The sequence below is a fragment of the Carassius carassius genome, chromosome 44 (assembly GCF_963082965.1).
Source record: "Carassius carassius chromosome 44, fCarCar2.1, whole genome shotgun sequence".
Classification (NCBI taxonomy): domain Eukaryota; kingdom Metazoa; phylum Chordata; class Actinopteri; order Cypriniformes; family Cyprinidae; genus Carassius; species Carassius carassius.
Window position 1 is genome coordinate 9,138,727 of NC_081798.1, and position 61,067 is coordinate 9,199,793.

Genomic DNA, 61,067 nt, shown 5'->3' on the forward strand with positions numbered 1-61,067 from the left:
GTGACAACTGGTGGTTGATGGGTGGAATGGTCCTGACTGGAGTGCCCTCTACTGAAGCTCATGGGCACTCCATCTAATGATCGTGACACTTTCAATCTCATAATTAATACTAAGTATCTCATAATTGAATCTTTTTATGTCATAATTATAACTGTCAGTTTATTTATTTATTATTATTATTGTATTTTTATTTCAAAATTTTATCTCCCAATTATGATTTAGTATTCCATAATTTAAACCTTTATTTACATTTATTCATTTAGCTGACGCTTTTATCCAAAGTGAATTACAATTGCTATATATGTCAAAGGTCACATGCCTCTGGAGCGACTAGGGGTTAAGTGTCTTGCTCAGGGACACATTGGTGTCTCACAGTGGATTCGAACCCAGGTCTCTCACACCAAAGGCATGTGTCTTATCCACTGCGCCAACACTTTAAAATTAAGATGTACCAAAGCAGGACATTTTTTTGTTATATGGCAGAAATAGGCTTCCATAGGTTCATGATCTCATAATATTTGATACATTACAAATTTTCTTCCCATACAAAAAAAGTGAATGGTCAAGTTGATCGAGTTTTTCAGTCTGTTTAACTGTCCTGTTTTTCAGTCCTTTTTGCATTTTGATGGCTCCTGGCCCATGCCCCTATTCACTTGTATTCACTCTATGGACAAAAAACAAATTGGACATTCTGAAAAAAAAATTCTTCTGTATTCTACAAAAGTTAAATGATGACAAAATGATGAGAGAATGTTCATTTTTTGTACATTTTGTGTGAAATCCATTAGATTCATTTGCTTGAACTACATTAATGAAGCATCTTAGAATCTTGAGAAGGTGACACATGCATTGCCCTCCTTCAGAATTTGCACCTTATTAGCATCCCAACTGTTCTGACACCCTAACATGGGCAAAGATATAAATTTAGTTTTGGAAAGGAAGACAGTGCAGTCTAAATTATAATAAAGCGAAGAGGAAAAATACTGTATGAACATGGATTATATTTCTACTTTTATTTCTAATCAGCTTCTACACCGTCTCTATTTCTCTCAAGCTACTGAGTGAAGATATAGGCCCACATTATAGGTTTGCAGAGTTTGCAGATTTTGCCAGTACCATTGTAGTAAAATTTAAAATGCTGTGAAATTATCTTCAATAAGACAGCAGAAACCGCTGAAAAATTAAAACACAGCCAGTCTACTACATTACTGACCTAACCTGCCATGTTCATGTACTGTAACTCCCACAGGTGTTTCAACAATCTGGATGTACTGTGTGGGAAAATACAGATTACTTCCTGTTGAATGAAAACTCATGCATAATGATTCCGTGCATCAGGATGGATACTATATATATATATATATATGTGTGTGTGTGTGTATATATATATATATATATATATATATATATATATATATATATATATATATATATATATATATATATATATATATATATATATATAATGATTCCTGGACTTCATTGCGACATATCTGGTCCCTGGGTTTTAACTGTAAATTCCCCTACAGTTAATGGTGGAGGATGCGCAGGCAATCGTTCTTTGGTGACATCCCTGATCAATCATCAAACCAAGGTAGGAAAGATTTTATATTTAATATTATTGGTTAGGGACTGTCTGTAAGTGGAGGGGGTCGAGAGAAGGAGGAACGATAGACTCTCTCAGACGTGAGGGGGTACACGCCAGCTCCGGGGTGGAGTAGGTAAATTGGTGTCACGGTACATGAAATGAAGTAACCTTGTGAGTAAAAGGGGTACAAGTGCACATCGGTAGGTCTTAGGATAAAATATATTTAAAGATGTGTACAGTTACAGGGGGTACAAGTGCACACCTATGGGGAGAGACACGTAAATTTTTTCTAGGTGTGCACAGTCCAGAGAGGGACAAAAACTCATTCTTAACAGGCATGTGAACCCGTAAAGGGCAGTGCTGGGTCAAGCACCGAGGGACAAGGGACACGTAGGGCCGTAAATAGGCAGTGCTGGGTCAAGCACAGAGAGCCGAAAAGCACGAGAGGCCGTAAAGGGCAGTGCATTTACGGCCGGGTAAGCCAAAAAAAGGGGTATGGGAAATCCCGAGAAGAAGTAAGACGCTAGACGGGGGTTCTAGTCGTAACTCGCTCTTCCAACTCTCGATCACCCACCATTACAGACAGGGGCGCCCCGAGTTTAGGAATAGACCAGGTCAGTGGTTAGGGAACAGAGTATCCAAAATTAGTGTTTAAAAATAAATAAATAGTGATAATTCATATGTGCACCTATAAAAATATAGGGATATATGCAAAGGGAAAGTATTGATTGATCTGGGATGCATCAGGAACAACCCCGAAAGAGCTAAAATTTTGTTTTCATGACCCTGATTGGATTGGACCAGTATATGGAAATTCTGGAATATACTTTGCAGTTTCATCACGCAAAAGTCAAGTGCTGTTCGAAGATCGCCACCTCAAGTGATATGATAGAAATATGACTGACAAATTAGGTAACTTGCTCAGCCCTGATAGAAATAATGAAACAGAAGAGAGCAAATGCTGTAAACAGTTTGGCTCTGAAGCTCTGTCTTTTTAAAAATATTCTCTGAATTCATTGAAAGAATAGTCAGTCTGAGGTTTGATTCTGATTGTAATGTTAAGACAAAAACTTGATTGGCTTTAAACTTAGAAAGAACCAGAGAGATAAAAAATTTTTTTTTAAATATGTTTGCTGATTTGTTAAAAATTATCCCAGAAGTTATTGAGTGATGATTTAATCTGATTCTTTGTGCATAGGTTTAAATGACAAAGAATGATACCATAAGATCTGTTCTAGTTCCATAATTGTTGAAAGAAAACTGTATAGGCACACAAATTGGCAGTAGCATTTTGGAAAAACTTAGAAGCTTATGTTTTGCTTTAAAAGATAAGATTGCTTTGACTGCAATGAAGCAGTTGTTTTTATCTCATGCTGGCCCCCACCATGACTCTGGCTTAAGCAGTAAAAATACCAGAGACATGTTCTGAGTGGAAAATTTGTAATTCCTATATTTACTAATGTTTGGCCAAAAGAGTAATTTTATTGTTGGATTGCAAAATTGTAGCCACGCAGCATCATAAAAAAAAAAGAAGAGAAAAGAAAATTATTGTTTGCTTACGAGATGATAAAGTTGTAAACAAGTAACATAAACGGGGGTTTCAAAGTAACTTTGAAGACAGCATGCTAGCAAGACCCGAAGTAATATACCTGGGTCAGATAACCTTTGACAAATTTAAAACCAATTTTGAAATTCCGAAGCCATGGCCAGAATTAAGTGAATGAATACAGTAAATACAAGGTGATGTAAAAGTAATGACAATGACTGCAAAGAACTTTGAGAAACATTTGAGTTGCGAAAATAAAGTAAAAATACACATATAAAGATGTTTATTTTTAAAATGCATATAATTTCTGACAAGTTTTAAACTGGGCTAGAGTAAAATGATAGTACGATGAAATTATGTTAAAAATGTATGAAAATGCATTGTTACGAGTCTTGAATCCCTCAGAGTTTTCTCTCTCATTCAAAGTAAGCTAAAATGCCGTTATCTGAGCCTGTGTTTAAGTGATAAGCTATTTATAGTACAGCACAGTGTTTCAGTCAAATCATAGGCACTGAGATGCTAAAGGACATGATAAAAAGAGTTCAGATTTAATGCATTAAGAGGGCAATTCGTAGTTAAATGTTCAACTGCCCAATGCATGTAAGAAATAAGAGATTATAAAAATAATGAATAACAATTTAGGAGCAATTGTTGAACAGACATGAGGTCTTTAAAATCATAATACAGACCCTGAGCTATAGATGTAATAATTTTGAATAGTTAAACAGTTTTATTGCTATTTGTTCTATGACCAGTAACTTATCTGTCTTATTTTTAGTCTCCACCATCATACAGGGCCTGATGGCTGCAGCTACAGAAGCAACAGAAAATTACAATGAATGGACGGGTGTGAAAAAATAAATTCACTGAGTAATCTCAGCATGATAGTTTGGAGGTATCCAATTGATTTTAGGAATTAAATATTAGTTTGATTAACCTTTTTCAATGTTTTAACACTAGTAGGTGCTGTCAATGGCTCTCATCGTTCTTGAGTGCACCTTTCCTAAGCTGTAGGAAATGCTGGATTCTGGAAGAAGACTGTCAAGGATGTTGCAATGGGAAAGAGTGGTTACCAGTGTGCATGAGGATATTTCTCAATGACGGGTAAGATCCTCTTCTGGCCAATAGGGGACAACCTAAGGCAGGGGGTCACCACCACTGGGCATCTGCCCAGAAGGGAGGTGTTATATGTGAGATGGTAGTGGAGTTGAGCGGATGCTTGATAGGCCTAGAGCATCATTAAGAGGGGAACTGTAGAATGTACAGCAATCTTCCTCAAAAATGTGAGTTCCTCCAGACCTGATCACCAGCAACCGCATTCCTTGATTGCTTGGTGTGACAAGCGTCCACAATTTGATGCAACTATGCCAGGGGATCAGACCCTGAGGAAAAGAGGCTCATTTTTAAAGAGTTAATGGCAATGGGCTGTCAAGAGTCATCTGAGACCATGTGATGACAGCCATTATTTTGAGACAAAATTTCTTATGTGGCTAAAATGATATTGAACTAATATGTCTATATCATAGTCTTTACTCATGCAGGTCTTTAGGCATGGCATAAGATGATTACAAGATATGGTGGTGGCTAAAAATGAGGACTGCTTTTGCTGAATCAAGAGATGGTATAGATAACAAAGGTTAAGGGAATTAAGCATGTAAGGTAAAAATAATTTTAAAGAAATATTCTTAGCATTATGTATTTTAAACAGTCTAAACTGAGATTTGAGATATAGAAACTTTGACATTTTTAACCTATTTGAATGATTAAGGGTTATATGTTAACCCTGCTAAGTAAGAGTAACCAAAACAGAGCAATGATTTTAAGACCAAAACAACCCAGCTGATTTTTCTCAAAATAAAAAGCATTAATGAACAGGCAAACTTTGTTACTAGATAAGAGACTAGGAACAAACTAGGTAAAACGTACAGAATTTTTTTTTTTTTTAAAGTTTAAATCCTTCCGATTTAACACCAAAAGCAAACCTTGAATATGAGATATTAAATATTTATGTTAAGTATGTGCACGCATGAGGATGACTACTGTACAGTATATTTTGGAGGACAATTCTGTTTCTGCTTTGTTTATATTGAGTCACTAACCTCTGGAATGAGTGTTTTATCATTACAGATGTGTTAAGTGAAATTACTTTACAGAAGTCGATAATTCTGAGTGAAACTAATGAAAAGACAATGCCGAACATGGGACGAGCTTTAAGTGGATTGGTTATCCAGCTCTGTCTGCTACTGGTAATAATGACTTGTTTTGTATTTTATAATGCTGATTTAAATCACTCTCTGGATTAATATGTTTAAGAGTGTTTATATGATTGGATTTGTGAAATTTAAGATTGCCGTCCAAAATGGGTTTAAAATCCATGCCTAAATTTAAATGAGGGTCTAAATTTTAACAAGTTAACACTTTGTTGTTTGAATGGTAAAGGTAAATATTTTAGACTTGACGGCAGAAAAACTGTGAGAGATTGGCTAAGTCACTAACCAAATTATCCAGAGAATAACCTCACATAAAGAAGCCTGGTGGGAAAACAAAGGAGTGAATCCTGTTTATGTAATATAGTGCAAAAGCAAAAGCAGCCGTAAGGCTTTGTGCGTCCTCAAGGTCTGAATGACGCAATAGTTTGGATTATGTAGAACAGAGATAAGTTGAACAAAAACGTGTGGATCTTCTGGGATAGCCCCTTAATGGAGGAATACCATAACAAGAGGTTTGAATTAATTGAAATAGCACAGCAAAAAAATTATGTTTAAACAACACAATTGTAATAGGCTCTATGGAGCTGCTTATGAACACCTGTCAAGTCAAATCAAATTAATATTGTGAACACTGACAGGGCTTTTTGATAATGTACTGTTTCAATACAGATTTACAGAAACTGAAAATGTCTCTTTAATAAATATTTGGCCGTTTAGAATTAAGTAATAGTATTGTTCATTTAGTAATAGTATTGGGCAATCTGTCTGCTCTTTTTCAGTTTATAATAATTTTGAGTAAATAAATATCACTGCCAAATGACAAACATGAACGAAGGGTTTTTAAGACATTGATCAGGTAGCTGACCTGTAAGCATTTCTCACTGACAAAACAGTGAGAACTAAATTGACTTTATACGAGGTATTGAGGATTTGCTTCTGAATGTGTCGTTAATATAGTCTGAGTACAGTAATATGGTATGATAATTGACAAGATTTGCATAAAAAAATAAAATAAAATAAGTAATAATAATAATAAGGCAATGAGTATGATTAACAGTAATGTCATGGTATAAAAATATATGCATGACAATAAGTGGACAGGTTAGTTGTATTTTTGAAGTTAGACACTTCGATACTTAAAATGTAATTTTGACCAAATGTTGTTAACAATGACAAGTTTAGGTTTATGGTTCATGTATGTTTAAACAGCATGTGAACTATGATGACTGCAAATGGATTCGTGGTGAAAGTAAAACTTAATAAAAGGGCTATTAAGTAATAAACTAGGAACTGCTCTAGGTTTTCGAGGAAATAATGATTATGATTATTTGTATTTTTAAAGATGGCTCAATATTGATCTTACTTATTTTTGGTTTGTTTATTTTTGTGTTTTTAACACCAAGTTTGGTGTGAAAGGGTATAATGGATATTCAATCCCTCTAATTGCACCATTGATTGGGAAAATGATAGATTTTCATAAAATAAGGATATCTTTACTGGGATTTAGGTTATAAGCAATGTCTGTATTTGGTATCTGAGGTGACTGAGGGTCTGACATATGTCAGGAATGCAATAACAGTGGTTATTCATTTAGCCCGGCTTCCAGAGAATAATATATATACGTTTATTGTAATGAGTTTATTTTACGATATGACCAAATTAACTAAAATTCATCATAGTTGTATAAGACATGTTAAAAGAATGGCAAATATCCTTCTAAAGGGTCAAATAAATGAATTGGTTATTGTGTATGTGGTTTTATTTAATGATTTGTTAAATCTGGTTAATGAATATGCAAATTTAGTCTTAAGGCTGTTGGACAAATGTTTTGTTTTAGAGGGTAAGAGTGAAGTAGCTGTAGTAGGAAGAGAGGTATTTACAAAGGTATGTTGATGAAAGTATATATGGATGGAGGACACTTTTCCAGGTAGAGGAACACACAGAATGATTCACTGGAAAAGACATTACATTTTATGTGAAGAAAGACTAGTGCAAGTGCAGATATTGTGGGATTAAGTAAGTAGATGAATGTATATGGGAAGTAAGAATGTAAATGGGAAGTATTTTGTACAAAATAATGTGTTTATTACTAGAAATGTCAGACAGTACCAGAGATGTTAAGTATATGCACCTGCTTAAGTTGACCAACAGCCTGCATTATTAGCATGCATCACAACTACACCTGACCTCATTTATTAGACCAGAAGTGGGGTATTGGACCCCACATTGATCTAAAACGGGGGACTGAAGGAGTGGATGCCGAGTTGCCATATCCTTCATACTGATATTAATTATATTATTACATGATTTCTTGTTTGACTATTAATCAAGTTATGGCAAGAGTGAAATGTGTAACCTTATGTGCGCTTATGAGATATTAAAGAATCCTGTTCTACCCTGTATTTCTTTGCCTCAAGATTGATTCAATGTTTTTTAAATTAATTTATTTATTTTATAGGCCTATTTATTTGACCTTTATTAAGTGCTGCACTCAATTATTATTAATATTATTATTAATATCAACAGGCCTACTTATAATTTTTCACTCACTTTTGCCAGTGTCAATCACCTCAAGGAGATGTTTCTTACCTTGACAGCTTTGATGTTATTTTTATTAGAAAATAAATAAATGGAATATCTGTGGTATTTCAAATGTAAACACAGTGTGAAGACTTGATTACTACTTTTGCAAACCTCTAGTAAAGATAAACAAATATGTGCCAGGAATCAAGTGTTGATATGGACGTGTAGATATAGTAGTGGGGCTGGCTGCGCCAGGCTAGTTATCTCTACTACACAATGAGGCCTGCTGGTGGTCACTTTGGTCTGGGTCATACAATTCTATGTTATATAGCTGGCCCGGCCTGGCCCCCCATCACAGTCAGGAACGATAATGTGGCCCCCAGAGAAAAAAGTTTGGTGACCCCTGAATGCATCCTTGTTGAATAAAAGTATTAATTTATATTATTTAATGGTAGTGAAAATATTCCAAATCAGCATATTAGAATGAATTCTGAGGGATCATGTGACACTGAAGACTGCATAATCATCACAATAAATAAACGACACTTATTAACATAACATAGACAAATTATAAATAATTTATATATTGACTTTTGTCAGAGAAATACATAATGACAGTTTTATGCAATATTTGAATTCCTTAGTGAAAGAATCATTATAAATACTTATAATTTAATGGATTGACTGAAAAAAAGTGTTGTGGCTCCAGCTGTGCTTTTCAAAGATGATTTTCACCTCTCAAAATAATCATCAGAGCAAGTTTCAGAGCATCTCCGGCAGAACGGAATAGCTGAAATGAGTTCTCCAGAGAATGGCTATTTTTCTCCATCTCAGGTCTCTGTGTGTCTCTAGGTGCTCCTGGTAGAGACAGTCACAGGTTGCAGCTGTGGCCCCACACTGTTTGCATATGAAATATTCATCTGTGTTCTAGGTCTCCACGGAAGGAGCCGATAAGCCTGTTCCAAGCAGATGCTCCCTATTAAGGAATATGAGCTGGAACAAGCATTCTGTTTAGTTTTTTTTCTTCAAAGTTTTCACACTGTGATTGATCAACTATGTTATTGCTTAGTGGCTTTTCCTCATTTCTGTAGACATGTTTAATTTGGTTAAGTTTGGAGGAAGAAAGAAGCAAATAAGATAATTGTGATGCCATGAATCACATCACACCCCAGAAATACATTTTCTTCAGTAGTTCTTTGCAAATAGCTCTAACCCTATTAAAACATTTTGGATGCATGTTGATTTAAAGCAACACCAAATAAATGGTTCTCTAAGTAAATGTTAAAGGAGATAAAATAAAATAAAATATAAGAAGGTGAAGTGTCACTTTATTAGGTTGTGTATCTTCCAGATAATTTTTAACACATATAGTTTTATGTGTCACAGCATAAATAGGTCTTTATATATGAAAGATATAGCTGTCTTTATGGGGTCCTCACAAGAAGATCTGTATCGGGGTTTAATACCAGCATAATAAATTATTGAAAATGCTACATGCTATTGTATATGAAAGCTTTATTTTTAAAAGTGCAGAACAAGCAAGGTCAGTTATGACAAACTTTCCCACTTTCAAGGAATTCGATCCACAATCAAGAATTTTTTTCTCCCATTTGCCATTTGTCTTTATTATAAAGAATCAAACTTGGATAGTTCCAAATGTAATGATAAAATATATATATCAATTATGAATTTGTACCTCTCTACGGTTAGCTATATAAGGTAAACATTAGACCTCACTTTTTTGCTTGCACAGGAAGTTTGTGACTTCAGGTCACCTTACATGGAACCACAATATGGTTCAGTTTTTATTGTCCCATGAACAGTACTCATCCTTGGTGAAAACCTTCAGAGGTTTTCAACTGAATGCAGTGACTTTGAATGAGAGAAGCAAACCCTCTTTAATGTGTTCTCAATTCAGCGCTCTCTTAGTAACACAAACGCTTCAAGTTCTCTATGCGCAAAGAAAAGCTTTGTAGATGGAAACATAAAAGTTTTAGGCAGAGTGGCAGTGAGGCCATGTCCTTGCTACACTCTCCCTTCTACTTTCTTGGTAAATTTTTAATAAAGATTTGTACTACACATCTTGTCTTCCTTAGAAACTGAGACTGTTTTGAAGTGCAGTTCTCCTAACATTCACAAAATCTGTGACCCTTGACCACAAAACCAGTCAGATACAGTAGATAGATTTTAAGTTGTTTTAAGATTTTAAAGTTGTCTTAATGAAGTTCTTAGCAATGCATATTACTAATCAAAATCAAATTAATCAAATTAAAAACAAAACAAAATCAAATTAAGTTTTGATATATTTAAGGTAGGAAATGTACAAAAAATATGGCCCATATAATGAATATTGTTGACTATTGCTACAAATATACTCGTGATATTTATGACTGGTTTTGTGGTCCACGGTCACCTTAAAATTTACTTGTCACTGTAAACTATGCATTAGACAATTATTACAAAATTCAAGCATCAGTTGTCAGAAAATCAGCTTCTAATGTCTTGCATAACCATTGGAGGTCATATATAATAGCATATAAATACACATTACTCTTCAAAAGATTGGAGTCAAATTGTGCTTTGAAAAACTGATGCTTCATATGTATGTGTGTGTGTGTGTGTGTGTGTGTGTGTGTGTGTGTGTGTGTGTGTGTGTGTGTGTGTGTGAATCAGTGCTCTTAGTATTAAGTTACCTTAAATGATAATAAATGCATTGAATATGAGTCAGCTGAAACAGAAATGTACTACTAACCTTGATGGAATATTTTATTAATAGAGTAAAAAATTTTGTGATACTGATGTTGGAGTGCATGGGCCCAAGAAATGAGATCCATCTAAAGGATCTCGCTCACCATTATTCAACCAAAAATGCATAATCAGGCGATCAATAGCTACTAAAAAACATTAATATCCCACAACTTGGCTGTAGTATCAAAGAAACCCTTCAGAGGAACATGAGAAGAGAACGCAAGTACTCCAATAAACTAAATAATGGAAACTGTCTATAACAAAAAGCCTCTAGCAAATTCAGGGTCAAGAAAGGGAGAGGAGCAGGAGGAGGAGCTCTCCTTTTCCCTATCCGATGAGAGAATAACTGGAGAAGGCAGGAACAAGGGGAGGGGAGTGGACAAAAACTGGCTTGGGGACAAAAATCTCCAAGACCTGTGTTTGAACAGTAGCTGAGAGGAAGATCTAGGCATAATGTGACGCAGCACTTTGGCTCCCAGAGCGCCTGGGGGTTCTATTCCTTCATGAAGCCCCCTTCCCACACAATCACACGCCCACATGCGAATATCAAGAGTTATAGAAAGGGACCTAGAAGTAGCTGCATCTATTTTTGATTTTCTACGACCACCGTTTGTTTACTCCTTCTATTCCTAGATGATAAAGGTGCAGAACTCTTGGGATTTGGGCTCACAGAATGAGCGCCGTCACCACCGAGGACCAGGACATGTTCTGTGAGAAGGCAGTGGCCCTCATCGTTGACCTCTGCCTGGATGACAACTCTCTCATGAACCCGGAAACCTGTCAAGATTTCCTTGTGCTTCTGACCAATGAAAATCCCATCATCTCCAGCTCAGGTAAGTTTCCTGCGGTGTTTGATGGGAATTTTGTTTGTTGGGGGTTAAGTGGGTGGAGAACATGCTTATGTTTATATGCAAAAGTGAGTCAGGACTTCAAAGGATGGTGACCTTTCTGCGATTAAAACCAAGCTAACAGACTTCTTTGTAAGTTATGTATAAATAATGAATTGCCATTAGTTTCCTGTCACTTTTTTATTTGCCTAATGAGTCTGCTTGTGTTTGATGTTGTTCTCATCTAATGCTAGTCTGTGGCGATTTAGATCATTTGTAACCGTGACACCTCCTTTTCCCCCCTGTCTAATGACAAGTGCGCAATTAAGCTTCGGTTGGAGAAATTTCATTGATGTGATCCATAGAAAGATGGATGTGAGTGTCTTACAACGCACTGCTCCACACTGCAGGTTCACGGCAGTCACGCAAGGTAAAATTGACATGAAATTGAATTCTGGACACAAGATCGAAGCCACTGTGATATCTCTGAGTTGGCAGGTTATAGGAATGTCTAAAGCAATACAAATTATAATGAATTCCCGATCTGGCGAATGCCATGGAGGAAGACGCAGAATGTAATTGTCACTCTGAGTTTCTGTCACGGGAGAAATCAAATAAACCGCTGCAGGCCCTAACCTGCATCATGTCCCCGACCACTGGGATAGTGAATGCCACTGTGTGTTATCCACAAATAAACATGAATCACTGATGCCACAGAAAAGCACTAATGCCGGCACTTTAATAATGCTCAACTGCTTATGAAGTCAATTTTAAATTGACATATATTGGGGGGAAGCATAATAAATAATCCACAATCTCTAACCTGTAATCAGGGGCGCCGGACTGGGGGTAAAACCAGTACTGATTACCAGGGCCCCAAAGGAAGAGAGGGCCCTTGAAAAGTCTGGAATATATATTTTCAAGGGGGGGGGGGGGGGGGGGGGGGGGGCATTAGGCAAATCTGCCTATATTTGACATGTATCATTGCTACTTTAGGTGCAGCTACATCAACACATAATACAATCACTATAGTACTATAGTGCTATATACTATAGTTCTCAACTGGTGTCTCACATTTCTTAGTAAAAAAAAAAAAAGCTAAATGAAAGTAATAAAATGGCACAAAAAATGCATATTTATATAAATGTATAATAATAATAAAATATAAAATGTCATTTAGATTTAAATAAAATTTAATAAAAATATATTAAATCAGTTTAATCATTAATCTTCTATTTCCTAAGTAGATGTTTGGTCATTTGTATTTAGTTTTAGTTTTATATATATATTATATAAATATAAATTCTAAGTCACATAATTGCAAAATAAGTAGCCTTAAATAAGAGAAAATGCTTTCCATATTATTTGTTGCTGATGTCAAAACAAGGTATCCAATCAAATCATATTTTGACACTAAAAAGCTAGCAAAATTAGTCAGGTTGAACATAGACATGCTGGAAAATCACGACCAACCATAAAAAATAAACTACACAAGAAAAGAGAAAATAACCTCCAATGAATACGCATTAGACTTCGTACTGCTTTGGATTTCCACTTGATGTCCAATTTAAAAATCGCAAAACCAATTCTCTGTATTACTTTTTCCATGATTTATGCTACAGCTAAAGAAAAAAGCTTATAATGTCATAAAGTCATAATGATTGAGCTCTAATTAGGACGGAAGCGCTGAATGTGTGAAGGGGAGATGCCTGCTGACTTTACTAGTGGTAGAGGGAGGCTCTGGAAACTGCAGTCCACAGTAATACTAGATGAATGAGGGACTGCTGCTGGCCTCCGCAACCCCATGATGAGAGCTGCACCCAGCCTGCCAAAAAGCAAAGGTCATGCATCAGGAGAGCCAGGTGGTGCAGCACTCGTGCAATGCCAAAACCCAACACGATAGAGCAGCACTGAGAACGTAACAGAGGAGGGCACTGATCAGCACATTGCAGTTTGTTGCTAATTGTCTGAAGCAATTGTCCAACATCCCTCTTGAAAAGATGTCAAGTGGAAAGCATGTGTTACTGCAGCTGCACTGTAGTAAAGTGTGTCACTTTTCATTAGGAATTCATGGAATGCTTGTGTTGAAGTCATGCCTTGGTTTTCTCATGAATGAATATTTCAAAGATGTCAGATCTAAACGTAACAAAAAAGCAGTTTGTTTAATAATTTAGTTTCGCCTCTAACACTTCGAAGATCTTTCTATATTTCACTTTGTTTCAAATATTGTGTACACGGGCCTGGATGCTTTCAAGCCTGCATGACATGATATGCTCTTATAAAAACACTTTATGCCAACTTTGTAATGGAGCTACAAAGCCATGTCTTACCTGTATCTATAGGCTTCGTGCATTTTTGCCATGTCCCCACCACTTCAGAAAATACAGCACAGCATATATATTTATCTAATATAGGATGCATTTCTGGGTGTTTTCATTCAGTTTCTTTGTGTTATGTGGCAATGAAGCAAATAAATGTGTTGTTTTTATTGTTTTGCGTAGTTGTTATAACAATACTATAGTACACAAAAAGAATAAGCAAAACAGACATTGAATGAATCTAACATAGCCAAGTAGTGCGCTCCCCGATTCATATGCAGCTCAAATGAGTCGATTCTTTTTAGTGAATCAAACACAGACAGCTAACATATCGTAAGAAGAAAAGTATTAATTTGTTTATAATACATTTACATCTGTTAATTTAGTATTATTAATGTAAACAACGTAATTCTATGCTCTGAGGTTCAAACATAACTTTGCAGTTATCTGTGAAGATCATGCTTAATATTTCCAGCTATTCAATGCATTTATCCACTGACCTAGAAAATCCAGGACAAATTTGTTTACATTTCAGTTATGACTTGTATGTTAAAAAAAAAAAAAGAAGATCTTAATAGTGTTTTAATACTTGTTCCAATGCCAGGTCAGAACCAAAGCTATAAGTGTAAACATTCATTCCATTATTCATTCACAAGAATTACAATTTTATTGACCACCTTGTATAGAAGGATTGTATAAAAGGTGCAGAGGAAGGAGAATTTAAGACATTCAAAGTCAATATAATGCCACTCAAGCACATTATGATGGCATTTGTTAGGTTTGACCATCTTTCTCACCCCATTTCTATTGTACAGAAACCCTCAAGGTTAAATCAATTACATTTCCTTTCAAACATGATGAGAGGGATATGACTGAGTATAATGGTTACACAGTAGAGGGCATGTGGACTGGGGACCTCATTTCTTTCCACTAGTGTTGAAAAAGAAGAAGAGAAGCCATGCAGAATGCTGGTCGCATTACAAAGTGGTACCTCTCCTCCTGTTTCTAGCACAATGAGCAGAACTTTACTATTCGTCACTAAAGAGTAGTTTAGCACACTAGGCTCCACTGCAGTAAACCAGCTGCTCCATTCTAGAACTACTACTGCAACTACCGCATTATGTGGCCATAAATAAATAAAACAGTGAGTAGACATCAGACCAGCAGGTAAAATAACATACACACTCTGTCTATATGTTCTCCTCCCCGCTGAAGAAGGAACAAGATAGATGGAGAGTTTTGTGTGGCTGTGTGTGAGTGTAAAATATCTTCCAGGGGAGTTAATTCTCAGTAACCCAGTGGGGAATTCCTGTGTGCCGGTGAGGTCTGATTAAATAATTTAGCATACCCCAGTGCTGTGTGCCAAACTAATTTGTGACCATACCTTTATAGACTTTGTTAATTACTGAACAGGTGTAGAGCAGGCACAGCCAAAATAACATCCTTTGTCATTTTTCTTTATAGGCCTTAAGCTTTCTCACTTGCACTAAGCTTATTCTTATAATAGCAAAATATGCTGGGAGTTTGGCAGTGCTGTCAACTTAAGTATAAATAATGTGAATTTATGCAATTTAGCATTTCAACCTCATCTCTTAATTTGAAAAATTCACACTGGCATCAGAACTAAAAACAAAACAAAAAACCACATAAATGCTCCTTTAATTACAGAGCTCTTCCAGAAATAAAATGTAAAGAATCATAAAAATAAAATGATATTAAAAGTATTCTACTATACATGACACTTGTGCTATGTTATAAAACAGCTTGTGAAAAAATATGAAATTTAAGTCATTTTTCACTGATAATCTTCTACTCCAAGTTGCGATAAAATCAACGAGTAACAAATCATTTTAGAAGTGTGTATCCCAAAAGCATTATAAGCCAAATATGGTTGCAAGTACAACTGTTACCAACATTGTTTCCTGATTTAGTGTTTTCTAAATCCACTGAACAAATGCATATAGCATCGCAAACTTGTGTTGTTAACCTGTAGTGCAATCTATGTCTGTCATTCCATATATATACAAATTGTATCTTATGTCTTCTAGTTTAAGAGAATTAAAGTGTCAATTTTAAAGAGAAGACCTGCAAAGTGAAAAAAGAAGAAGAAGAAGAAAAAAAAGCGAAGGAGTCCTCAGAATCCTTGTTCATTATTATATACAGCAACAATGTGACATTAATTTGATTTTAAACTGATAAACTGCATCTTCTTTGTTTACTGAAAGATAAGCTAAGATATCTTCACACAATCACAGTTTGTTAAATGATTTTGGAGCGACATGTTAATAGATGATGTAAAGTAGATGACAGAATTTACGTTTTTGGCTTAACCATCCCTACAAATACTACATTACTCAAACCCACCCTTGGTTTCTTTCATACACTGCATAAACCTCTAGTTGAGGCCATTAAGAATAAAATACTTGAGTGTTTAGACAATGCAAAGGACATTGATCTCTGATGTCCATCCCCATGTGCATCACTTCTAGGAATCGAAACCTTTAAGCCGTAACCATCTCAAAAGATGAGAGTGGGCAAATAAAGAAAGCCACTGAAAATGAGCCTGACTATAACAAAAGGAAAATTTAATCACAGGCCGCCCTGTAGCAGCACATGGAGGGGATTCAGGGGGTTTAGGCAGAGAGCAACATCCAAATGGACTCAATTCTAAAATCTAATTTCCAGGGTCTGCCTGTTATGGGTGACTGTGACATTTCATCCTTGATTGTGTTAAATTTGTTCTCTGTTCAGTAGCATGGGCCGAGGTTAACAAGCCCTGCGAATAGAAGTGGATTCTGACAGTTCTATTGCCTCTCAGGGGCAAGCCTCTAAACAAAAAGAAATTCAACAGCATTTTCAATATTTAGTGCAGCGTTCAGCTTGCACAACTGCTGGGTATTGTACGATGTTTGTGCTATGTGTAAATATTTTCATGATATTCCTCATGTTCTGGAGAATCTGGTCGCACGGCAGAATGTGTGCACACAAGGTGCATTCATGATTAAAATGTTACGCAAATGTTTTTGCAAGAACAAAATATACAGTCCTAACAGTAAAAATACACATGGGTTTGGTACTATAAGCATGATGCTGTAATAGATTCTTCAAAATGAATAAATGTAATGCAGCATTTAACTGGTCAATGAGCTATACAGTTCAACTTAGAATAGAGTGAAAATAAATAAAGTACAAATAAATAAAGTTAAATGTAGAAACAGCCAGAAGCTAGGGTTTTTTATTATTATATATTCTTGGCAAAAGAGAGGAGTAAACTGTTTTCACCACCTGGGAATATAACATACAATTTTTCAGCTCATAAAGCTGATTACTCAGCGGCAAATACAAAGTGCCATTGAGACCGATATTCATGAGAGGTCAGAGGTACAATCAATCTTGCAATGGTTCCAAGGCAAGCTGATAGGTTCATAAACTCATCCGCTGCCATACATTTATAATAATTCATTAGGCTCTTTACACTTTCTTTCTAAAGAAGCATCAGTGTACTCTTAGCTAAATACTCAGACTTCAAACTCTTACTAGCATATAACATGTAACACAATAGGTTCGATTTGGTCATACAATGTAGTATAAAAATCGAATAATTATATTTTCATGAGATATGGCTTACTGTACCATTTGCACTGGTTTTGGATTCCCATTAGGCCCTGCTGTTAAATGTGAATGATGCACTTTTTGAATACTGCAATACTGTATTTCTACATTGACAGACATACACAAAATTAAATTAACTTTTTTTTACTCACAAATATTAACATTTTACTTTCTGTTTACTTTGATGTCACACCTCACGATAGTTGCTGCTAAAGATGCTAAATAAAAATGTTTATCTTTGCAAAGAATGCAAAGATAAATATTATAGTGAAATGACTAAGTGAGCTTTCATCTTGGAAATACAAATGGTTATTTTGCATTTTTAATCTAATTTTAGAATTGGACCCTGGTAACGGAGTACCATGAGTGCATTGCATTGTGTGATACACTGACTCAGTCATTATGCTCCAGTTTTAAAGCAGATTGTTGACTTCCTATTTCATACATACAGCAAATATACAACCTGGGGTTGTGAAGTTAATTGTTCTTACACTTAGTAATTAGTCTGTAACACAGCCTAACCATAAAATATACTTCGTATGAATCTAAAAGCGAGTTTGTGACTCTGTATTGCAAAACAGGACAAAAGGCAAATTCATCATGCCTGGCAGAATCATTATCCAAAGCTTGTGAATATTGATTTCAAACATGGTTGAGTTATCAGTACTGAACAAAGGTACAGAGATACTTGAGGTACAAAGCAATAATACAGCTTTATACATCATTAGTATAATTAATGACCCATACACAAGAATGATCAAGAATTGTTCCCTCTCTCCACCTTTATTAATGTTTAAGTGATTTCGAGATTTGCCCACCCATCAATACACTTTGAATCCTTTAGTTTACATGCAGTATTGATGATTTGCATGAGTATTGTTAATTTAATACGATATATGATGTTGAATAATTGAATCAATTCATCTGTATGTCTTTATTTCTTCTGCTGAACATAACATAAGATATGATTTGAATGTTTTGTCCATATAGTAAGTTAACTGGATCCAAAACAACGACAAAAAAAAATAAAAAAAACATGGATGGAATCCTGTCTCCAGCACGGAAGAAAAAAGGTAACTATGACATTTTATCTTACAATTACATAGGAAAGATGGTACATACATGATTATATTGAGTGAACTGTCCCTTTAATTTTTTGTTATCCCTGCACATTACCAATCTAGCTCAATAACTGATAGCTGCCTTACGGTACATCCTCATGTCCAGAGAATAAATTACCAATTAAACCCACATGCTCCATTCTGTTAGTTTGTAAAATCAGTCTGCACAGCGAAAACCCTAGCCCTTGTGATTGAGAGCACACATAATTACCACATGATTTACATTAGAATAAGCCTTGTTGTATAGTATCTCATTGTAGGCAGGAGATGGAAATTAAAACAGACCTCCGCTTTTGACCGAACCCTCCAGAGGCTCCTCATTCAAACCTCAGCCTTCTCTCTGCCATCATTAGCATCCCTTTCTAAAAGCCCATATGCTGAAATCTAAAATCCTGATACGTTTTTTGATACAAAACATAACAAAGCCACAATTACCACTAAGCAAATTATGAGTTTAATGAAAGATGTGCTGTATCATGATTAAAATAAATTGAAATATGCATGCTGGAAGTGGAAAATAGCACTGCACCATTGGAAGACTATAGTGGAAATATCTGTGGGCCACTCAAAAATGTCTACATCAGATTATCTCTTGAAGTTCTTATGAGTGGTTTCGGTATGTTTTAGTAAAGTGTGCACATGTAGCTTTACTGCATTTGAGAAAAGCAGAGATGAAAGTTCAGGGCTCTGCTCACCCACCCTTCCATCAATGAGCACATCCCCCTCCCAATGCAGCTACAAGATCACTGATGTTAATCTGTCTAGAAGTCGGCTAGGGGGAACCGTGACATCGCAGCTGGAGAAGTAAGCAAACCACATAAATGTAAGAACAAGACACATAGGGTTTGTAAGATGGAAGAGCTTATTAATGCAGCCATGCATGCATCACTGAGCATACCACACAGTTAGACCTGGATCCTGCATGGATCCATATTTAAAATTAAAGGAAAATTTCACCCAAAATGAACATTCTGTCATCATTTACTCACCCTCACTCTGTTTAAAACCTGTAGGACTGACTTTTTTCTATGGAACACAAAACATTATTTTTTTAAAAGAATATTTTGCCAGCTATTTTCAGTATAATGAAAGTGAATTGGGACTGGGGTTGGCAAGCTCTGAAATGACATGAAAGTTTTACATCCATACAAGTTCATGGTCTTCACGCAAAACTGCTGTATGACTTGATAAAGTGCATAGTTGTTTGATATGTTATTTTTTTTTTTTTGACATTTTGGAGCTTGACAATACCTTTTAGGTCTTTTATAATTACCCTTCCTGCATTTTTATCATTTTAATCGAAAATAACAATTACTGACTTTCTTGCCAATATTTTTTGAAATTCATGAGGCTTTTAATTAACATGCATACTTTTTTCGTCACCCGTTTTTCATTATAAATGAAACATTATAGAGCTTTCCATGCAACAAAACAGCACCACTGCACAGAAGACTCCACCTCCTCCCGGCGACCAGGTGATGACGCTGACCCCAGACAGCGTGAGGAGATCCTTCAGCAGCATCAATGCACGCAAAGCTCCGGGTCCTGACAACATCCCTGGGCGTGTACTGAGAGACTGTGCAGCAGAACTCACTGATGTCTTCACAGACATTTTCAACATCTCACTGAGTCAGGCTGTTGTTCCCACATGTTTTAAAACTACCACCATCATTCCAGTCCCGAAGAAGCCATCTCCATCCTGCTTCAATGACTACCGTCCTGTTGCACTTACCCCCATCCTCATGAAGTGCTTTGAACGGCTAGTCATGCACCACATCAAGTCTGCCCTCCCCCCTCCCTGGACCCCTTCCAGTTTGCATATCGGTCCAACCGCTCGACCGATGATGCCATCTCCACTACCCTCCATTCAGCACTCACACATCTGGACAAAAAGGACTCATATGTCAGAATGCTGTTCATTGACTTCAGTTCAGCATTCAACACAATCATCCCTCAACAGCTCATTTACAAACTGATCCAACTGGGGCTCAACACTTCGCTGTGCAACTGGCTGTTGGACTTTCTGACTGGAAGACCTCAGGCAGTACGGGTCGGCAGCAACACATCCAGCACCATCACACTGAACACTGGGGCCCCCCAAGGATGTGTGCTGAGCCCCCTCCTCTTCACTCTGCTGACCCGTGACTGCACACCTTCACACAACTCCAACCTTTTTATTAAGTTTGCAGATGACACGACTGTGGTGGGTCTCATTAGCAACAAAGATGAGACAAACTACAGGAGCGAGGTGAGCCGCCTGTCCGGGTGGTGCAGTGACAACAATCCCTCTCTGAACGTGGAGAAGATGAAGGAGATTGTTGTAGACTTCAGGAGAGCACACACTCAGCACGTTCCTCTGACCATCAATGGTGCGACTGTGGAGAGAGTGAGCAGCACCAAGTTCCTGGGTGTGCACATCACAGAGGACCTCTCCTGGACTGAAAACACAGCAGCACTGGCCAAGAAATCAAATCAGCGTCTCTACTTCCTCCGCAAACTGAGGAGAGCCAGAGCCCCGCCCCCCACCATGTACACCTTCTACAGAAGCACCATCGAGAGCATCCTCTCGAGCTGCATCACTGTGTGGTATGACCCCTGCAACGCGTCCTGCCGAAAGACTCTGCAACGCATAGTGAGAGCAGCTGAGAAGATCATTGGTGTCTCTCTCCCCTCCCTCCAGGACATTTATGGAACCCGTCTCACCTCTCATTCCACTACCTCATCAGTCAGTTAAATAAAATAACTGCTCTTGAGCCCTTTGCCACTTTAATCAGACCTTACTAAGCTTTTGTTTTTGCACTAAATAATCTTTTATCTGCACTGTTGTTCACTTCATTGATTTGTACTCTATCTGCCTTTTGCCTTGCGCTGCTTTATTTCACTTTATTTTTAATTTTATTATATGTCTTTTTTAACATTCCCTTATTGTATAGTTGTATCTACATTTTATATTTTGATCTAGATTTTTAGGCTTTAATGTTAATGTTATCTGTGTGCACCGGGGGTCTGAGAGTAACGCAATTTCGATTCTCTGTATGTATGTACTGTACATGTGGAAGAATTGACAATAAAGCAGACTTGAACTTGAACATATAATGATATCAGCTATTAGTACAAAAAAACTATATATATATATATATATATATATATATATATATACAACCCGAATTCCGGAAAAGTTGGGACGTTTTTTACATTTTAATAAAATGAAAACTAAAAGACTTTTTAAATCACATGAGCCAATATTTTATTCACAATAGAACATAGATAACATAGCAAATGTTTAAACTGAGAAAGCTTACAATTTTATGCACAAAATGAGCTCATTTCAATTTTGATTTCTGCTACAGGTCTCAAAATAGTTGGGACGGGGCATGTTTACCATGGTGTAGCATCTCCTTTTCTTTTCAAAACAGTTTGAAGACGTCTGGGCATTGAGGCTATGAGTTGCTGGAGTTTTGCTGTTGGAATTTGGTCCCATTCTTGCCTTATATAGATTTCCAGCTGCTGAAGAGTTCGTGGTCGTCTTTGACGTATTTTCCGTTTAATGATGCGCCAAATGTTCTCTATAGGTGAAAGATCTGGACTGCAGGCAGGCCAGGTTAGCACCCGGACTCTTCTACGACGAAGCCATGCTGTTGTTATAGCTGCAGTATGTGGTTTTGCATTGTCCTGCTGAAATAAACAAGGCCTTCCCTGAAATAGACTTTGTTTGGAGGGAAGCATATGTTGCTCTAAAACCTTTATATACCTTTCAGCATTCACAGAGCCTTCCAAAACATGCAAGCTGCCCATACCGTATGCACTTATGCACCCCCATACCATCAGAGATGCTGGCTTTTGAACTGAACGCTGATAACATGCTGGAAGGTCTCCCTCCTCTTTAGCCCGGAGGACACGGCGTCCGTGATTTCCAACAAGAATGTCAAATTTGGACTCGTCTGACCATAAAACACTATTCCACTTTGAAATAGTCCATTTTAAATGAGCCTTGGCCCACAGGACACGACGGCGCTTCTGGACCATGTTCACATATGGCTTCCTTTTTGCATGATAGAGCTTTAGTTGGCATCTGCTGATGGCACGGCGGATTGTGTTTACCGACAGTGGTTTCTGAAAGTATTCCTGGGCCCATTTAGTAATGTCATTGACACAATCATGCCGATGAGTGATGCAGTGTCGTCTGAGAGCCCGAAGACCACGGGCATCCAATAAAAGTCTCCGGCCTTGTCCCTTACGCACAGAGATTTCTCCAGTTTCTCTGAATCTTTTGATGATGTTATGCACTGTAGATGATGAGATTTGCAAAGCCATTGCAATTTGACGTTGAGGAACATTGTTTTTAAAGTTTTCCACAATTTTTTTACGCAGTCTTTCACAGATTGGAGAGCCTCTGCCCATCTTTACTTCTGAGAGACTCTGCTTCTCTAAGACAAAGCTTTTATAGCTAATCATGTTACAGACCTGATATCAATTAACTTAATTAATCACTAGATGTTCTCCCAGCTGAATCTTTTCAAAACTGCTTGCTTTTTTAGCCATTTGTTGCCCCCGTGCCAACTTTTTTGAGACCTGTAGCAGGCATTAAATTTTAAATGAGCTAATTAAGTGGATAAAAGTGAAAAAAAAAATTCTCAGTTTAAACATTTGCTACGTTATCTATGTTCTATTGTGAATAAAATATTGGCTCATGTGATTTGAAATTCCTTTAGTTTTCATTTTATTAAAATTTAAAAAACGTCCCAACTTTTCCGGAATTCGGGTTGTATATATATATATATATATATATATATATATATAAACTATATATATAATTCTTTGACAGCATTGCAAGTATTATTGTGTATTTTCTATCATTAATTGATAAGATCATATAACTAATCTGCTTTAATAATAGGTCCAATAATAATAAAACATTAATAGAAGAACATACTGTAAAATGTGCTGTAATGTGCATTACTGAAATAAGAAGAAAATTAAGATGTATTTTAAAAAAAATCTCTACTAGCCTATATTTTATTGTTAATGTAGGTAAATATAAAAAAGGTCAATATGTTTTGTTGCATATAATATGTGATCCTGGACCCCAAGACTAGTCATAAGGGAAATTTATGTATATTATGCATAAATGAGCTTTTTATTGATGTGTGGATTGTTAGGATAGGACAATATTTGGCCGAAATACAACTATTTGAAAATCTGCAATCTGAGGGTGCAAAACAAAATCACAATATTGAGAAAATCTCCTTTAAAGTTGTCCAAGTTAAGTTATTAGCAATGCATATAATGAATAAAAAAATTAGGTTTTGGCATAAAAGAAAAATCATTTTGACCCATACAATGTATTTTTGGCTATTGCTACAAATATACCTGTGCTACTTATGACTGGTTTTGTGGTCCAGGGTCACAAATAGATTTTCACCATCAATTAGATGGTGATGCATTTTATATTTAAAAAAAGTTATTGTAGCTTACAGTAGCCTAATTGTAATAAAATTATAACATACATATATAAGGTAACATGTTAACGTTTTATTTATTTATATTTATTTTTACTTTAAACGAATAAATAAATTATTTTTGTTGCCTAAGCTGCGGGATAATGTTTTTCAAGCAATTGTGACCGTTCTCTGGCTGAGTGATAGCGTGTGTGTGCGCGTGTGTCGCCCCTTGACAATTACAATACAGCATCTCTCTCGCGCTGAGCAATGGCTGGCTTCCTCGCGGTGCCATAGAAACGCGGTCCCGTGCGCGCTGCTGTGGAGACTAGTAGGAGCTCATTCTGAGGCGAGCTCGCGGATAGACAAGAGCTGTTTTGAGGCAGGGGGTCTCAAAAAACTGCAGGAAAGCGAGTTTAAGTGGGAATACAAGAAGTGAGAGACAAGGAAAAACGCTTAGCGGTAAGAATTACTATATATAATTGTGTTATCAATAAAGTTGGGAAGGCAATTTTTTTGTAGGCTATCAGTGCTTTACGTGTTTTGACAGAACCGCATTACCTATAAAGACACATTTATTTATTTATTTATTTTTGAAATACATTTGTGTGCTTAAATGCCATATTTTAACATATATTATAATTTTGTTCCTTGTATCTGTTGTTTAATTTAAGAGTCGAAAGTTCCTGCAACACTGATAGGATTTTCATGCAGGTGTTCATCTAATTAGCGTTAAAACCTCTTGAAGCTCCCTTGAGTACGGAGGGATCATACCCTGCCCTGTTTCATAATAGACTAATTAAGAAATAAATTTGCATAAAACAGAACTTTGGGAGGGGGTGGAAGACTTTTATGTCGTTTTCTTCTAATCAAGTTTTTAGTACCTCTTAATAGGCACCATCTGTGTCTGTTTCGTCCCAGGGAAAGCCTTTATGACACTAGTACAAAGGTTGATGTCTTTTATACAGTGTTGCATTGATTACAAAATAGCGTCTCTGTGCTTTAGCTTTGAGCATATTTAACATATGGCAGTGAAAAGAAGGTGTTGGTAGTGCCCTGGGGCTGCTTTGGGCAGCAGCTATCATTTTATACTAGTTGTATATTGATTCAAGCACAGAGCATGTATGCGGATCCAGTGAATGGAGTGCTGAAAGAGGGAAGGCGGAATATACAGTAAACACAGCACATAAATTATCATCCACAAAGCATGCTTTTGTTCTGTGTGTGAATGTGAGTAAAAGAGGGTGAAGCAAGTGCAGTGACCTGCTTCCTGGTGCAGTGGCAGTTTGATCCATCACGGTTCCTCTCAGCAGGTCATCCAGAGCCTCTTCCTGCACTGGCAGTTGATCACACTGGAGATGATATTGTTAAAGCATTGTTGTCAACTGCATCTCCCAAAGCTGCAATGTAGGCAAATGAAAGATCTGGCTACAACAGCCTGTGGTGCATTGCTTATCATCCTTTAGTATTACACTGACTCACTGTCCCAACCTTTAGGTGATAATGACGATGCTGCATGTGCACAAATACAATTGGCAATGGGGAAAAAATCGCCAAAATGTGTGTTAGGGGCAGAACGTCTTAGAGAGAAAGATGCAACTCAGCAGCAGTTGCGTTCAATACTCTAGGGAGAGATACAGGGGCTACAGTGATTGCTTAATGAAACTGTTAGTAATGATATTAATGTTTTATTTGTTGTGACCTGCGTGAGACATCTTTTGATGTTAGCGCTAGAAAACGTGTCGAAAAGCACATTTAACCACTTGAATTATAAGGCAGCTGTATTTCTGTTGTCAAACTATGTAGCAGGGTTTTTTATTTATCAGATTTACTGATAATGGATGCATAATATTGCATGACTTTTTGCTGACAGGGTTGTATTTTTATAGTCATAGCGCTGTGTCATCAGTACAGCACTAATGATTTGGTCGAACTATATGGCCAACCTCAATATGCTTTGTTAAAACCTGTGTGAGGTTTTATTGAAAGCTGCTAGCATCTTATGTTCATTTCTCTTTCTCTTGCACAAAGTACACTGTGTTTGATTGAAACACTTAGAGACAGTTTTTACCTTTAGGCATAAAGCTGTAGCCAACTGAAGCTATATGGCTATACTGTGTAACCCCACATTGTCATTTTCAAATGCTTATCGTAAATGCAGTTCACCTTTCATGGGACCCTTGTTGTTGCCCTTCAGAATTGGCTGACAGAAAGATTAAGGGGTATTTGTGTCGCCAAATACAGGCATTGGCCACTCACTTCAGTCTATTCTGTGAATGACTGGCCATGTCCATCAAGACCAGTAAGCTAGCTGTTCTCTCGCCTTATCACTGGCTCACACTCCCCTTCGCCTGCACAACAAATGCTAATCTAGCCCAGTTTCAACCTAAAGGAAGGGGATGGTACTTCCTATGTGGCACATGATGTGATTTCTTTTGCTTGTCTGGAAAAGACACCATCCTGAACTGTGTCCGATGCTCGTGGCCTTTGGGGTGAAAACAATGCTTTTGAGTTTTGCATGTAATGAGCTGTATTTATAAATGTTCTCAGTTCTCGCACTTCCTTCTTCTCTCTTCTGTGGGGTGCAATGAAGGCGAGGAACATGCTAATAACTTGTTAAAGCTGCAGTGAGATTTTCCTTCTTCGCCTAATTACTAGGAGTATTTTTTAAATCCAGCACTGCTTATGACTTTGCTAAATGGTTATATTTAAAGTTTAACTGAGCTGAAGTTCAATAGCTCTCTTAAAAGTTTTCCACACAAATTGTTCCTCTGGTTGCATTCAGATTTGTCATTTTTATTTTAGGACTTCAAAAAACTATGAAAAATAAATTACACACATTATATCTACAACCCTCCCCTCATCTTGTTAAAGTCAGCATGAGAGAGATTCACCTAATGTATTTTCTAAATGCATGTTACAGATCTTATTGTGATTGTGATTGTGATCAATTAATCTGTGCATATTGATTTATTTATTTATTTAATAAAAAATATTCTTGACTTTTCAAATTAGTCAAAATATCATAACTCAGTCTTAAAAAATAACACACTTCTCTCTAATGGCATATGCCAATCTTCTTCTATCATTTAGTTTCTTATAGTCAGCTGCAAGCTTGCATTCAGATCTGTCTCCATCCAATCAAAAAATTAAAATAAAAAAATTGATAGAACCAAGCTCCGTCTTAAGTTTTATTTTACCTTTGATAGTCTGTTTCACTCAAATGTTCATTACAATACAGAAGAAAAGATCTGGATCATTTTGCGATACCCTTACCCTCTATGAAAGCTAAATAGTTACCTTCTATTTTGCATTATTTTTATCATTATTATTAATGAAAGTCTTTTATCTCTATCAACGAAAATAGTTAACAATCTCCTGCCTGTATGGAAAAGAGTATGTGAATGGAGCATCAGCAGCTGTCCCAGCAATCACTCCGCTCTGGGAGAAACCCTGCTTAAAGCAATCTTGGAGCAAGAGGAACCCTGCTTTGAGCGATCCTGCAGCAAAAGAAAAAACACGCGTCGACTTTCAAAAAACCCGCTCCTCGCTTCAGGCAAAATCACACAACTCTTCCCGCTGTTCACTTAGTCTGGTCTGGAATACAGAAAACGGTCCTGCTGAATAGTAAAACATCCCATTGCTGTTATTCTAAACGTAAAAAAGTTAGCAGTCTTTAAAGGGGTCATATGATGCGATTTCATGTTTTCCTTTCTCTTTGGAGTGTTTCAAGCTGATTGTGCATAGATAAGATCCCTGAAGTTGCAAAGACTAAAGTCTCTAAACCAAAGAGATATTCTTTATCAAAGTTAAGACTCTGCCACGCCACCCTAAAACATCTCATTCAAACACCCCACATGTCTACATCACTATGTGGAAATATTTGTGTAATGCCACCCAAATGTTCACGCAAAGAAGGCGTGGTTTTAGTAACCGCAGTTAGTGTTGAAGCAGCCATGTCAGGGAGATGCTGTGTGTTTCTAGGCGAAAGCAAAAGCACCTTATTTGGACTTTCAAAAGTAGGTGCATTTAGGAATCTTTAAGATTACTTACAATAGAACAGCAACACATTTTATGGACGACTGCATGTACTGCACATACGAGCTTCATCACTGTATCTGTCGGGCCACTTTTTTCCCATTTCGGACTTGAACTGATGGTAAAACTAATGACATTATTAACTGTCTTTATATTTATTTTGAAAGATAAGGCTTGCGATTATGGAAAGGGGTATTACATTTCTGACGATTGCTTGCGGTGTTCGGCCAATCACAATGCACTGGGTCAGTTGGCCAGTCAGAGCAGTGTGTTTTTTGAACATTAAAGCATGTCAACATATTTAGTTACACCAAATACACAAAATAATGATCTTTAAAAAAGCATCATATGACCCTTTTAATCAACTGAAACTTTCAAATAAATAATACAAAAGAATGAAGTCTTAGATTTAGCAATCTTACATCCAAATAAAGAGTATGTGGTTATGATCATAATTTTTACTTATAGAGTAATTTCAATTAATGGAAAAGTATAGCTTTTTTGTCTCTATAACATAATCAGTGATTGCATGAATTGGACTAATGTGTGGAATAGTTAAATCAATGCAGGTGGCTGTAGTCCAATGTTCAACACAGACATAACATCAGACCGATAACTGTACGGTTGAAATGGGTTTTATGCACTTGGGGCACTGGAATTACAATAGAGAGAGGTAATCGTAGGTTAACCTATGGCCATTGCCACTCAGCAATCAGAGTAACTGCTTCTCTGCAAATTGATGCTAGAGTAGGCCATGAAAGAAGAGGACTTTCCCATGTTGAAATATTAACAGCAGTTATTTTTATTTAATTCACTCTGCTTTAGGAGTTTTCACTTTTTTAAACCTTACCCCATGATTGATGCAAGCGTTCAGTGTTATTTCAAACTCTATGAAGACTACCAGCTTATCTGCAGGACGTAAGATCTTATTACTGGCATCAATTCACCATGCAGTTTGTCCATGCAGGGAATACTTGGTCCTGCAGTGAATGAAATAAATGATTAAAAAGAGCAAATCATCGCAACATACCGGCACAACTATAAATAGTGTGATTTTAATGAAGCACTTTTGAGACGCTTTATTAAAGTGCTTTGTTTCTGCATTAGGCCTGTGTTTCGAGTGCTGATGACAAGCACGGCGTTCTATTCATTAAAGTAGGCTATAGCCTTATGTTCTCTTTGCTGGCCCTGACCACAGCTGTCACAACCGTATACTTCAGGGACTAGTGAATGGCTGCAAGCTAATAGCTGGAGCATATTTAACTGGATTTCACCCTCTCCCCTCCAGAGCTTTGATAGGGCTCAGTAGTATTTGATGGAGCTTACATAGAGTCTTAGAGCTTGAAAGGAAGTGTTAGGCCTATAAATCTCTTTTCTCATTTTATTTTATTTATTTTATATGGCAAATCAATAAGTTAAATAATTGAATGTGCTCATTGTTCTAGAAAAAAAAGTAATAGTTTCTTATATGCCGTTATTTAAAATCACAGATTTTTAGTCTTGTTATAATATATGGTTCATTTTTCCTCATCAAATATAATGTCATCCGTTTTTCTATTTAATCTCATGGCTGAACAGAGCAGTATTTGATAGCAATACAGCCACTATTATATCACACAGCTACTTTAACTGAAACTAACTGGACAAACATGTTCAGTATTATTTTTATGATCGCATGAAGGTTTGAAGGATAACTGAATAACGGTTTTCTAACAAACCATGACAGATGAAAGCAAAATATAGCGCTGGTTTGCAGTTTTGAAGCAGTGACAGCAACACCATTAACAATGGTGAACCCTTATATATCAAGTAGCAGAGTTAAAATAGGGGGTGGGATATGTCTAATGGACAGGTTTCTATGGATACCAGGTTAGATTTGAAGACACTTGAAGAGAAGTTTAAAAAAAAAAAAAAACCTGGGGCTTTGGTTGCCGTCCGCCACTGGTACCAAACAAGCCTTAATTAGATTTATTGGTCACAGGAAATGTTTCACTGGATTTGTTTCAGCCTCAGCTGGTTAAACAATAATACTACTTGATAAAATTAGACTCAACAAACAAAGGAAAACTGATTTTGCAATGTATTACTTGTGATCTACACAACAAAATTGTTCTCTTTAAACGTGATCTTACATTTTAGAGAATTAGAGTATAGACTCCAGCGTAGTTCTCATCATGCTTTGAATGGGACTTAATGGGGAGAGTAAAAATGTTAAAAATAACATTTACTTATTTATTTATTAGTCAATTCCATAGCGTTCCATCTTGTTGTGATTTAAAATGCTTTATTTACACTGGGTTACCATTGTGGTGAAGTTTGCAGTTTGAAGTTTGCTTAGAGGACAGGTACATTTGGAGAATGTTTTTGTTTCTTTACTCAACAAGCATTTAATAATTAGAACTTTGCATTCTAATACACTCTAAAAACTGCTGGGTTGAAAACAACCCAATTTGGGTTATTTTGGCAGCCCAGCGCTGGGTCAAAAAGGGACGAACCCAACGCTGGGTTATTTTATCCCAACCAGTTGGGTTATCATGTTTAACCCAACCTGCTGGGTTGCTTTTTTTAATGGTTTAAAATGACTACATTGCAGGGTTTCAAAAACCAGAGCGGGTGTTTTTTATCACTGTATTTCAGAAGGAAAACTACTATACTTAGAAAATGTTCAAATTTATTTCGCATGTAATGCTTGATGAGGCAGCGTTTGTGAGCTCAGTGCCGCTTTGCAGCCATTACCGTCGAAACCTACCTCTCCCGCTTAGCGCCTCCTGCTGGCAGATAATTAACTCTCAGAGTGCCGCCACCAATTGAGTGTAAGGATGTGGGAAACAATGCATGCTACGTTAACATGAACCCAAATTGAGCTAGGCATTAAACCTACAAATAATGTTCATTTTAAATATCACTTTTACACACAAATAATAATTATCAAAAGGAAAATATTTATTAAAAACAAGAGTAAAGTCAAAAAGTAACATGTAAGAAGAAATGCAGAAAAGGATGGCATTAACAGCTACAGTTCATAAAGCATTGAACATTCGTTGAATATAACTTAAAATCAAATTGGACTTTGTTCAATTGTATATATTGTATAAAAATATACGAAAACACTATTATACAATAAATTTACAATTAGTTAGGTTCTTTAACAACTATTCTGGCATGACAGTACACAAATAAATCACAACATTAACTCTGATATTATAACATTTAACAGACGTGTGTGTGTGTGTGTGTGTGTGTGTGTGTGTGTGTGTGTGTGTGTGTGTGTGTGAAAGAATGTGAGCATGTGTATGAATGACAGAGTGTAAACTCTTCTACTAAACAACACAGAAAAAGCATTTAACATTGTTTTTACATATTATACAATTACAGTTTGTTTCATAGTCCATGAATACAGATCAAGCATCACGGTCAATTTTCATGATCTCTTTAGCATAATTGATGTAGTCATGAAGAAGCCCCATCAGCACAGCATGTGACATCTTCTACATCATCCAGGGCAGCATCCTCCTTTAAAACCACTGCTGCATCAGTTTAGGGGAAGGACATTCTCTTCTTTGACCAGCATTCATCCAGTCACCGCCTGTTCTTCATCAGTGGCCTAGAAAGAGAAACACATTTGAAAAAATAAAACATTTAATTAAACTATCCATTTTCAGGTAGAGATGTATTCACATCCGTAAGGATAGGTAAATAATCTGTGTTAAAGTTTCAACACTTTGTGAGGTTGTTTAATGTCTCGGTCCACCACAGCGCTCCAGAATGCTATAATGGCAGCACTATTGTGAGGGCACATAATATTGTTTGAATAAATATACTGCTTTCAGAAAGCTTCTTTACTGAAACATTAAAACAGACATGACATGCACATTAGGGATGGGCGTTTTCCGCAAATATCATATTCGAATATTCGTTTATTTAAATTACATTTAATGAGACAAACGTTATTTTTCAGCAACATTTATTGTTTCCATCATTTTGAACAAGCTTACACACAATAAGCTTGAACATCACACATCATGTTTTGTAGCTGAAAACCTTTAACAATGCGTGCAAACAAACAAAAGTAGATTAAAAGCAACAAAAAAAAAAGAGAACAAAGAAAAAAAAAGTGAACAAAGAAAAAACGTAAAGCAGCCTGCAGCAATTAGGCTATTGTAGAACATAGCCTACACTTAACTTTGAAACCTTTAAACTGTCAGCAAATCTTTTTTGCTTTTTTTTCTATTGTTTTACATGTTCTTGTTAAGAAATACTGGCATGTAAACATGATCGGGGGAAAGTCTGCTCCTTAGTTTGTTAACAATAAGGCCGGCCGCGGAGAAAACGCGCTCTGACGGCACAGGCGTTGGCGGGACTCACAAATAACGGTGTGCTAAGCGAATAAGTTTTGTGAAGCGCTTCGTGTTTTCGTTTCACCACTGAATGGGATCCTCATCTGGTGGAATACATGGCTCCAGCAAAAACTGTTCCCACTCGTCTCGGCTGGACTCTCTGTAATCATCGCTGAAGAACTGGCTCAGCCTTTTCCGACGAGTGGGCATTGCATCCTCTTCATCGTTGGTGACGGCGGCTGCATCCGCACCACTCGCATTAAGGAAAATTTTCTGATAATGTTCAAAAAGTTTTTTTCTTACTTCTTCTCTCGTGTTTTCGTCGAGGAACCTGAGATGTTTGTGCCGAGGGTCTAGGGCAGACGCGAGAAGAGGAGTTTTCACTGCATTCTCCAAGTTAGCGGTGTTTATTCGTTGCTTGAGAGATGCTGCAAGAATGTTCTTGAATTCGGTCACTTTCTGTGATTCTCCACTGCATATTTGAAGTACTGTAGAAGACCGCAGTTCTTAGGGGCCATTCACTTATCGCGTCTTTTGCGCACTCAAGTTCGTTATTTCCAATGTAGGTGCGCGGTATGCACGCTCATAATGGAAGCCCGTTTTCCAGGCGCGTCCGCACAGCATCGAGTTAAAAACATCTCAACTTTTGAGATGGTGCCGCCAGCGCACCACAGGTCATGTGACAAGAACTAAGCTGTATATCATAGCTGTATATGGATTGCCATTTTGAAATAAATTTAGTAGCAGAGCTACTAAAAGCGATTTTTTTGTGCTGCAAATTCATTTATCCTTTGCTGAAATTTCTGCGTCTTCATGGAGAGAGCGCGTCATTGGCAGACGCCTCAGGAGCGCTTCTGCCCGAGCGCCTTGGAAAGAAGGAAAAAGCGGCACGCCTAGCGTTTTCCATGCGTTTTTAGGCGCGATATGTGAACAGCCCCTTATTCCTTCATTAATTATTTTTTGCTTGCATACATCTTCAAATATGCCGTGGAGAATCACAGAAAGTGACCAAATTAGGTTTTATTGTGAACTTTTTTTTTTTTTTGCGAAATTCGAATATCATTTTTACTTATCGAATAATTAGAGCAGAACGAATATTTGAATGTTCGACTATCCGTGCACACCCCTAATTCACATACCTCACAAAATGTTCATGTGCCTAGGTGGCTGCTCTTCAAACGGTTAGTTCACCAAATATTGAAAATGGTCATAATTTACTCTCCCTCATGTTGTTCCAGACCCACACAAACTCTGCTCATTTTTGGAAAACAAATGAATATATTTAATATTCTTTTAATTTGTGTCCTCCATTGCTAGTCTGGGAGACCAGTATTTTATTTTGAACATGCATGTTTGCTATCATATGCTTTAAGATTTATTCATATATAAATATCGGAATGAATTACTTCTACAATAACTCTGTATTTATGAGGCTTTAAAATACTGATTATCTAGACTATAAATGGATTAACAAAATTATGAGTAAATTAAAAATATATTAATTTCAATATATTCAAGTCTTATAGATTTGGAATGGCATGAGGGCAAGTAAATGATTTTGTGTGTGAACTTTACCTTTAAGAGGGAAGACCAAGAATGATGACTCTCCAAATCAGACAAGACAATTCCAAAGTTGGTAAAATCTCAAAAGTTGATAAAATCTCAAAAGAAAGATGCTCTCCCATGTCTCTGGCTTTTAACATCTACAAAAACAAAAAACAAACATTATTTTACTCTTAGTAAAAAAACAACAACAACAACTGATAACATGAATTTATGAAGTTTACTTGCCTTAAACTATCTTTCCCTCTCTTCAGAAGAAGCTGAGAAAACCACCTCCTCACACAAACAGACTTCTGTGTCCTTAACTCCAGTTACTGTAGTTTGAGTTCTGCAAAGAGGGACATCAATGGTTTCAATAAAATATGAACATGTGATCACACTGTTGTTGCATCAAAATGTGAATTAAACAGGGAGGACACAACAGAAACATGAATTTTCAAAAAAATAAATAACACATCAGTCTCAAAAGAATGAAGTTATCTTGTCTCTGGATTTCAACATCTACAAAAACAAACATTATATTAGTCTTAGTAAAAAATAAAGATAACTTGATGTTATTCTGAAGTTTACTCTCCTTAAACCCGTCTGTCCCTCTCTTCAGAAGAACACATCCTCCTCCTCACAGTCTGAGACTCTCACACAAACAGCTTCTGTGTCTTTAACTCTCGGCGCACAACGCTGACACAATGAAGACACGAGCTGGACAAGTCTGAAATATTACATGTAAAACATAATTTTAACAGTTACCACTTCAACAGCCTCAAAATAATTATGCTAGTCTTTACTACACAATGCCGTTTCCTTTAGGAGACAAACATACATTCAGTTTAACCGCGAAAAAAAAGACAAAGTAACATGACTGTAACCGTGACCATAACCATCTATTAACGCCTCAAAAAGTACAGATAATGTAAAATCTTATGTAAATATGACAAAATTCATTCACTGACGTTATATTAAAATTACCTCTTCCGTTCAGTAACGTTAAATGATGCCGTTAAGACCTCCGTGTCTGAGGCGAAACCGCGTCTGTTTTTTTTTTTTTGTAATATAACGTTAAGCTTCTTTGTTTCCGCCTTTCATACAACCAGGTAAACAATAAACGATAACTTTACATTTTGAATATTTACTTACCATAGTCTTTCACTCACTTCTCGCTTCTTTCGCGCTGAGAAAATGGTGGCTGCTCGCACTGGAGATGTACGATCTTGACGTGACGTGCGTGCTCTCCTTCACGTCCGCGTTCTCAACCCAGTCCCGCTGGGTTAAAACATCCCAAAATCCTATCCAGCGGCCTCAACCCAGCGTTTTTTAGAGTGTATGTGCTATCAATAGCTAATAGTTCATTAATTAGTTATTACAAAATTACAGGCTAATTCAGTGAGAAAAAAAATGAATCGAATAACCATCAATTTGAGACTACTTAATTGTTTAATTTTATAATAATATCAATCCATAATTGGATTTGGTGAAGTTATGTTTGTGAAAATGTACATGATTAAACCATTTAAATACTACACCCTTTTTTAGTGTAGACAAGTCAACTTGTAATTGATATTAAGAAGCTCAACAAGAAGTAAAATGTTTCCTTCCACACAGGAAGCCACTCAGTACAGTCATGAATGCTTACAACATTTGTTCAATGCTATACACTTGTTCAAATTGCCTTAGGAATACTAAGAAGAATGCAGTACTTTTATGTTTGTCTTTTTGCTTCTGTATGTAAACAGGATCATTCACAAAGTCTTGAAGGCCTTTGGAGGTTGGAGTTGGTTGTTGTTAATGTACTTTGGCTTGTGTGAGATGAAGCTGTCAAACCATAAACACTGTTATGGTTGTGTAACCTTGCATCACACCCATTAATATTTAATTTGCAGCAGAAAAGAGTCTAGCTGTCTGACAGGCTAATACATGTCTTATCTGCTTATCTTGTCTGAGGAGGGTCCAAGTCAGGCCACTTATTAACTCTAATAAGTTTTTGAAGAAAACACTGGTTTTCAATTCTCAACAATACATAATTCACACTAAATGCAGAAGAGTAAAAACTGGGCAGTTAAAGTAATAGTTTACCCAAAAGTCACAGTTGGTTAGGCCTATGTGTTAACGTAAACAGTTGAGAAACGGTGTGTATCAGTATATTGGATCCATGCTTTTCTTAAATTGAAATCAGACTTACAGAAATCTTCTGCCAAAGAAAAAAATCTCACTGAATTTGACTGAACAACTTTTATAAGGATTAATCTATATTTGATCTATACAGTGAAGACTATGCAGAGTTATTTTATATTATTAAATTTCTGTACCTGAAAAGCACTGTTTATTTAATATGTGTTTTTGTTATATTGTATTTATCTTCTGCTATTGCTTGTTATTTGGATATCTGTAGAAAAAGTTTTTAGCACTGAGCAGCCAAAAATTTATTTTTGTATTTTAATTTTTCTACATTAAAATATTTTTTTCTACAACTGGAGTACCTCTTAGTGTTGTTTCCTAATGAGGATTTACATTATTTTACACATTGCATATTTTTTAATTTCAATTTTTGAGGTTTAACTATTCCTTTAACTGGGGAGTTAAAACCATTATTTAGATTTGTACACATTTTAAATAGCTCAAAACCAATTACAGCATTACATAGCATATTGTGGTTTATCTTAAAAGAACGTGCTGACAGCATTATTGCATAAAAACAAAACTATTAATAATAATAATAATAAAGGTACCGATATTAAGTCCTGATAATGAGAACATTGGTCCTGATGTTTATTTTTCTTTTTAAAGACCAGACCTAGATATACAAGAGCAACCAACTATGCAGACTGATTGCCTCTTGTGCATTTTCTCTGTTAATAACTGTACAGAAATTAGAAATGACACATTTGAAATTAAGTGATGAATTATTAAATCTGAATCTCCAACGAGTGTGTGGTGGACATTTAGATTTGTTTATTTATTAATTTTTTTTTGCCACAAAGCCTCCCAAGTGGCCAGTTTTCCACATTTACTGGCACATTAATTATTTTGTCAAGTTGTTTATGTGCTCCCACAGTCCCCCAGTAGGAGAAGCTAATAACTGTGAGAGTGTGATTGAAATAGGAACATACATCGATGCTGCACCTGTTTGTTTTCTTGGTTGGCAGCCAAGTGCTTCATCCCTGAGAGGCGTGCACTCCAATGCATTTGTAATAATCTCTAGATCAGCATTTTTTTCATCCACTCAGATATATAATTGGACCAATGACCTGCTCTTCTTGTATGAAAAATCTGTAATTACATTTAGCTCATTTGCAATTCCATCTTTAAGATGGTTGAACTTCAGTGTTAATACTGTCTACCTGATGGTGCCGAGAAGTTTTGGCGGTCTTATGATTAACTCATTACCTTGTGATATTCACACTAGAGATTTAAGGGTTTAAGAGGCCCATTTCGAAGGCATAAGAACCAATTGCATTCCTTATAAAGAGGCAAACAGCCTCACCAGACTGTGCATCACACTGAATTATCATTTCTACAACTATGTTGTAGTTTGTCTTCTCAGCATGTGCTGATTAATATTTATGTGAGGGCTCTGTTGTGTTTGACCAAGAAGTCTGCAGCATGATCAGGACATTTGTTTTAATTACTTTCACCACAGGCTAAAGCAAACAGGCAAATAATTCGTTGAAGTATGCTGTTTTAGTAAACCAATGAAGCTGCTGTCAAGTTTTGCAATGATTCAACAAGAGGCTAAGCCATTGATTGCACTTCTACAGGTTATCGTTGATGTACAAGTGGATCTTTTTTCATCTAATTTGTAAAGGACTGCTTGCTCTTGCTAATTTTATATGGCAGGGCTTAACAATAAGGATTGCCTGCTGACCCAGGGCCATTATAAAAGACTTTTAAAGAAGTCGATAAAAGGGTTAGCTATACTTTTGTACTAGTGCTGTGTTGCCACTGAAAATTATCTTTATTTACACCTTGCCTTGGTTTCATGCAATTTATTTTACATTTTTGTTGCAAATTCTGCTGAATTGTCACCAAGTTTTATCTGCTGAAGGTTAGTGATTCTCATCCAGAAGGCCGGGTCCTTAGGGGGTTTTATCACACTTCCAAGGGTGCTGTAGGTTGACTTAATTTAAATTAATATATTTTTATAAATATAATTAGTTTAATTATAATTTAATGTATATTATCATTATTTTCAGAATTATGTATAAACATAAGTTATAGTGTAGCTATATTATTTTCTGGTTGATATGTTCCAGTCAAATATAAAGTTATAGTTTATAATTCAAGAACATTGAGAACCACTTGACTGGCTGATACAGATTTTGTTGAATTAGCAAAAATGACTTGCTGTAGTCTTTGAAAATATCAGTAATGTTTTTCATTATTTTCCAACATGTGTTTATAAATTCATAGTTACATTTACAGCAGTATCATTTCCAGCTTGCATTTAGTATATCTTACATTTTTTTTAGAAACACTACTTGGATTAACATACACTCATTTGAACTTGTTTTAGCACACTTTATAATTTTGTAACTGAAACATTATCTATCTAGAAGGACATTTGTTAAGTTAATTTTTACAATGTCCACTTCTCTCCATGTTGTATCTTCTGTCCAGACATTTCCTTCAGTCTCCTGCTGCTTGTATTTGTGGTGTGTGGTTTGGCCCTGCTGGGTGTCATCAGCGTCGCCACCTGGAAGCTGTGCTGGGTGCCCTGGCGCAGCAAAGTACTTTCCTGTAGCGCCACCGCCCTTGCCCCCACCCGGCCAGAGAGAGACCAACACAAAGAAGAAGGTCACGGTGACTACTACCCAACCTTCAGAGACATTATGGCAGCAGACAAGCTGAAGGATCCCGGGAACTTTCTGGAGGCGGCAGTGAAGATTAGTCATACGTCGCCAGATATCCCCGCAGACGTGCAGCTGTCCATGAAGGATCATCTGCTGAGACGTACACGTATCTCAAGGCAAACGACTGAGCCTGCCTCATCTAACAGGTCAGTGTTCTGGAAGAATGAAGAAATGTTTGTGTCTGAAGACCTTCACATAGGTCATCACGGTTTACTGTATATACAAAGCTATTATAAGGTTAGTTCCAGTCATTCCTAATCATGTTATTACTTAGGATATCTTGTAAATGTCAGACAGAATTAGACCTGAAGTAGGTCTCTGGGTTTTATTGACTACAAAGAAGGTCAAATGGTGGAAAACCATCCTACGTCCAGAGGAAGACCAGTTTTGCAGGAGCCTTACAACATATGCAGAATTATCACCATCTATTTGCATGCAATCAATTGTGGGTTATAATTCAAATGTAGATTAACACCTGGTGTGTCTTTTGTGAAAGAACCAGTGCATCAGATCAAGATGATTCAGCAGCCAAATTTTGTTTTGCCAGACACAGTTCCTTCAAAAAGCACCTTCCCAGGCAGATGCACCATGTCACCAGTCTGGACCGTGGAAGTGAATTTTTAGATGTGGAGGACCATCCCACCTGCACCGCTGCCTCAATCGGCCGCATCCAACCAGAACTTTACAAACAGAGCACCATGGAGACTGAGGAGTCATCTAAGAATAGCACTGCCAAAACATGCGGCAAGATCAACTTCTCCCTAAAGTACGATTATGAGGGAGAGCTCCTCCTCGTCACCATCCTCAAAGCATTGGACCTACCCGCAAAGGATTTGTGTGGCAGCTCCGATCCTTACGTCAAGATCTACCTGCTCCCTGACCGCAAGCGTAAATTCCAAACTCGTGTGCACCGCAAGACGCTCAACCCCACGTTTGATGAGACCTTTCAGTTTCCGGTCCCATACGATGAGCTAGGGTCCAGAAAGCTCCACTTGAGCGTCTTTGACTTTGACCGCTTCTCGCGGCACGACATGATAGGCGAGGTGATACTGGAAAACCTTTTTGAAGTTTCAGACCTGTCCCGGGAGACATCTGTCTGGAAGGACATCCAGTACGCCACTAGCGTAAGACAATTTATCGTCTCTACTACTTAGTGAGTCCAGACCACACTGGTGATTCATCACTTTAATGTCACCCTAATGATTTGGTTTTCTAATATAGGAATCCACTTCTATTGAGTATTTCTCCGAAAACACAAACAGTGAATAATTAGATGATTCATAAACATAGTGTCCTATGGGGTGTGAGATTATAATATGAAACTGTAATTATCAAACAGGATAAATTGTGCAATGTACATGTATTATTAATTATTAAAAACATTGAGGGCAAAAATTACTGCCTTATTATATGACAATACTGAGTCTGCAATAATCTCAAAGTGATAGTTCACCCAAAATTTGCTCATTTGATCACTCATCATTTACTCATTATGCTGTCCCAAACCTGTATAACTTAATTTTTATTGGGGAATATATAAGAAATTATGTCTCAAATATTTGTCAGTATAATGAAACACATTTGTGTTGAAAACGAAATAGAGCATTTTTACTTTCATTGTATGTACAAATCAAACACTGAGACACCTAATTTCTCAAATACCCTCTAATTATACATATATATATAAACAAAGTATCCAGGACAGAAGTGTCATTTTGGGGTTAAATGTAACTTTAAATTTCAGGTTAATAATTTAACTTGTTTTTATTGTGAACGTATGCATTTATTGCCAACTGTAGATTTATATGTATTTTTTTGGTATCTGATTAAAGCAAAGATACTCAGTGCCCTGCAATTCTACAATAAGGCCAGACTATTTCTCATCATAATAATGTGGTGCACATCCTGATTTGGGGTCATTTGTTACATCAGGACATCAGTTCATCTTGTGACTACATGTTTGTGAGTGAAATGTTTTGAGTTCCAGGTTTGTATCTCTTATACTCAGGAAAGGGTTTCTGCCATTGACAGTATATGCAGTTGCCTAGAGTCCTAATGGGGCCCAATGGTTTATTATTTTCTTCGGGTGCAATAAAAGTTTCATTATATAAATTTTCTATCCATTTCTATTTTAGTATACTTTATAATTTATTCAAGTATGCAGTGTCACATTATCCTTCAGAAATAATTCTAATATTAAAAAGGATGCTTTAATGAGTAGAAGATTAAAAGACAGCATATATTTGAAATATAAATATTTTGTTACATTATAAATGTCTTTACTGTCTTTACTTTTAATCATTGTAAAGCTGCAGTCCGTAATGTTTTTGGGTTCAAAATGTACAAAATGTCTATAATAAACGAATACACCATGAATCCATTTTCCAAACAGTATTTTTGGCTTGTCGTGAATCACTACGGTACACCTATAATAAGTGTTTATATTCTGACTATTTAGATTGGTTAGCGTAGGTATCGCTGCAGAGTAGCCCAGTACCTGCGTGATCCGCCATAGACAAGGCCGCAGGACGCAGGACGCTCTTGATCGGCAAACGTTATGGACTGCAGCTTTAAAGGGGCCATATAATGCAATTTTTATTTTTCCTTTCTCTTTGGAGTGTTACAAGCTCTTGGTACATAAAGAAGATCTGTAAAGTTGCAAAGACTAAAGTTTTAAATCCAAAGAGATATTCTTTATTAAAGTTACTAACACGCCTCCGCATCTCTACGTCACTATGTTGGAAGTTTTGCATAATGCCGCCCAGATGTTCTCGCAAAGAAAGAAGGCGTACCTTTTATTTTTGTTGTAGTATTGCTGTTGCCGCCGCCGTCATGTTGTAAAGACGCTGTGTGTAAAAATCTACACGTTTTAGAAGGCAGGGCATAGAGGAGAAACAATAGTGTACAGTATGTGGAAAATAAAGTGTTTTTTTTTTACCTTAAAAGGCATAAACACATTTCATTACACCAAATAATGTTCTTTTTAGCAGCATCATGTGACCCCTATAATGCATCCTTGCTAAATAATAATATAAATTTGTTTTAAAAACAAAAATTTGTATTGTCCCCAGACTTTTTTTAATGGTAGTGTACTGAATTAAGATTCTATTGTTTTCTTACCCTGGCCTCATTTGAAATACTATAATAACTATATTAGTAAATATTGCCATTTATTTGTAATGCCAGCATGATGTATTTGATTTTGAGTGTCTCCATTTGACTCTGCAGGAGAGTGTGGATTTGGGAGAGATCATGTTCTCTCTCTGCTACTTGCCAACTGCAGGGAGACTCACACTTACTGTCATCAAATGTAGGAACCTTAAAGCCATGGATATTACCGGTTATTCAGGTATGCCGCTGTCCTTTATTTGTCTGTGTCATTATTTTCTTGCATCTGTCTGCTCGGCTCCATCTTCCTATTTATACATTTGGACAGTCACGTTTGACTCACTGTCAGCAAGCACATTACAAGTCCTTTAGTCAGACATATTCAGACCATGAAAGACAAGGAGAAAGATACGTTGAGAAATTCATGTCACACCTCTCTGCTCTGTTGGCAGATCCGTACGTGAAGGTGTCACTGATTTGTGACGGGAGACGACTGAAAAAGAAGAAAACTTCCATAAAAAAGAACACACTGAATCCAGCCTATAATGAGGCGATTATCTTTGACATTCCCCCAGAGAACATGGATCAAGTCAGTCTACATATATCAGTTATGGACTATGATCTGTGAGTGTGATATTTTCACTCTACAAATATTATGATATGTATGCTATTCTCAATCTATTCTTCATCCTCCCGGTGTATAGAGTGGGACACAATGAGATCATCGGAGTCTGTCGTGTGGGGATCCATGCTGAGGGGCTTGGGAGAGACCACTGGAATGAGATGCTTGCTTACCCTAGAAAACCTATTGCTCACTGGCACCCACTCATGGAGCCCAAGAAGTCTGAGAAGGAGGTGAATGTCTTAAAAGTTTCCAGAGTGGAAAAGTGCATTTTAATTTCAATATTTCCATCTCTCCCTCTCTTTCTTTCCGTTTTCCATCTCTTTTTCAGTGGAAGACTCGTACCGCAAGCTTTGACAGTCAGGGCTCTTGCCCATCTCCTAGACTCCCCTCCAGTCCATAAGGAAGGGATGACCTCTCTATACATCTTTAAGCCAAGTATCTCCCAGGGACTGATGGTGAGATCCAAGATATGTCCTTAGACATTGTGTGACACAACTTAAGTCTGTGTGGACATGTATGATGGAATAGGAAAAAAGAGGGTACTGTCCAAACCTTTCCAAGTGCAAGTAAGCCTAGCCAAGCTTTAGCTTCTTTGCATTTGGATTGAAATGTTGCTTTCTTACATTGGGTAAATTCACAAGCCACTACCCAAAGATGTTGAATGATACACTTCAAGATGAATTTAAGCAAATCAGAAGAGTAAAAGAGTGTTTTTGTTGATGAATATTGTATAATTGGTATATGTATATTATATTTTAATGGACATTATAATAGTATGAAGATATAGTTTAATATATATTTAGCCTTGACTTCCTTCTCATTCTTTTTTGTCTTCTTTGAATATAAAATATGTGTTAAGAGATTTTTATGATTGAAGAAATATGTGAAGCCCTCGATATGTTCAGCCTATTGAAATATATTAGCCAAACTGTATATTGTTTACAGAGCAGAGATATTCCATTGATCTTCCTTTTGTTTGTGAAGTAGTAAAACTGTTCTGCCACCAAAAATGCCAATGCCAAGAATAATTTGTATCCTGTCTACAAATATCTTATCATCAGTGTAAAGTTTTGTTTTTTAAACATTTAAGTTGCTGATCGTTCTATGAGTACTTAGAATCATTTGTCATCATTTTCTTTGACCAACTTGAGTTCAGTTAAATGAAGCCATGCATAGCTAACATAGAGCCGGCTTAAATCATCATAATTTCACCATGCAGTAATTGAAGCTTCCAAAGTAAAACCATAATGAATACCAAGGGTTGTGTGTCAGATCTAAAGGATCCAAAAAAATCCTTGACTTTCTATCAAGACTTGAAACAGTATCATTGTGTAAATTAGAACCACTGTTTTTCAAAGAACAATTTTGTATTTTACATAAGATTTGATGTTTTCTGTTCTGTAATTTTCCTGTTACCTTTAAGGTGTTTTCTCTTCAGATAACATGATGTATTGTGTTGGCTGGCCTGGCTGGAACTCATTGTATCAATAATCACTGGAACTGGTGTTTCTGTATGAAATGCCTGATTCAGAACCACTTTTCAATTTTATATAGAGACTTTGTATTTGTAATGTACAGTTACTGTTTCAGAACATCCCGTTGTACTTGAAAGGTGTGATTAAATTTCCTCGCTTCTATCTGTTCTGTTTTTATTTCATTCCTTTTTGAAAGGATAGTTCACCCAAAAATGAAAATTCTGTCAATTATTACTCACCCTCAAATTGATAATTTTTTCATCTTCAGAACACAAATAATTTTTTTTTATGAAATCTGGAAACTTTCTGACCCTCCATAGACATCAGGGGTACTACCACGGTCAAAGCACAAAAACGCGGTGAGGTCGTTAAAATATTCCATCAGACATCAGTGGTTCATCTGTATTTTTACAAAGCTACGAGAATACTTTTTGTCTGCAAAGAAAACTAAAATAATTACTTTATTCAACAATTCTTCTCTGTGTCACCCTAGCACTATTATAGAGAGTATCACGTACTTAAGGGAGAGTGTACAGTGCGCATGATGCAAATTTCATCATCAGAATAGTATTTAGAAAGGTTAATATTGAAGAAAGCATCATGGCTAACTTGGATCATATGGCCTTAATAAACAATCACATTACAGCCTACAATTTCAGTCAGAGTTATACAACACTCATTCGCCGTTTGTGGATACCATAGAAATGGATGAGAAGTGCCGTAAACTGAATCCCTCCTGTCACTCAAAATGCTGCAACTGAAAATGAACCCTTTTAGGGTCGATTATGACATTATAGGCAACCTTAGATGTGTCAGTGTTGTGTATTCAATAATATTGCAGATAGGCTTATATATAACCATATTGTTGCAATGATTTATTAACATCAGAATTATTGCAGTTTTTGTTCAATTACTCATCAACAGCACATTTCATTTTAAGATAATATATAAAATCATTTTATTAGTTCTGCTCCAGGTAAACAAAGTTAAAATGGGTCTTCTTGAGCCCTGTACATTGATTCCTAGTAAACAACTGAACCGAACAAGTTTGTCCAATCAATCATATATTGTGTTCTCTGTGTAACTACAAAGCTCAATGTATTGATGTGTGACCCAGCCGCGTTACATAAGATAAAGCAAGCCAATAACATGGGCATTTCCTTTCCAGCTCTGCTTTCTTTGTTGTGTACACCTTCTACACATCAAGCTTCTTTTTCATTTGGAGTTTGTAGAGGATTTGATAGCCATCATCCCAAGCATAGAGCAGCTGCTCCACAGGGTTGTATTTGAGGCTTGCATGAGTTCCATATCGTTTGGGAAAGTATACATGTGGAGCGTCGTCGTTTGTGACCATGTCACTGACATCGAACACGCATTGAATTCGAGAGCGGCTGGGTAGCTTGGAGTTGTAGACCACATAGATGGTACCGCAGATGACAAACGCCGCCTCTGCGTTCTCCCTCACACAAGGGGTGTCCCACATCTGCTCAATGTCTAGAGTTTTATGGTCTATCTTGGCCAAAGAGATGTGCCTTTCGTTCTCCTGAGTGGCATAGAAGGCCCACAGACCCTCTTCGTCCACTGCTAAATCGATGAAGGTCTCTGGATTCAGGTCATACACAGGGAGCTGGTTTTTAGCTGGAAACACGGTACTGTCTACAGCTATGTTCTTCTGAAGATCAAACTTTATTAGTTTCATCTCCTCACCCTGCTTCAGATAGTACAGGTGGTTGTTGTAGATGGCATGACCCATACCACGCCAAGCTGAAGGGAGCTGGACGCTGTTAGCCGCAGAAGTGCCTTGGGAGGAAGTGAATTCACGGACTGTACCAAATTCATACATGGTATTATCCTCTGTCCCGTTTAAGATATACACCTTCCCGGTGGCACTTCCAATGTCCTTGGTCCACATTCCCTTAGCGCCACCTACTCGTTTGAGGATCTTCATGGCTTTGATGGTGGAGATCATGTCACTGCAGTCTAAACATAAAGACATTTTTTGATAATTTTGTTAAAAATGTGCCTTCTGTGCAATCTATCTCTTGTTGCAATTAGAATATCAATATTTGTCCTTTTCAGTAAAGTTCCAAAGTGCATCACTTCCTCATGATATTACTTACTATGTTCTTTCCAATAAAGTCTGATTTAAGACTAAACCCTAATGGGAATGCACAGTAGACTAATGACAGTCTGGGTTAATCAGATTGGAGGCGTTTTGCTATGAAAAGGCAATATAGAGCTGCTGAAGTGTAGCGATGATGTACTGAAAGAACCATGATTTATCCTCCAGCAGTATAATTACTGTCTCTCCCGATGATGGAATAATAATACATTTTATTTAGTACCTCTAAGTGGTTTTCTAAATAAGACTTTAGGAAGATTAGACCCACTATTTAATGCATTATGTATTAAACTCTGTCAAGTTATAATAGCTCAGAGCTTCGTGTGATTGAACTTGGTCGCCTGTCATTCTCGTCCCACTTACCAACAGAAGCACTGCTTCATTATGAGCTTCTTAATACTAAATCTATTAATTTTTGTGAATTTTGTCAATTCAATGTTTTTTTTAGGATTTTATAAGTTGAGAAAGCAAGACAGGCCAAAATCACCATTTTGTTTTAATGGTATTCTTCTTTATGTTAGCAAAAATTATAATTAGTATAACATATCGAATAGTTTGATAGAGTACTGAATTTGTTGAATGAGCCAGCTATGGTGAGTACCATCATGCTGTGAGACAAACATTACTAGTATCTAAGCCTAGAGAATGTTCTTTACCTGTAAGTTTGGCGTACTTGGCTTTATTCCTCTCTTTGACAACCGTCACCTGCTGCTCCACCAGCTTGTCATCCACGTCCACGCAAGGCTGCGCTCCATTCTGTGTTTCGAGGTAGTCCATCTCTCTCTCCACACGGTCTACGCGTGTACCCACTGTGTCCAACTCGCTCCGCAGCGCCTCCTTGTTCTTGTCCAGGCCCTCTAGCTGTGCCACCATCTGCTGCTTGAACTCGCGCAGCTCTGAGGCGTAGCGGCTGGTCTGCTCATGCCACAAGGAGATGCGATCCTGCCAATAGAGAAATAAACAAAAACAAGTCTCGAGAGCCTCATTTGAAGAGATTTGAGTTAGTCAGCTGTAAACATGTCCATGAAATGGGCATCTTTCATATGATAAGATGAAGTGAAGGCTAGCAATTAACTTTGAAATAAATGTGAGTGGTTCTTCTAGTTAAAAGTTAACACCATAATGCTAGGATAAAATGGGTGTTGATACATGGTTAAGTATACTTTACAGTTACATTTAGACATTTAGTCATTTAGCAGATGCTTTTATCCAAAGCGTCTTACAAATGAGGACAATAGAGGCAATCAAAACCAACAAAAGAGCAATAATATGTAAGTGATCTTAAGATATTATAAACATCATGGTTTTCTATAAAGCAGCTTTGAAACGATGTGTATTGTGAAAAGGGTTGTATAAATAAATTTTACTAGACTGACGTGATGATTTTAGATCATGCATGCAGATTTCAGATGGCTTCCAAGCACATGCATGTTTTAAGCACCCATACATTTTAAACCGTGAACTCGAGCACGTTAGTCAGACTGCCTCATGAGTGTAAATTATTTAAATATAAACCCTCCCTTGACAGCTGCAGGAATTCATGAGCATTTTGGCATTGGAACAGCATCATTTGTGCTGCAGATGGATCAACCTTTGGCAGCAAATGTTCTTTTTTGAATTTGTGACTCAGTGGAAGGAAAGAAGAAGCAAAGTGTGTTTTAACATAATCACACAAAATGACTTGTCTGAGAAGAACTGTACATGCAGAGTCAGCACAGAGAAGAAACGGGGAGAGAAAATTTCCTTCATGTGGCTGAATCCAAGACACAGAGGGAGATTGGGTGACCAACTCAAGGAGAAAGAATCCTGGCAATGGAAATGGATGCGAAAGCAGAAAGGAAGCACAATAGTGTGCATGTTCCTTTGGTTCTTATGTCGATGTGTTTGTCAGACATGCATTGGGTACAGTTATCATTTTGAGCAAGTTTTGCTTTCATGTTATATGCAAAAAACACGTGTATATAGTGACAAATTTTGCTATAAATATCACTATAGTACCCCCGGGAGCCTTTTACCCAGCACTTAGATTAAAAGGGCTCTCTATCTGCCCTTATATTTACATGACATCACTGTCTGTACCATTTACTTTTACAGAAATTATGTTGTTCTTTTACTTATAGTCAAGGAATATGATAAATAAATATATACACGTGAATTACTACAGTTCAAAAGTTTGGAGTCACACATTTTTTTTTTTAAAGAAGTCTCTTACAAAGTATCTTAAAATTACAATTTCTACTGTCTTTTTATTATGTTTTAAAATGTAATCTATTCCCGTGATGGCAAATCTGATTTTCAGCAGCCATTACTCCAGCCTTCATTGTCACAGGATCCTTCAGAAATTATTCAAATATGCTTATTTGATGCTTAAGAAACATCTTATTATTAGTAATGTTGAAAACAGGTAAACTTCTTAATATTTTTTGTGTAAACCCTGATGATATATGATGAATAGAAAGTTCAAAAGAACAGCATGTATTTGAAATAGAAATCCTCTACATTCTAAAAGTCTTTATTGTCACTTTTGTTCAGTTTATCCATCCTTGCTGAACAAAACTAATAATTTATTTTAAATAAAAATCTTACTGACCCCAAACTTTAGAGCAGCAATGTATATATATATACAGTACAGACCAAAAGTTTGGACACACCTTCTCATTCAAAGAGTTTTCTTTATTTTCATGACTATGAAAATTTTAGAGTCACACTGAAGGCATCAAAACTATGAATTAACACATGTGGAATTATATATGGAATTATATACATAACAAAAAAGTGTGAAATAACTGAAAATATGTCATATTCTAGGTTCTTCAAAATAGCCACCTTTAGCTTTGATTACTGCTTTGCACACTCTTGGCATTCTCTTGATGAGCTTCAAGAGGTAGTCACCTGAAATGGTCTTCCAACAGTCAGTCCAACAGGAGTTCCCCGAGACATGCTTAGCACTTGTTGGCCCTTTTGCCTTCTGTCTGCGGTCCAGCTCACCCCTAAACCATCTCGATTGGGTTCAGGTCGGTGACTGTGGAGGCCAGGTCATCTGGCGCAGCACCCCATCACTCTCCTTCTTGGTCAAATAGCCCTTGATGCCTTCAGTGTGACTACAATTTTCATAGTCATGAAAATAAAGAAAACTCTTTGAATGAGAATGTGTGTCCAAACTTTTGGTCTGTACTGTATATATATATATATATATATATATATATATATATATATGTGTGTGTGTGTGTGTGTGTGTGTGTGTGTGTGTGTGTGTGTGTGCGTGTGTGTTTGACCTGTATATGGACACTTGCTACTATTCTAAACTATTGAAATATCAACCACTGGTAGATCTCATTCACCAACTTGGATACATCTGTAAATTAATAATTCTGGTATTTGGAAGTTTAGGCCATGTCCATAAGAATGTGATCGGGGGATGCAGTTAGGGGGGCTGCAAAAAAAGGAAGCAAAAAGGCTTGCAAAATTCTGCTCTGTTTCAGCCACCATAGGGAGCATGCAAATATGGAGATGGAGATGTTTTGTTTATCCTTAACGTGTTGAGTATTATAAATGGAAGAACCTTTACAAGTGTGTGAGCCATGAACTGTAGATCTGTCAGCTTGTCAAAGACCCTTCCCTGAGTATTTGGATCTTGTTTTCTTTGTAATGTCTTTCAGATCCAAATAAAAGAAATCAAATGTGTGTGTGTATACACACACACACACACACACACACATACACATTTGTTAGATAATTACTTTTTCGCTAACTTGGGCTCTTCTGTCAACAGTTCTATGTGGCTTTACTACTATAGGGAACCTAACAGAACTTATCCGATCTACAACAAGTAACTGCACCAAATACTTAAATGAACAATAAATCCAAAAATCAGTCTGTTGTTTTCTTCTATAGCTACACTTCTTAATACTTCATGCCAGACTGTATCTGGAGGCCAGGGTCTGGATGGTAGAGCATTGTTGTTCTTACCTCAATAGCAAGGAGTCTTCTCTCCAAGTAGTCCATAAGGGCCTGCTGCTGTGCTCCCACCAGGCTTGAGAAAAGCAGGACGAGGAATTGGAGGGCTCTCATCTTAAAGACTGGAAGAGACTGATGAGAAAAACTGAGTGTGTGCTTATGTGCATATGACAGGCAGAGTGGAAAAGCCCTCATGCAGAGGAACCGAGTTGGCTGGAATGTTTAGAGAAAGAACAGAGCGAGAGGAGGAGCCTTAAACATCTGGAACGGCTTTCTCTGGAGAGCTGGATTACCTCCAGCTCCTTTTCTGGTAAAACACAGAACTACTAATGACAAAACAGCATATTATTTATGCACAAATTATGATTTACCCTCTAAACATGTACTGTAAATATACAGTACTGTAAGTCTATTTCTAGTTACAGTAAGTTTCCAAGCATTCACTGGAGTAAATGGATAGTAGGTCAGCTGCAGAGTGAATATGGTGTAAAAGGCATGGAAATGACTCAGTAGCCCAGTTAGACAGTAAAGATAGTATTTACTGATGTTCTTGTACTTTTCATTTTTTGAGCCTTTTTTTCTTCGGACGAACAGCACAGCTCACATTTAATCTGTTGCATAATGCTAGATAATTTCCGTCACTGACTCACATTTCAGTCTAGTTTAATTCATGAGGCATTTTGCTGAGGGCACTGTTTCAGTGCAAAGAGAATGAAATCCATGAGGATCTTTCACAGTGATCGGTCAGTGTGGGAACATGTTTTTCTTTTTAATTAACAGCAACAATTTGACATAGTAACATATATATTGGATGAAACCGGTGACAGATATATATACACATATATACAAGAAAAGAGAAAAAAAAGTCAGGAAAAGGGGAAAAAACATGTAAACAAACTAACAGGCTCTTGAAACAGGTACAGAGGTAAGTTAAATCCAATAAATAGTTTCATGAGTGGTAATAAATATTATTAATAGTAATTGATTAGTAATGATTATTAATTAAATTTCCTTGTGTTGTTGTGAGAGAGAAAAAATTATAGATGTACTTGCACTGAGTGATAGATTGACATCAGTACAATTTAAAACAACAGCGATAATAAAAATAATAATAATATCAATATTATTAGTGGTGGAGGCAGGAGTGAAAGTAGTGGCAGTAGCATTGAAAATAATCATAACTATTATAATAACAAAAACAATAATAACAATAATAATAAACAGACCATTCTGTGAGATTCATGCAAATAGCCTCAAACCCTTCTAAGTCACCTCATTTCCGCCGACAAGCACAACCAACAGACCCATCGACCTAGACACCATCCCCATTCCCCGCCTCTGAACCACTTTGTCCCTCCTCCTTGTCACCAACAAAGCCCTACTCCCTTACCAGTGGAAACAGCTTCTCAACCACTTATATCTTCCTCATCAAAGGGCTATTGGGCCACCACTACAGGCACCTCCAGACCATGCTCACCTAGTCTGGGTGTGACCTGATGGATGACTATTCATTATCAATGGTATATGCATGTATTCCAGATGTTTATATGTTGTGTCTGTATCAGTTAAACGTGCAGTATGGAATTTTTGCCCCCAGGGGTCACTCAATCAAAATAATAACATGAGACGTAATTTGATGACGTCGGGAAAGAGCGTAGGCTCATGGGAGTTGTTGTTCATTGGAACACGCGCTCTGTCGCTCCCCACATTCCTCACTCATTTTAACTGAGGCCGGCGTCTCAGCTGCGTGGCGTGTCAGTTTTTAATTCGGCTCCCATGTTAATAGGTTAGAGCTTGCAGACTGCCTGCGTGAGACGCGTGTCTCAGGCGCGGCTCGAGCCGCGCGGAAAACGTGTGCATGCTAGAAATAGAACCGACGCCTATTTTTCACGCGACACGCACGCGCGTTGGAAGCGTTTCCAGGCAAAATATAATAGGAAAATGTTTATATGTAATTTTGTACACAAATACATATTTATTCATGACATTTTGATGTTTGAAAGTCTATAGGTTGACATAAATTCAGATACAAATGTAATTTAAAAAATAAATAAATAATTATCGATTTTCAAATATTGCACCTGTCAAACATAAGTCTATTTTGCCGTCAATACTGTTGACGGTGTCATTTATCAGTAGGCTTTATATTTATGTTCAACATGAAGTATAGATATTGTTGTCATGAATACAAGATCCTGGTCTGTCGGCGGTCTCCCTCTATGTCACCTACAGCAGCAGCAGCGCGCCACGCTTCTGGCACGCAGCAGAGACGCCACGCCAGTGTGTCACCGGACTTAGTAGTTGACAATCACGTATTTTCGAACGGAGAGATATATGAATTATCAGACCCCTATCAAATCAATATTCAATCTAGCTAGTAGTAATACATGTTAAAAAAAACACGGTTGCCTTTCGTTAATAATTATAATTATGCTACGTTTATACTATGATATCGAACAAGATAGTGAACTGCATTTGAAGCTACTTTATCCAGCTAGATATAGAACACATGTAGATTTATACTCTACATGAGAGCTAGTCCGTCTGCGTTTTACACAAGACATCATTGTTTCACAAAATATACGGACAGATATAGTTAGCTGAATGGATGCATACCTGTTTATTAGAATGCAAGCATCTCTCTGTAGTTTCAGCTTGTCACGAAGCTCTCTCTATCTTGGAAATGCAACTCCAATATTTACCCGTGTCTCGTTTCTTCTTCGTCCCAAAACCCTTTCAGGTCATTTATTTCACCCGTACGTTTGCGCTTCACAGAACGTGCAGGCAAAGCATAATCATGATCCATAACTAAGTTATTGATTGAGGTATAAATACGAATATAAACAATATAAATATAAAATATAATAGTCTCGATCAAGGCTAGCTACTACTTTTTCTTCTTCGTCTAGTCTTTGCTTCTGAAACTAGAGGGGTCAAAGTTTATATGACGCCATAGACGGGCGACAAAACAGAAATAAAGAAACGTGCCGTGTCTTCTAATTAAACTATAATTTTCTCCGGATTTTAAAGTTCGTGGAAACTGTCGAGATAATGTAAGTACACAACAAAAAAATATATATAACATAGATATAGTGATATCTGCTATTTTTAAAGCAGAAAAATTACATATTGCGCCTTTAAGCTCCTTTTATATTGTAATCTGTGGTAAAGGTTGTGGTGTGCACTAGTTAGCTCCCCAGACAGAGATACCACATCCAATCCAGATTATACAATACCAGATATACCATATATATATTAACTAATTACACACATCCACATACATGTTGCAACGTAGGGGGTCATGACAATGGATTTGGGGATTCATAAGCAAGGCTTTAATTTATAGAGTGAAGTAACAACAGGCAGAGTCAAACACCAGCAAACAATAACATCTGAAGGCAGCAATAAATCAAAAACAAGGTAACAGTCAAAGGATCTAGCACAACCAGTAAATATATATATATATATGTGTGTGTGTGTGTGTGTGTGTGTGTGTGTGTGTGTGTGTGTGTCTGTGTGTGTGTGTGTTCGTCTATTGTAGGAGCAGTTTTGTATTTATATGTCATAAAACTTAATTTAGAACAAATCATCAAAGTAGGACCACCACAACTCCAGAGATACGCATTTAATTATGTTCTTATTAATGAGAGTGAGAATATACCGCGATTCCTAAAATAAAAACCAGTAGTCAAATAAACGGCAGGCCTCTTATAGTGGCCGGGGCGTGGTCAACACGGAAAAATAGGCCGGTCTTAAATAAAGGCCGGGGGAAAATTTGTGCAGCAGAGCCAGATAACAAACGTACACGCCCACTGAACCGGATACATCGGTTTTCGAATCACCAGTACACTGAACCGAGAACTGTTTCTGTCAGACGCATCTGATTCGAGAACCGAGGAGCTGATGATACTGTGCGTGTGTGTCTGAACCGAACTGATTTTTTTGGTGATTGATTCTGAACTGATTCTGTGCTATTGTTATGATCTCTGTCCACTGGAACGCTATCACTTTTAATTTAAAACGAGTTATGTAAAACTTATCAAACAGATGGAATTAGAAATAAAGGCCCGCCTCTAATAAAAGCCTGCTTCAAATAAAAGCCTGTTCTTCTGCAGTTCAGGTAAATAAAGGCCCAGGCTTTTATTTGAGGAATTATGGTAAATAAATATGTCTCTATTTCTGGAGCTGTGATGTTCCTACTTTGATGTTTTGTTCTTATTTTTGTGTGGTAGAACACCTACACTGAGCTTTTTTGGCCTAATTGATGTGTACTCTTGGACTGTTTTTTTTTATTTTTATAAAACTTAAAACATCTGCTCACTAGCTAGTTTTAATCATTATTTAAAGATGAGGGCAGTGCGTTGAAAATTGTATTAAGTCTGAATAACTGGTTTTGTAAATTTGATGTATGTTTTCATGAATTATATGTTCCCTTAACAAATGTAGCCATTATGTAAATGATTTATGGAATTTATTCGTGAGTAGAGGCACTGAATATTTAAAAGATGGGTTAATTTGTGTGGGAACATGTTGAAACAAGCATAGATAATGGTTAGTTTGTGGCTCTCTTGGTCTGTAATGCAATATGCTCTATGCAAATTGATCACTGAAATTTTAATTATGCAAAAGGTCACTGCCTTAGAAATCAAGAACTGAAACATAAACTATTTTGCTTTCGGTAATTTTGCATGGTCATTTTTATGCAACATTAATGTTCTTAAACCTATAAAACTTGGCATGTTATGTTAAATAATAGACAGAAGAATCTAAATCTAAATAAAGTTTGAACCTTTAGACTTATATGTTTAAATATTTGTGACAGTGACAACGTGGAACTCATAAGGGATGAAAAAACAACCAAGCTGAGAAATATGCAGCTGCTGATGTTTATATGGTCACAATTCTGAAATTCTTATAGATTATAATGTAAATAAGTTCTTAAGTGACTTCTTCAAAACAATATAACAGACTACTTACAAAGTAACTATACATAAATATCAGTTGTCACTCTACATCTCCCAATATGTCTTATAAATTATAAAAATTAAATTATAAATTATAAAAAAGGAAATTTTTTGTGTTGCATAAACATAATTATCATAAGTAAAGTACTGTTTTGTATTGTATAGAGCTATTCTGTATACAGAGCGTTTACAAATTTGAGGTATTTTTTCATGATTAAAAATGTAATAGTTAATATTTAATTTAAAATGTAATTTTAATTATATTAATGTAGTCCTTATTGTGTCTTGGATTTGGATAGAGGGGATTTTCTGCTGACTTGCACACTGATCAACACAGGAAACAGCGGTGTAGCAAGCAGTGGTGTGGCCCTATTGTTGATTTTTGTGAAGTAAATAAAGTTACTTGGATCGTGCTTCACAAGCTGTTTTATTTATAGTATAAATAATTGGATATAATGATCAGATATACACCTAATAGCGCACATTTATCTAGGTTGAATTTTTTAATTAATGTGGTTAAAAGCATTAAGTACGTTCTTTTTTTTATCTATAGATTTTATTTTAGGCAAGTTGTGTTGATTTTGAGAAGAAGGCTCAATTGATCAAAAATATGCTCATTGTACTTCCTTCCTGCTTGGTCCTTCCTTTAAAAATAAAAATAAAAATTTAACAAACATAAAATTTTCCAAACATATTTCTAAATTAATTTAATAAAGAAATGAAAATAAATATGACCGCTTTGGCATTAAAAAACAAAACTGAAATATTGTAATGGTTGCAACAGCAGCTGTGAATGGGAAAGAGAGAGAAAAAATACATGGGCTCCGGACTCAGGGCGACAATTCTGATAAGGTGTTGCACAAGGGCCGGGCCCATGCAGGGCTCTATTCATTCCCCCGTTTCAACAAAAAGTTCCCCTGGGCTTGGCGGGCCCCCAACCTGCCCTGGCCCATATGCAACTGCACACCAGAGAGGATATGCCACTGACAGGAAATCTTCGACCCTTCAGGTTACTGCCAACATCTCTAAACACTATGTAACCGCCTCTAAATCAAGCAGATGATGAACACTACAAGGTGGAACTGAAACCACATCAATAGCTAGTCTTTTCAAAAACAATCTGCAAAAAAAAGTACAACGGGTGTACAAATGCAAACAGATGCCTTGAGTAAAATGTATTTTAAAGGAATATGAAACCAAAAAATCAAATTGATAATATGTCATTACATATGCAACGATTTGTTAGTACACAAATTACACTGGATTTCACCTTGAAAATATGTGTTTCTGTTACAGCTCAGAAGATTTCTCAAATAAGCTCTGCACCTTTCACACTCTTATTCTTCAATTTGTTGCACAGCTGAATAACAGAAATAAATCTCACCAAATCTAGTAGTACATAATTGTTCTCACTTCTTTTGCAACTGTGTGCATTTTGTTTTTCCTCTCAGTATGTTAAAATGAATTGACTGTATGTATATGAGTAATTATTTATTGCCATGAAAAAAGATCTCATGACAAACATTTGTGTTAAGATTCTCACATCAATTGTTAAAGGGAAACAGCTTTTTAGAAAGTAACTACACTCATGACCCAGTTACCAATGAAGCAAGTCCCTCCAACTATCTATATAGAGTGGGGGAATATGGGGTCACTTTGTAGGTGGATCGGCTGTTAGCATGACACTGGTTCTCTCGACAAAAAGCCAATAGGTTTTTTCCATAGGCTTTTTGATTAGGGCAAAAATAAACTGTGTTCAACCATAGTTCATGAAACTTACACATTTTATCCATCAAGATAATCTACACAAAATAATATAACTTTGAATAATTTTTAAGTCTAAATAAAAGAGCCAGAACTTAAACCTTAACTTCCTAGTCAGGCACAATAACTGATCTTGCTTTGTTGCTTCAACACTTGTTGACATTTAACAATAATTTTGACTTGGTCTGAGTTCCTTAAGGCAGGCAGGGCAGAGTCTTACATTAAGCTTGTCAGAGATATTGTAAGGTAAGTGAGCCTGACATAGTAAATTTCATTCATCACCAATAAGGGTACTAAAGCAATTATACATATGCTTACCAACAGAGCAAAGGTTTATGAACAATGTTTTAACATGCTTTTTCAAATCTTTGGTTTTTGAGAAAAACTGCATTTTAGGTAGAAATGGCTGCTTGAGCTAAAATGGGCTACAATTTTCAGCTAAAATGGGCTGCATACGCACACACATTTTTACACAGAAATTAAAAAAGTAAAAATAAGTTTATAGGCTGAGATATGTATGCATATAAAATCTAGTCTTAAAAAAATACAAACACACATAAACTACCAGTCAAAAGTTTTTGAACAGTGAGATTTTAAATGTTGAAATATTTTTGCTATTTAAAATAACTGTTTTTTTTCAGGATTCTTTGATGAAAAGAAAGATCCAAAGATCAGCATTTATATAAAATAAAAAGCTTTTGTAACATTATAGACTCTACCATTCAAAAGCTTGGAGTAGATATTAAATAGTAAACATATTTCAAAGTTTTACTGTTTTGCTATGGCACAATAAAGATAATAGTGTCAATCTACTGTTGAAAATAAAATGATTTCAGCTGAAATTACCTGTGTTGTTCTCTTTTTATATTGGCCCATTTTAACTGAACAGCTGGAACTTTTTACCTGAATGTTGTGCGATAGCTCAAGAAGGTACCTGCTCTTTTTTTGACATTTAAAAAAATATAATAAATATAAAAGAATAATCTTAATATGAGTTTACCTTATGCTCCGAACACAGACTCTCCGTAAGCCATAAAACGAGCATCTTCCACTGAAGACTTGTGTTGCATTTCAAGGCAAAAAAAAAAAAAAAAACTTAATCGACCAACAATATAAAATGTGGGAAACTATTAATTGGTTATTCTACAATTAATTGAATTATTATACTACGACTGGAAAATACTGTATATTTATAAACTGTTCGGCTCGATGACGTTTAATGTCACCGACAGCACCTGTAGTACCATTTAGCAACTTGTCAGCAACCATCTTTTTTTTAAGAAACGTAACAGTTTGAAAAAAATCATGAGTGGGGTGTAACTGGTGTGTTTTATATCGTAGAATAAAATGTGAAAGTATCTTGAGCTTGTGTGAACCACAGACCTTATTTTAAGGATTTAACCAAAATCCCATTCAAAAAACCCATTGTGCTACAATAGAATCAGAATCAGAATGGGCTTTATTGCCAGGTATGTTTACACAGGAATTTGTTAATGGCAGAAGCTTTCGCAGTGCAAAAGAATGACAAAGACAGAACAAAAAAAATATAATAAAAGAATAAAAAATTCAGGAAAGTATAGGTAATGACTAACAATATACAAACTAACAATTGTATGTGCAGGTATATTACAATAGGCAGTTTTGTATGTACTGGTATATTATGTGCAAATTTGAAGTGTAGACTAGGTATGTGTGTTAGATAAATAAATTAATGTGTGTATAAATAGTGTTGTGTGTTCCACAGTTATTGTCAAGTGTTCATTAGATGGATTGTCTGGGGGAAGAAACTGTTCCTGTGTCTGGTCGTTCTGTTGCTCAGAGCTCTGTAGCGTCGACAAGATGGCAACAGTTCAAAGAGGAAGTGTGCTGGATGTGAGGGGTCCAGAGTGATTTTGCCAGCCCTTTTGCTCACTCTGGATGAGTTCAGTTCTTGAATAGAAGGGAGGGTTATACCAATGACTCTGTGGTCTTCAGAAGTCAGATTTGGTGGCTCTTGTGGTAGGCTGAATTTCCTCAGCTGGTGAAGGAAGTACAACCTCTGCTGGGCTTTTTTCACAATGGAGTCAATGTGAATGTCCCACTTCAGGTCCTGAGGGATTGTTGTGCCCAAAAACCTGAATGACTCCACTGCAGTCACAGGGCTGATGCTGAGTGGGAGGAGAGCAGTGGGGTTTCTCCTGAAGTCCATGATCATCTTTTTTGAGCATGTTGAACCTCTTTGACCTCCTGTCTGTAAGCAGACTTGTCACCGTCTTGAAGGAGGCAGATGAGTGTGGTTTAGTCAGCAAATTACAGGAGCTTGACAGAGGGGTCATTAGATGTGCAGTCATTGGTGTACAGGGAGAAGAGCAGTGGGAAGAGAACACAACCCTGAGGAGCTCCAGTGCTGATCGTACAGGGGCTGGATGTGAGTTTTCCCAGCCTCTCTGCTGCCTGTCTGTCAGGAAGCTGTTGATCCACTGACAGATGGAGGTGGGCACGGAGAGCTGAGCTAATTTGGGCAGGAGGAGGTTTGGGATGACAGTGTTAAAGGCCGAGCTGAAGTCCACAAACAGGATCCCCACATAAGTCCCTGGTGTCTCTAGATGTTGCAGAAAATAATGCAGTCCAATGTTTACTGCATCGTCCACTGACCTGTTTGTTCTATAGGCAAACTGAAGAGGATCCAGTAAGGGTCCAGTAATGTCCTTCAGGTGGGCCAGCACTAGTTTTTCAAATAACTTAATGACGACAAACTTTAGAGCCACAGGCCTGTAGTCATTTAGTACTGTAATTTTAAAATTTTTTGGGATGGGGATGATGGTGGAGCGTTTGAAGCATGAAGGGACTTCGAACAGCTCCAGTGATCTTTAGAATATCTGTGTGAAGATGGGGGGCCAGCTGGTCAGCACAGGATTTCAGACAGACTGATGTAACACAATCTGGGCCTGTTGCTTTTTTCCTTTTCTGCTTCTGGAAGACCTTGCGCACCTCCTCTTTGCTGATCTATATTGCAGGTGTGGGGGAGAGGGGGGTTGAGGGAGGTATGAATGGTGTGAGCGGTTGTGTGGAGAGGTGTTCAGGGTGGGTTGCAAGAGGGGTAAATGGTGTGAACGGTTGTGTGGAGAGGTGTTCACGGTGGGTTGCAAGAGGGGTAAATGGTGTGAACGGTTGTGTGGAGAGGTGTTCACGGTGGGTTGCAAGAGGGGTAAATGGTGTGAACGGTTGTGTGGAGAGGTGTTCAGGGCAGGTGATGTGTGTTCTTTCAATCCTGCAGTAAAACTCGTTCAGATCGTCTGCCAGTTGTTGATTCTCCACAGTGCTGGTGGATGGTGTCTTGTTATTGGTGATCTCCTTCAGACTTTTCCACAATGATACTGAGTCGCTGGAAGTGAACTGAGTCCTTAATTTTTTCAGAGTAATTCCTCTTTGCCACTCAGATCTCCTTTTCCAGTGTGTATTTAGCCTGTTTATACAAGACATTGCCCCCTTCCTGTAAGCATCTTCTTTGGCCTGACGGAGTTGTCTGAGTTTTGCAGTGTACCATGGTTTGTCATTGTTGTACTTTAGATGAGTCCTGGTGGGAATACACATATCTTCACAGAAACTGGTATAAGATGTTACAGTCTCTGTGAGTTCATCCAGATCGGTGGCAGCAGCTTCAAAAACACACTCCACTCAGTGAAGTCAAAAAAAGATTGTAAATCCTGCTCTGCTTCATTAGTCCATCTTTTTACATCCATTAATACAGGTTTAGCTGATTTTAGTTTCTGCCTGTAGGTCAGTATAAGAGAAACCAATCAGTGATCAGAGCGTCCCAAAGCTGCTTGTGGAACAGAGTGAAATAGGATAGTTATACTAACTCACTTCGGGGTTTTGCCTACAAAGTGACATCATAGTTCCACCACTCTATTGACATAATGGAAAGAAAAACTCACTAATTCACATTTCAGAACTTGAAGTTTAAGAAAATGTGCCTCTTTGTGATACATTTAAACGTTTTAAGGAAATAGAGAAAGAGAGAGATCCTGTTATTGCAGGTTTATAAGCATGTAACATACTAGGTTTTCTCCACTTTGCCTTACAGGCACTGTTTCATATATATATATATATATATATATATATATATATATATATAAATATCAGTTGTCACTCCAAATACTACAATCTGGATAGGAACATAAAAAAATAATAAAAAATAAAACAAGATAGATTATCATTCATATGACAGAAGGCAGGTATTAGTTTGTATACAAGAGGTTTACAAAGTTTTGAAAATGTACAGGCTTCATGGGGTTAAAATAAAATCATTCAACAACTTTAAATCCTGTTGTTGCTTTGTCAACAAACAGTATACCAC

The 61,067-nt window shown here is 36.9% G+C and overlaps 2 protein-coding genes and 1 long non-coding RNA gene across 5 annotated transcripts; 2 read left to right on the top strand and 1 right to left on the bottom strand.

Moving 5' to 3' along the window:
- The first annotated feature begins 11,107 nt into the window (after window positions 1-11,107).
- Window positions 11,108-44,083, top strand: syt6b (synaptotagmin VIb). Of its 3 annotated transcripts, XM_059537775.1 has the most exons (7): window positions 11,108-11,448; window positions 38,481-38,859; window positions 39,261-39,837; window positions 41,942-42,062; window positions 42,274-42,445; window positions 42,526-42,676; window positions 42,775-44,083. In XM_059537775.1, the coding sequence occupies exons 1-7, from the start codon at window positions 11,289-11,291 to the stop codon at window positions 42,844-42,846; spliced, it is 1,632 nt and encodes a 543-aa protein (XP_059393758.1). In that variant the 5' UTR covers window positions 11,108-11,288; the 3' UTR covers window positions 42,847-44,083. The 3 variants fall into 3 exon arrangements, with proteins under 3 accessions (XP_059393758.1, XP_059393757.1, XP_059393759.1); XM_059537774.1 differs by having other exon boundaries at window positions 42,526-44,083; XM_059537776.1 differs by lacking the exon at window positions 11,108-11,448 and adding an exon at window positions 24,196-24,393 and having other exon boundaries at window positions 42,526-44,083.
- Window positions 31,000-31,325, top strand: LOC132126287 (uncharacterized). The gene is made up of 2 exons (XR_009427371.1): window positions 31,000-31,220; window positions 31,256-31,325. It is a non-coding gene; the product is annotated as an uncharacterized LOC132126287 (long non-coding RNA).
- A 685-nt stretch (window positions 44,084-44,768) lies between the features above and the next one.
- Window positions 44,769-50,236, bottom strand: LOC132126688 (olfactomedin-like protein 3A). Its single transcript, XM_059538123.1, has 3 exons — window positions 50,013-50,236; window positions 46,700-46,985; window positions 44,769-45,901 (listed from the first exon to the last, which is right to left on the bottom strand). Exons 1-3 carry the CDS (start codon window positions 50,193-50,195, stop codon window positions 45,117-45,119), a joined length of 1,254 nt encoding a protein of 417 aa, XP_059394106.1. The 5' UTR covers window positions 50,196-50,236; the 3' UTR covers window positions 44,769-45,116.
- Window positions 50,237-61,067: the final 10,831 nt, after the last annotated feature.

What these genes read in the sequence shown, in the direction of transcription:
- LOC132126688 (XM_059538123.1), bottom strand. Translation starts at nt 50,195, where the DNA reads ATGAGGGCTTTTCCACTCTGCCTGTCATATGCACATAAGCACACACTC. An exon ending in GAAGACTCCTTGCTATTGAG is followed by an intron (nt 46,986 to 50,012) that starts GTAAGAACAACA and finishes CTCTATTGGCAG; the next exon opens with GATCGCATCTCCTTGTGGCA. An exon ending in CAAGTACGCCAAACTTACAG is followed by an intron (nt 45,902 to 46,699) that starts GTAAAGAACATT and finishes CTTTATGTTTAG; the next exon opens with ACTGCAGTGACATGATCTCC.
- syt6b (XM_059537774.1), top strand. Translation starts at nt 11,289, where the DNA reads ATGAGCGCCGTCACCACCGAGGACCAGGACATGTTCTGTGAGAAGGCA. An exon ending in GAGCCTGCCTCATCTAACAG is followed by an intron (nt 38,860 to 39,260) that starts GTCAGTGTTCTG and finishes TTGTTTTGCCAG; the next exon opens with ACACAGTTCCTTCAAAAAGC. An exon ending in GGATATTACCGGTTATTCAG is followed by an intron (nt 42,063 to 42,273) that starts GTATGCCGCTGT and finishes CTCTGTTGGCAG; the next exon opens with ATCCGTACGTGAAGGTGTCA.